Source organism: Aotus nancymaae, unplaced genomic scaffold (genome assembly GCF_030222135.1).
Source record: "Aotus nancymaae isolate 86718 unplaced genomic scaffold, 86718_ANA_hifiasm-v0.15.2.pri h1tg000041l, whole genome shotgun sequence".
Lineage (NCBI taxonomy): Eukaryota > Metazoa > Chordata > Mammalia > Primates > Aotidae > Aotus > Aotus nancymaae.
Window position 1 is genome coordinate 26,066,422 of NW_026988455.1, and position 71,543 is coordinate 26,137,964.

The 71,543-nt window shown below is 47.1% G+C and overlaps 1 protein-coding gene and 1 long non-coding RNA gene across 2 annotated transcripts; one reads left to right on the forward strand and one right to left on the reverse strand.

Moving 5' to 3' along the window:
* Nucleotides 1–8,202: 8,202 nt before the first annotated feature.
* Nucleotides 8,203–32,090, reverse strand: SUSD3 (sushi domain containing 3). The gene is made up of 5 exons (XM_021671906.2): nt 31,961–32,090; nt 16,912–17,100; nt 14,961–15,108; nt 13,683–13,814; nt 8,203–8,783 (listed from the first exon to the last, which is right to left on the reverse strand). The coding sequence occupies exons 1-5, from the start codon at nt 32,046–32,048 to the stop codon at nt 8,573–8,575; spliced, it is 768 nt and encodes a 255-aa protein (XP_021527581.2). The 5' UTR covers nt 32,049–32,090; the 3' UTR covers nt 8,203–8,572.
* A 666-nt stretch (nt 32,091–32,756) lies between these two features.
* Nucleotides 32,757–51,239, forward strand: LOC135268634 (uncharacterized). The gene is made up of 5 exons (XR_010336927.1): nt 32,757–33,038; nt 35,501–35,608; nt 37,349–37,492; nt 42,995–43,152; nt 50,020–51,239. It is a non-coding gene; the product is annotated as an uncharacterized LOC135268634 (long non-coding RNA).
* Nucleotides 51,240–71,543: the final 20,304 nt, after the last annotated feature.

Genomic DNA, 71,543 nt, shown 5'->3' on the forward strand with positions numbered 1-71,543 from the left:
GACAGGGAACCTGAGGCTTGGAGCATGAAGCCCCTTGCCCAAAGTCTAGCAGCCAGACATGGCCTCCCAGGTACAGGTCACTGCTCCTCGTCCACCCTAGGGTTTAAAGAGGATTTACTTCAAGGAACCCAAGTTTACATGGAGGGACTCAAAGCCCTGTGCCCTCTGGGATATACCCTCCAAGCCTATGGGATAGAAGGCCTCGGCCGAAAGCAGGACAGCTGCTAGTGCAGCCAGGGGTCTACAGCCAGGATGTCCACCACAGGGGCTGCAAGCAGACACAGGCACCCCCACAGTCAAAGGGCAGGTCCTGGGTGTTCCCCTGCACATGCATCCTCCCTCCTGGCCAGCCCTGGCTGCGTGGACCCCAAATGGAAAGTGAGGTCCTGGGAAGGTGGGGGCCCCTTAGAAAGTGTAAACTGAGGTGAAGTGTGAACAGGAAGCCCTGCCCTTGGATAATCAAAAACCAGAGCTGGACTGTGGTTATAGCTGTAGAAACACATTTTATTCAGGACTCTTGTAATAGGGGAAGAGATGTCAGAAGAGAACTGGGCTCAACTCCAAATACAGCAAGGACAAGTGGGACAGGAGGGGGCTCTGAGGATGGAAAATAGGAAGAGGAAACATTGGGGTGAGGGGGATTCCAGCTGACAGAATTCTTGCAAAGATAGGCTGGACTGATGATACCTCACCCAGGGATGGTGGGGGTGAGGACCCTGATTGGGTATCAAGGGTGATCAGGTATCCAGGGTGGGCAGTTCTTGCTAAACTCACTAGGAGGGTTCTTTGTTGAAACTGGATTTTTACAAGGAAGTTCATGGATGGGCCAAGGAGAAAGTTAAGGGGCCTGACTAAGGTTTGGTCAAGGAGAGAATCTTTGTCAACGTCACAGATGCCCTGGCCCTGACACCCACTCCTCTGAACGGCCCCCACTTTGCTATTGGCTTCTCTCAGATTTTCTTGCCATCACATGCTTGATCTCGTGAGAAAGCAAGCACAATTTTACATGCAGGCAAAGCTCATTTCCACGGGGGTTCTTTGCACTGGGTGGGGTGGGGGCACTTCCCCCTGGTTTTCACAGGGCCAGCCTTTCCTCACTCAGGCCTCTGCTCACCTGCACCCTGCCCTCGTGAGCTGTCTCTTCCAAGCCCGGCCCTGCTCCCACCTCGGTGGCCACCATCCCTGTTATCTCTTGCCTGGGGTGGCAGCTGCCTTCTCACGTCTTACTGGTTCCCTGCCCCATCCTTGACCCCACAGCCCAGAAACCACATGGTGGCCACAGGGGCCATAACACTGAATCTGACCATCCTCTTCCCCTACTCCGGGCTCATAGCCTTCCTGTTCCTCCAGCAGCCAGCTCTGCCATTTACAAATCTTCATGTGTGCTGTGACCTCCACCCAGAATGCTCTTCCCAGCTAGCATCCTTGCCCACCTTGGACTCTGGCCCTTCCAGACCACATCACTCACCACCACACCCCACTGTGCCCAATGACGGTTTCCCTACTGACCATCTTCTGTGCTGCAGTGTTCATTCCACAAGGACTGGCATGCAGGAGGCATTTAATAAATGCACATAGGTAGCTATGTTGACAATTAGGGTTAAGGATAGAAGGGTGAGAACAGATACTGTAAAAATGACAGGGTGGCCTCCCCGAGAGACTGAGGCTGAAGACGGGGTGTTCCTAGGCCAGGGGTAGGACTGACACAACCCCCGTGGGCTATGGGAGACCTGCATGGCTGAAGCTGACTGTGTTCAGGCCAAGAGGTGATGGTGGGTGATGAGGGGCCTGAACACTGAGTGAGGACATTCTCCTCCCACATTCTCACATGGCCAGGGGCCATAATTTATCCATTCAGTCACTCATTCATTCATCCAAAAAATACCCTCTAAGCATATGCCCAACCCAGAACTAGATCACAGGGAAGTCAGGAAGCTCTACCCACCATGGAGCTTCCCTGTTACCAGAGGACACAAACACACATTGGCATGTTGATCTATTAAGAGCTAGGGAGGTGAGTAAGGCAAAGAAAGAGGTGGAAGATGCCTGTGAGGCTGCCAGCCTCCAAGGTGGCCCCAGCAATCCTCACATCCCAGGTCATGCCCTTGTATAGTCTCCTCCCACAGTCAATCAGGCTGGTCTGTGTGGCCAGTGAAGTGTGGCAAGAGTGGCTGGGTCACAGAGGGCATCATGGTTTCAGCCTTGCATCTTCAGATGTTCTGGGGCAAATCAGCCACCATGTTGTAAGGATGCTCAGCCTGACTTGCAGAGAGCCCTGTGTGGGGAGGAACTAGGCCTCCGGCCAACAACCAGTACTGATTCACTGTGTGAGAGTGAATCATCTTGGAAGTGGAGCCCAAGCCCCAATAGAGCCTTCAAATGAGACTGCAACCCTGGTTGACATCTGACTGCAGTGGCATAAGAAACCCTGAGTCAGAACCACCCTGAAAAACCCCAATTTTTGACACGCCAAGTGAAAGAGAATAAATGATTGTTGTGTTTGAGCTCCATGTTTTGAGGTAATCACTTCCACAGCAATAACTAACTAGTGTACTAGACATCTGAGCAGAGGCCTAGCTGCACTAAGGAAGCTAGATGATAGCTGGGGAAGTGCTCAGATGAAACAGGGCACGCAGATGAAAAGAGCTATCTGTACACTGATTCACGGTAGCCAAAAGGTGGATACAACCCAACTGTCCATTAAGAGAGAAATGGATAGGCTGGGCATGGTGGCTCATATCTGTAATCCCAGTACTTTGGGAGGCAGAGATGAGTGGATCACTTGAGGTCAGGAGTTCAAGACCAGCCTGGCCAACATGGCGAAGCCTCATCTCTACTAAAAATACGAAAAGTAGCCGGGTGTGGTGGTGGGCGCTTGTAGTCCCAGCTACTCAGGAAGCTGAGGCAGGAGAATCGCTTGAACCCAGGAGGCAGAGGTTGCAGTGAGCTGAGATTGTGCCACAGCACTCAAGCTTGGGCGATGGAGTGAGACTCCGTTCCCCCCCCCCAAAAAAAAAAAAACAACAAAACAAAACAGGTAAATGGATAAACAAAATGTGGCCTTATTCAGCCTTGAAAAGGAAGGAAATTCTACAAGGGTGAATGAACCTTGAGGACATCATACAAAGTGAAATAATCCAGTTAGAAAAAGAAATACTGCGGGACTCCACCTATGTGAGGTATCTAAAGTAGTCAAATTCATAGAAACAGAAGACTGGTTGGTGGCTGCCAGGCATTGTGGGGAAGGGGGAATGGAGAATTAGTGTTTCATGGGGACAGAGTTTCAGTCTGGGAAGATGAAAAAGTTCTAGAGATTGACGGTGGTGACAGTTGCACAGCAACGCGATGCACTTAACGCCTTGCATCTGAAGTGCCACTGAACTGTTTACATATAATGATTAAAATGGTAATCACACCTGTAATCTCAGCACTGTGTAAGGCCGAAGCAGGAGGATCACTTGAGGCCAGGAGTTCACGACCAGCCTGGGCAACATAGTGTGACCCTGTCTGTACAAAAAAAAAGTTAAAATGTTAGCTGGGCGTGGTGGTACGTATCTGTACTCCTAGCTACTTGGGAGGCTGAGGTGGGATCCCTTGCGCCACGGAGGTCGAGGTGGCAGTGAGCTATGATCATGCCACTGTACTCCAGCCTGAGTGACAGAGCAAGACTGTCTCAAAAAAAAAAAAGGTAAACCTTATGTGTATTTTGCCGTGATTTCCAAAACCAACCTGCTGGTAGCTGTGTGTAAGTTGACTCTGGTGAGGGGCTGGACTGGAGGCAGGGAGACCATGAGGCGGCTACTGTCATGGTCCAGGTGAGAGGCGGCCTGAACCGGGGTGGTGGTGCTTTTCCCTCCCACGGCACTGAGGTGGGGAGGAGGGGTGGATTCTGGGTGTCGTCTGAGGATGCATCAAAGGATTGGCTGTGGGGCCTGAGAGAAAGGGAAGGGCTCTGGCCTGGGGGCAGAGAAGGAGGGAGGAAAACTGAGTTCTTCTCTGTCCATCCTGAGCTTGGGGCATCTGGAGGCATCCAAATCTGAGCTCTGGGACCGTCTGACCAATAGAGCATCGTGCTAGGCCCAGGCTTTTAGGAGCTGGCAGCTCCCACTTGCTGTCTCTTGGGCTGCTTACTCTTGAAACCCAGTGAGTGAATCTGGGAGATTCTGCCCTGGCCACTGTCTGACTGCAACCACACGTGAGGGGCACATGCCACAACCACCTAGCTGAGCCCAGCAAGCTCACAGAACCGGGAACAAGCAGGATAACATGGTGGCTGCTGCTGTAAGCCACTGAGTTTTGGAGTGATTCACTATACAGCAAGAGAAAAATGAAACACATAGGTAACCACGTTGTTGAGGAATTAGTTCAGGAGACATGATTTATTTTCCCCAATCACTTACATTATGCTGAGTAAAGATGTCTCCTTTTGACACCTTAAGCCAATTCTCTAACTTTTCAGCCACTTCTGGTGATCAGAATGGCACCATTCCTATATTTAAGACTGACTTGTTTCTTTGATAACTTAGCTTTCATCTCAACTGAAAACCATGGGTCTCAGCAACAGTAAATTTGAAAGACAGCTGAACCAGGCCTCAGTGGTCCTGAGGAGTCAAAAAGGATGACATGGCAGCCTGGACGTTGCTCATGGCTGTTTCCCCACTCCTTTGCAGTGACCCCCTGGTGACTTTGTGGTGTGGCTTAGTCTGATCAACACATTATGAACAGAAGTGACGTGTGCTCCCTCCAGGCCAGAGCATTTTATTGCTGGTGCAAGTACCCCCTACCCTTGTATCCTCTTCCCCTGCCACGAGACTGGACTCTCACACTGGAATGGGGGCTCCTCCACCAGTCGGGGTCCCTGGTAACTCTACTGAGTAGAGCCTGCCCATGCCAATCCAGCCTGGACACACAGGGCAAGCAGGAAATCAGCTTGGTGGTTTGATCCCTGAGATTCAGGGGATTGCTCATTTCAGTAGCATAACCTCACTAGTCCTAATGGACACAATAACAACAGAAGTTACTGTTTTGTTTTTTTTTTTGTTTTGTTTTGTTTTTGAGATGGAGTCTCACTCTGTTGCCCAGGCTGGAGTGCAGTGGCACAATCTTGGCTCACTGCAACCTCTGCCTCCCAGGTTCAAGAGATTCTCCTGCCTCAGCCTCTCAAGTAGCTGGGACTACAGGCTCGTGCCACCACGCCCAGCTATTTTTGTATTTTTAGTAGAGATGGGGTTTCACCATGTTGGCCAGGATGGTCTCAATCTCCTGACCTTGTGATCCACCTGCCTTAGCCTCCCAAAGTGCTGGGATTACAGATGTGAGCCACCGCCCCCTGACATTGCTGGTTTTTGAGCTGAGAAGGTGAGTATGGGAATGAGCCATGTGGCCAGCAAGGGCCAAGCGGTCCAGGCAGAGGGAACAGCGTGTGCTAAGGCCTTCAGTGGGAGTGAGCTGAGTGTGTCCAAAAAAATCAGAGCAGTAGGTGGTCCCTTTTCTTTCTTCCCCATACTCATGAGAATTGGGGCTCTAGGGTTTTTTGAGGCGATATGGGGCCAGTTCCTTGCCTCGGGGGCAAGATGAAGGGGAAGCTGGCCCCCAATCTCCCCAGAAAAAATCCTAGAGGTCCCAGGTAGCCGAGTCCTCCTACAGGCATTCTCAGACCATGCCTGTGGGAGGACTTGGCTCTCTGCTCCCCCGCTGCACCATCTGTCGGTCTAGCAGAGACCCCCAGGCCGTGGTGCAGACTTGGGGGGATCCAGCATGCTGCACTATCAGGAGCTCATGCCCCACAGCTCTCCTGGGCAATGGCTTTGACCTGCCACGCCCCATGTCATTTCCTCCCCTCTGGACCCTCTGCCCTCTCTGCCCAGTGCAGCCCCTCCCTGGCCATCTGGACACCCATTTCTGTAACTGTCAGGTACTGGGAGCTGGAGCCCTTCAGCCCAGTTCTCCTGTTCGCTGCTCCAGTAGCCCAGCATCAGCCACCTGGGTGCAAAACACTCATCTCCCTTTGCAGGCCCCTCAGATTTCAAGGCAGGCCCCTCGCCCCCTTAGCTCCAGCCACCTGGCCTGGCCTGTTCCGCATGGTGGTGATCTACAGCCTCCACTTACCTGGGCCCACCTCACAACGGGGTTAGCAGTGGAAAGGGCTGAATGGGGACTAGAACTCAGAACAGGAGAGCCCAGAGCCTTTTGTCAATGGTGCCAAACCTTGGCGCTGCTTAAGTCCCATAGGAACTAGAAGTTTCTGACCCCGATGCGACTCAATATCCCCTGGTATCCAGATCAGCGGTGGCAGGCTGGGCGTGTGGGCTGGCGTCCCACCACCAGGACTGGACCCCCTGACCGACCGCTTAGCCCACAGGTCCCCTGAGGCATGCAGCTGAGGGGCACCACTTCCCACTCCCATAAAAGCCAAGGAGAGCTCTCCTGAGCCTGTCAGGAGCCCCAGCAGGGGAGAGCTGCACCGGCCTGGTGAGGGCTGGATCTGCGCCTCCCCTGCCTCAATGTCCCCGTGTGCCCACAGAGGCCCTGAGATGCTCCAGTGCTCGACAGGAAACCACCAGGCACACTCTGGCCTCACAATCCCACTCCAGGCATCTACCTGAAGGAAACAGCATCCCAGTATCAAGGTGTCTAAAAATGTGATGGCCAGAAACATGAAACCACCCAAGCATCCCTTGGTTGGTGATGTGTGACATAAATCATGGGATACCTGTCAGATGGATGACTCTGTGTAGCGCGAATCAGGAAAGTATCTGGGCCTAAGGGACATGACAAGTGTGGCTTCAGTCCACAAGGAGCCACGTAGAATAAGGGCTTCTTCCTCCTGACCTTCGGCTCCTCCTCCTCATGGCCCCAACATGGCTGCTGGGCTCCAGGCAGGAAGCAGGGGAAGGTCAAAGGGCAAACCCAGTGGCTTTTCTCAATGGCCAGAGACAGGTCACACCCCAAATTATAGGAGGCTGAGGTATAGTTTTAACTGGCCCAGGACAAATGTGGTGTTCAGAGGTAAGAGAGAGGGTAGGACCAAGAGCTACAGAAAGAGCTCTGAGTTCATTTTAAGTAGAAGCAAACAAGAGGCACAGCAGCAGGCAGAAACGTTTAAAATTACGCCTGCAGCAGGTGCGGCTATGTACACACAGGCCTGCGGTACAGACTGTCCCCTCTGGGAGTGAAGCTGGGAGGGTAGGAAATTAGTCACCCTTTGCTTTTTTTTGAAACGGAGTCTCGCTCTGTTGCCCAGGCTGGAGTGGAGTACAGTGGCGTGACCTCGGCTCACTGCAACCTTCGACTCCTGTGTTCAAGCAATTCTCCTGCCTCAGCCTCCCGAGTAGCTGGGATGACAGGTGCCTGCCACCACGCCCGGCTAAGTTTTTGTATTTTTAGTAGAGACGGGGTTTCACCATCTTGACTAGGCTGGTTTTGAACTTCTGACCTTGTGATCCACCCGCTTTGGCCTCCCAAAGTGCTGGGATTACCGGCATGAACCACCACACCCAGCCAAAATTAGTCACCTTTTATAAAATTGCTTTGACAAGTGATTGGGTTAAAGGTGACTATGATGGTTGTAAAGCACGTCTGCCAGTTTTCTTCTCACCAGTCAGCACTCTTCCCTGCCTGGCAATGGAGTCCAACTCTCCTCCCTCTGTTAGAAGGCAGCCTTGACTCCCAATGGACCGACACAGCATGACTTCCAAGGCCAGGACCTGAAAGGCAAAATGGCCTCCACCTGGTGCTCACATTGCAACTCTCACATTGGAAACCAGACGCCATGTTGCAAGGAAGCCCAGGCCACATGAGGCAGCCATGTGGAGGTGTTATGGCTGTGAAATAAAAATAAAATCTTAAGCCCCACTGACTGACTGAATATTTGTCTTGGCCAAGGAGACCTGGCCATGACAAGACAGGTCAGTCACACCTCAGTACACCCCTTCCTCACTAACCAATACCAGATTATTTTTCTTCAGAGTTAAACAGAAACTAGCCCTGAAAACAAACAAACAAAAAAACGGGAAGTCTCCTCTTCTGACTCTAACATCAATCAACCACTGTTACATTTGTATTTTTTGGTATTAGAAATAATTATTTTGTTTTACTTAACACCCCTCATCTGCACTTTTACAGACAACAGATGCAGACCCCTCCATGGGTCCCTGCTTGGAAGCAGCACATCCTGTGGAGGAAGATGCTGAGGTAGCCATCTGTAGTTGCTGAAAAGAAGTTTATTGCTATTTTCTTATTTTATGATACAAAATCAGATTTGCTTAAAACATCTCCCAGTCTCTTTAAAGGAATGCTAGTTAGTGGGAGGCCACAGCCGGTATCTTACCCTCAGTAGTGGTTTCAAGTAAGCCAAAACTATAAAAATCATTATGGCCAGGCTGTGTTGGAACAGAACACTCCCCCCGCTGGGGTCCTCAGCCTTGGATGTCAGCTTGGCCCCGAGGGGTCCCTACACCTGGAAGCTGATTCCATTGACTAGTCTCAAGATGGGCACATGTGGAGTTGCAGCTGACTGGCTGGTGGGGTCAGCCTGGCTTCCCGGTGTGGAGCCTGAGGCCTCACTCCTCGGTCACCCTAGTGCATATGCTGCAGGCTGTCGTTGCATTCCTATAGTCAGACCAGAGGCAGGCAGGGGCTGCCTGGAGTTCGCCATATGTACCATCACCTGGGCTTGGGGTGAGCTGGAGGAGCCACTGAGGCTCAGAGGTCTGGGGATCCCGGGGTCCTTGTCCATGCCGCAGGTCACGTTGGCCGGCTTGCTGGTGCTCTCGCCATAGTCTCTGTGGAGAGAGGAGGCATGAGCTGGCAAAAGAGTGAGGACAGCGTTTAACCCCCAGCTCCACACCTTCCCAGGTACCCAGGCCCTGGGCCTTCAGTGGGCCTGGGGCAACTGCTGCCCTGAGCATTGGGGAGCCTGTTTCCTCTTGCCAGGAGCTGCCCTGCACCCTACGGTGCACAGAGGCCACTCCATCTCCCTGCTGGGCCCTGTTGGCAAGTGGGTCCTTCATCCACACAACCAAGGCATGGCCCAGGAGCCAGACACTTGTCCAGCTAAGGTGTGGGAAGGGACTTCCTAGGGCTCAGACTGTGCAAAAACTACCAGGAGCCCAGCTGCCTGGCCAGGGCCTGGGACATCCCAGGCGGAGAAGGGACGCTGGGGAGCAGGAGTGTCAAGGGGAGGATAACTTCTGTCCTGCTAGGCCTGTCCTCTTTGGTGGCCCGGAGCTAGATGGCCCACCTGCTCCACCCTCAGTACTCTTGTGGCTCCCCCACCCACCCCCGACACAAACCAAGCCATTTCCCAGGCTGACCAGACCCTGGCCCTGCCTTGTCTCCGCCCTCCACACACACTAGCCTCTGCTCCAAGCAGGCTGCCTGGTGGCTCCCATCTCCAGCCCTTTGCATGTTATTTCCTCCCCTCAAAGGCTGTCTCTCTACCCTCCCAAAGCAGGCTCTCTTAGTCCTTTCACTTCTGGCATCACCTGTTCCAGGAAGCCTTCCTGGATCACTGTTCCTACCCACAACTAATTCTCAGAAAAACTTTAGGAAGTAGTAGGAATTAAGAAATGATCTGCTGGTGCAATGAGTAAGTGAATGCATCAGATCATTAGTGGAGAGGAAAGGCAGCTTCATGGAGCTAGGAGCCAGACCAACTTCACCTAGCCTGACTCTTACTGGTAGTGTGGGAGTCTACACAAGTTTCTTAACCTGCCTGGTTCTTCACCTGGAAAATGGGATAAAAGCAGTACCCACCTCTAGGTGAAAAGAGTTAATATTTGGAAGAGTTCAGAACAGTGTCTGGCACACTGCAAGTGCTGAGAAGTATTTATGAAATAAAAACAAGGTCAAAAGGCAAACCCCACCTTGCTAAAGGCAATTTACCACCTGTGGAGGCAGCCTGGGCCCTGCCTCGGGGGTGGGCAGTCCCAGCCCAGGCGTATCCCAAGTACCCTGCTAGAAGCCTGGGGTCCAGGACTCAGGGAACTCTGCCTCTATTGGCTGGGTAGCCCTAAGCAGGACCAGCCTTCTCTGAATCCCCACGAAGCTGGACTGAGTGCTTGATGTCCCCATGTGTGAGAGCTCCAGGAAGGGACTCTGCCCTAAGGGTCCCCCTCCCAATCCCCCCTCAGCCTCACCACCACTTCCTGCCTCTTGAGCTGACTATCACAGTGGCCCCCAAGACGGCCTCCTTCAGCCTCTCATGGCCCTATCAGGGCGCCTCCCTCCTGCCCTGGCTCTCTTACTCCCCAGGGGAGGTAAGCACAGCTCCCTACACAGATCTGTGGCCGTCCTTGGATAGGACACACACTTCTGACCACACACTGCAAGTCCCTGCAGTGTAAGAGCTGGTGTCTGTGGTGCTGGGACCGGGCAGATGTGTGGCCCCAGACAGCACCCCTGGGAGCCCCTCGGCCTCATGCTCTGGCCAGCAAAGCCCCTGCAGCAGCAGCAATGGCTGCCCTCATCCTGGACACCATGTTGCCTTGAGAAGCAATTGTTCCTTCCCCCTGTCCATGGGCACTTTTCCCAGTGATGACACAGGACGATCTGGCCTCGGTGCTGTAATGGGGAGTGGGGATCACAGGCGGGGCAATGGAGGAGCTCTGAACCTGCCTTCGGATATCTCACTACCCAGAAGGAAATGCATTAGCCACCAGAGCCCCAACAAAACTAAAATGAGAGGGAAAGGAGGCCAGGCACAGTGGCTCACACCTGTAATCCCAGCACTTTGGGAGGCTGAGATGGGTGGACTGCTTGAGACCAGGAGTTTGAGACCTGCCTGGCCAACATAGTGAAACCCCATCTCCACTAAAAATACAAAATTAGCTAGGTGCGGTGGCGGGTGTCTGTAATGCCAACTACTCGGGAGGCTGAGGCAGGAAAATTGCTTCAACCCAGGAAGAGGAGTTTCCTATGTTGACTTCACCCTGGTCAACATAGCAAGACTCTGTCTTAAAAATAAAAATAAAAAAAGGAAAGAGCCCTAATAAACTTGTAGCCTATCCGTGGTCCAGGTGCCCTCCCATAACACATAAGTAAGACATTAGGAGGTAATTCAGCAGAGAAAACAGAAAATGACCAATGCTAGCAATGCCACTGGTGAGCCAAAGCTGGAGAAAACATTCTCCCTCGACACTCATCAAAGAAATGCTGACGGAAACTACCTGTGCAACTTACAGCTACTATAAGAAACATGATAAGCAAATGATCCGCACTCAGTGATAATGCAGTTCCCAGAAAACTATGGCCGAAGTCACTTATGCCAGAGCTCCCAGAGAAAGGATCTGGTCATAACATATTCAGACCATCAGGCCTAAACAATGGATTCCCAGGATCGCCCCCAAGAGTGTGGTCTTGAAAAAGAAAAACAGCACTAAGCAAAAAGATGCTGACCATGCCTGACCACTCAGCAGGGAGGGTCTCACAGATGTTGGAAACTTTGGGACAATGGGCTACTATAAGGAATGACAGCCTGAAGGCCTCAGACCACCACGGTGACCTGGAACGTGCTACTAAGTGCAGAAGTCTCGTGGCAGCATTTCTGCTACATCCTTGGTGATGCAATGCATACCTGAAGCGCCAGGAAAGGAGATGGAAAGGTGAATTCCCTCCCTGCAGGGGCTGGCCAGACCCAGCACCGTGTTTGCAACCCAGGGCCACACAGATCACCCCCTCCCGTGCCTCAGTTTCCCCATCTGCATAAGGTCATAAGAGTGGCAATGACAGTATTCACCAAGCTCTCCCCCTGGGCCTGGCAAGAGAGGCACACACCTGGACTCAGGTAGCTCCAACAACTTGAGAGTGTGAGCACCACTGCCATTTCACTTTACAGGGGAGAAAGCCGAAGCACACGCTGTTACAGTCACACAGTGAGGCCACGAGGGATGGGACAAAGCACACTGCAGCCTCGAAAGGCTCCAGCGGGAGGGCCTGAAGATAGGGAAGCCAAGCTCAATGTTGTCATCTCGGTGCCTGCCCGCACCGCAGTGGCCAATCCGAGGGCTGGGCACGGAAAACTCAAGATGGGGCTGGAATATCTTGTGCAAGGCAGGAAGCACTCACAGACCGACGGCGATGGATCAGAAGGGCACAGGTCACGGCTTGGCGGAGCTCCCACTGCCAAGAACAACTGGAGCCCACAAAAAGTGTGCTTGAAAATAATGTGGGGGAACGGGCTCAAATGGTGGCCTGGCTGAGCTGGTGACCATGAGAACGGGAGGCAGGAGCAGGAGATCCAGGACAATATTTTACTTTTGTGTATTTCTGAACTTTTCCCAAAATAAGTTTCAGGAAAGAATATTCATGAGTTCACGTGATGCTAAAAGAACAAAACAAAATTGAAAGAAAGAAAGGAAAATAAAAACCAGCGTATCCTCATTCCTGATAGAAGGAACGTCAGAATTGCAACAGAATGAACAAAGTCACCATTCTGTAATGCCCAAGGCAAGAACGGATCTGGAGGATCACCCCTGCATGCTGAGACCGTGAGTCAGAGGCCGCCGAGGCAGCAGAGGGACCCTTAAGAGCCCTTTCCTCATGCTCTGACAGTGAAGTGACCTGGGGGTCTTTGCCTCAGCCAAGAGACCCCATTCCATGTGGCCTGTGTGGGCAGCCTGGCCTGTGGCTATGATCTGCGCACTCAGTCCTGCAGCAGGAATGCACAGCGGGGCCTGGTGATGCAGAAACGCCGCACAGATCCAGACAGGGGCTCCGTATGCGAACACTGACCTGGAACCCTCAGAAGACTATGCCACGAAAAACTGAAGGCCCATTCCAGTTTAAGGAGCTCAGAGACCTGGCGGCTGAGCCCTGCATGTGATTATGGACCAAAGGGTGGACACGCTTAACGCTGCTCATCAACTGAGATGTTCTCCACTCGACAGGCCACATGCAATCAATATTAGATTTCTGTTCAGTTTGTTGTTGTTGTTGTTGGTTTTCTTTTTGTTTTTTATGAGACGGAGTCTTGCTCTGTCACCCAGGCTCGAGTGCAGTGGTGCCATCTTGGCTCACTGCAACCTCCCCCTCCCAGGCTCAAGTGATTCTCCTGCCTCAGCCTCCCAGGTAGCTGGGATGACAGGTGCCTGCCACCATTCCAGGCTAATTTTTTGTTTGGGTGAAAACCCAATGGGGTTTCACCATGTAGGCCAGGCTGTTCTCAAACGCATGACCTCAGGTGATCCTCCCACCTCAGCCTCCCAAACTGCTGGGATTAAGGCATGAGCTATCACACCCGGCCAATCAATATTAGATTTCTGGACTCAGAAAAACAATGTCCTTGTATTGGTTCAGGGCAAAAAAAAATGTATGTGTATATTAAGAGAGAAAGAGAAAGGAGAGGGAGAGGGGATGGGAGGGAGAGCAAGTGATTGTGGCTCAGTGCAGAGCCCTGCTGGGTGTGGGTGGAGCGAACACGGGTGTATGGAAGCTTCAGGTTCCCTGGAGGATGGATCTTCCAGATGAAAACACTGCTGGGGGCAGCTCTGAGTCCCAGAATGTCACAGTCAGGAAGAGTGCTACAAGGACCACCAGCCTCTTGTTTTAGAGATGAGAATTAAGGTTCTGGGTGGGCCAGGTGTGCCCAGGCTCTCAGCATTTGGGAGCAGCAGGTGCCCCAGGGCCTGACCAAGCTGGACCCCTTGTCCCCCAGCATGCCCCCCACCCAGACCCAGGCTCACGTGGTGAAGCTGTGGTTGTCGTGTGCCTGGCTGGGCCCGCTCATGGGTTTGTTGAAGCGCTTGAGGCCAAGGTATGCAGCCTGCACGGTCTCCAAGTCCTCATCTCTCAGCTGGGACCACAGCTGGGCCGACCTGGAGGAGAATTTGGGAGGAAGGACTCTGAGCATGCACACCCTGACAGCAGTGGAAATGGGCTCCATGTAGGCCCAGGGCACCCTCTGCAGTACCAGGGCAGGCTGGCAAACCTCTCAAAGAGTCGGGCAGCGGATGTTTTAGCTGCAGTGAGGCACACGATTTCTCCCACAGCTAAACTCTGCCACTGCAGCCCAAAAGCAGCCACCCACCAGTAGACAATGAACATGGCTGTGTTCCAATAAAACTTTACTTACAAACACAGGTGGTGGAAAGTCCTAGGGCTGGATGGTGCTAATGGCTGCAGTACATCATGAACATACTTAATGCCACTGAATCATAGACATTAAAAAGGTAAGTTTTATGTATTGGTATTTTACCACAATAAAAAATAAAAACAATTAAAAAATAAAAACAATATATAAATAAATGACCATGGGGAAAATCCTGACAGAAAGCCAGACTTAGCTGGTGGGCTGTAGTTAACTTCTGTCTGCAGTGACAGTGACACCCCCTCAAGGTTTAAGGGGCGTGTTTGGCAGCCCTGCAGCCCATTAACACAGCAGAGTGCTGGGCATGGTGGCTCACATCTGTAATCCCAGCACTTTGGGAGGACGAGGCAGGCAGATCACCTGAGGTCAGGAGTTCAAGACCAGCCTGGCCAATATGGTGAGACCCCATCCCCACTAAAAATACAAAAAATTTGCCAGGTGTGGTGGTACATGCCTGTAATGCCAGCTTCTAGGGAGGCTGAGGCAGGAGAATTGATTGAACCTGGGAGGCGGAGGTTGTAGTGAGCCAAGATGGCGCCTCTGCACTCCAGCCTAGGCAACAGAGTGAGACTGCATATATATATATATATATATATAAAAGAATAAAACAATCCCACGTGAACCCATGGCCTGGCCTGAAAGCAGGGCCTTGGGGCCCCATGTGCCCCCCGAGCTGTGATGCTGCCCATGGCCACTGTGTGGGCCAGGAGCAGCACTTGGTATGATGGTGAGACGCAGGCCCAGAGCAGTGGTGGCAGGAATGTGTGCCCTGAGGGCAGTGCCAGGGTTCCTATGAAACACTCTGCCCTCTCCTCCTCTGATGGTGCCAAGAGGTGCCTCCTGGAAGGACCCCAAGACCATGAAGCCACCATACCTGTTGGAGCGCCGTTGCTCGCCCTTCTTCATGCACTTGAGAAGGCAGCAGGTGAGGAAGGCCATGGACATGAGCAGGATGATGGCGCAGCTCACGATGGAGGCGACCACGGCCACTTTGAAGCCAAAGGTCTCGTGCGGCGGCACCACTGTGTGGAGACAACCGCCAGCTCCTGGGCAAGGTTCACCCAGATCTGCCTGGCCCAAGGTTCGCCCAGATCTGCCTGGCCCAAGGGCTAGGGGCCTCAGAGGTGGTAGGGGTAGGTTCTGGGTGTGGACAGGGCCTGGCTGACCCTCAGTGAGCTGTGATGCATGGTAAGGGGGCAATAAGGTGCTGGGGGCTGAGGCAAAGATCTGTGCAAACTATATCTGGAGGTGGCGCTATCAGAGAAGACTCTCCCCAAGAAGTAGATATTTGAGCAGGGTGTGTAGGAGTATGCAGAGTGACTAATTGAAGGGGATATTTGAGCTGGTTTTTGTAGGGTGTGTAGGAGTTTGCAGAGTGACTTAATTGGAGAAGCTCTGGCAGGGAGTTCAGAGTGATGGCCTCCCTGGCTCCTACCCACTGGAGTCCTCCTTGAGGAATGGAGGAAGGGCAGGGCACAGAGAGGAGGTGACAACAGTGTTGAGGAGGCCTTGCCCAGCCCATGTGAGTTTTCACAATGTTGCCCCAAGCTGGCCACATTCTTCAGGGGCTTACATGCCTTCCCAGGTCACTTTCCAGGAAGGCCCAGAATACTATGTATCTGCTATGTGACCTTAGCTATGCTCCAAAAACTAGTTCCATCAGATTCTACAGATGTTCTGGGGAAAAAAGGCCCTGGAATCCTAATTTGAGCAACACCATGTACTCCCATGTAGGGGACATGGCCCTGTCCCCTGGTCCCCATTTCCCATGCTCCCTAGTAGATGCTGACCACCCAGGATGGAGACTACATTTTCCGGTGGTCACAGGGCCATGTTCTGGCCAATGGAGGATAAGAGGTGATGTGGAGAAACTACCAAGCACCTTTCCTGAGACACTGGGGCCTGCCCTTTGGCCCTGAGGCCTCTTACCCCATAACAGCTGCCTGGAACACAGCTGCTGCCACCTTGGATCATGATGCTGAGGCCATGCCCAGCAGAGCCATGACAGGGAAGGGGCCTGGCTCCTTCCACCTGGAGCCCACACAGGCCTGCCTGCCCACCATGAAGTTTGGGCTCCATCATGGCTAATCCTAGTATTCTGGGTTTTCTGCCTCTCAGAATCTAATCCTAACACTTGCATTCTCAGAGAATCACCTATCATGTGAACATTTTAAAGGCTCTGAGAAGTCCTGCAGCACAAAAGCCCAGAATCTGCCAAACGATTTTGACTCTGAGCCCTTTTTACGCATAAAACACATTAACATAACACGTGGCTTCATTTTGGAAATGTCATGTTGGGCATTGAAAAGGGACTATCTTGTGGACCCTTCAATGCTTGTACAACAAATACAATCAGAAAACCAGCCCCTCCCACAGGCTGGGAGCTCCAGGGCCAGGCAGGTCATGGCCTTCTAGGTGGCCAGTACTTAGGATTCTTGATACATGCAATATCCTATTAAAGTTCGCCATATGCACATGTATGTGAATGAATGAATGAACAGTTTCCTGCTTAACAGATGAAAAAGTGCTGGCTCAGAGAGCATGAGCAGCCTCTTGGCAGTGAGGAGCTAAGTTGGTAGCAGAGCCAGGATTGGATGCCCGCTGCTAGGCTTCGGGTCCACACTGCTGATGTGGCACTCGGAGGGCTGAGGGCTGACAGCCGGCTGCTGACTTGTAAGCAAGCTGTCAGTGTTGGGAATGGGACTCTACTGTCCAGGCTGCTTATGAGTGGACACCCATGCCATCCCTATCCACACCATCCTCCTGACAGGAAATGGGGCCATCCCCCACCCCCAGAGCCACCAAGCTGACAGAAGGGTCCTTACGTTTGCACACTGGGGACCCTGAAGACCACTCAGCGATGCTCCCCTTCCAGGTGCAGGTGAGGAGCCCAGACCCCACCATCTGGTGGTTGGAGGGGCAACGGAACATGAGCACGGTCCCCACGGAAGCACCATCGCCACGAAGGACTTGGAAGGTGGCTTGTGGGGGCAGCTGCAGCTGAGCACAGGTGCCTGGGGAGAGAGGCGGGTGTAAGGCATGGGGGCTGGGCATGCAGGGCAGGGCGGGACCCTGGAGGGTGGAGCTGGCACAGCATTGGGGAGCAAAGGGGCGGGGTGCAGCTCCAAAGGCCACTGGATGCTCTGGAGGTCACATGGGGCCATCCAGACCCTGGGACAACGCAGCTGGATCCCTCCATGAAGTAAACTCTAGATGTTGAGGATTGGAGTGTTAAAAAAAGCAACAAGTATCAGAAGACAATAAAAGCAAATATACCTTCCCTGAGACACTGAGACATGCGCATTATGATCTAAGCACAGCTCCAAAGGCAGAAATCAGGGGAAAAAAAAAGAGAGGGAGAGAGATCAACAGATTTGACTGCATACAAAGCAGAAAGCAAAAGCTTCTGCAGCTCCCTAATAATGGAAAACAACCAACTCGGGTGAAAAATTGGGGAAAAGATATTCGGAAAACATAGGCCAAAGGTTGGTTCAATAGCCTTCATTTATGAAGAGGTCTTACCCATCAGTAAAAACTGAATATTCCATTAAAAAAACCCCGACAAGTTCTAATTGTGAACAAGCAATTCACAAGGACACCAATGGCCCACAGACATGAAAAATACAGACTCACAGCAATTAAGGAAATGCTGATTCAAGGAAGAGCTCATTTTTCCTACGTCGATGAGGTGAAGGCGCAAAGAAAATAGACAATGTACAAATTGGCAGGGCCTGGGAAGCCCTGTTCCTGGGTTGGGGTGGAGATCCAACCTTTCTGCAGAGCATTTGGTAAATGCAGTAAGGGCCCTATGTTGCATATGCACCTTTAGCCACAGGAAATAAGAATGTGCTGCCAAGGTTTGTTCTATGGGAAGCTCACCTCAGAGCCACACAGAATAGTGAAAGGCTGAAACAACCCACGTCTCCAGCAGGAGGGAATGATTCCCTCACCCAAGTCCATCCAGACAGTAAAATACTAGAGAGCAGTTACAGCGATGTTCTTAAGTAAGGACACAGAGATGCTTTGGATACAGCAGCAATCAGGAATTTTTATAAAATTATAACAATGACAACAGCTGGGACTGAGAAGCTCACTGTGGCTGGACGCTGTAGCACCTGTCTTACATGTGCCATCAGCCGAGCCATGGAGAACCGTCATTAACCCCATCGACAGATGAGCAAACTGGGCAGAGGGTCTTACAATACTTTCTGCGGTCACACAGCTCTTATGCTGCAGGGAAGACTCAGAACCAGGCAAGGAGGCTCTGGTCTAACTTCACACACATTCATACACACAGACACACACACACAATGCACATGAATCATCATGCTCTGCGTATGTCAGCAGCTGGTTACTTTTCACAGCAGTGAAATGCTCCATTGTGCAGATGGGCCTCAGTGTGTGTCCCTGTTCCCTGCATCTGAGTTGCCTCTGGGGTTCATGGACGTTCAGTGAAACTGCTAAGGACATCCTTGGGCAGGTCTCCTAGTGTCCAAGTGCAAGAGGCTCTTCCTCCTGTGTATCTAGTATTTCCTGATTTTGGGGCATTGACAGTGGACTGCTGGTGCATCACAGGCGAAGAACAGGGAGAGCAGGCTGGGCTGGTACATGGTGTGTGCGGAGGCAGACTGACTGGAGGCAGCAGCAGTGAAGGGGCACCTGAGCATCTCCGTGCCTCTCTCCCTCTGCACCGGCAGGGACCAACACCCAGAAATGGGGGTGATGGTGGGGACAAAAGCTGAGGCATGTAGAGTCTGATGTACCCCATTATTCCACACTGACCTGCTACGACCTTCCTCTGTCCTCTGTGCACTGTATCAGGGACCGTGCCCTGGGTGCTAGGCATGGAAGTCCTACTGCCCACTGAGCCTGACGATGTGACCTAGCCAAGCTTCTGAGCTCCCCCAACCTGCTCACCATGTGGCTTCTCCTATTATAACTTAATTTAAATCAGCAGTCCCGCCATCCTTCAGTTGCTTGGGCCCCAAACCTTGAAACCTACTTTCTCAATCTATAACCAATTCACCAGCACACTTTGTGGACTCTAATTTTAAGATGTTTACCAAAGACATCTGCGGTAGGCTGCATACCATCCCCCAGATTTATTCATGTCCACCCAGGAGCAGTCACATGGGCTGGCTGTATGCCCAGGCAAGGTCTTCATCTCTGGGATGTTATCACTATTTCTTTTTTTTTTTTTGAGACGGAGCCTCGCTTTGTCACCAGGCTGGAGTGCAGTGGCATGATCTCAGCTCACTGCAACCTCCAACTCCCTGCTTCAAGCCATTCTCCTGCCTCAGCCTCCTGAGTAGCTGGGATTACAGGCATGCACCACCACATCCAGCTAATTTTTGTATTTTTAGTAGATACGGGGTTTCACCATGTTGGGCAGGATGGTCTCGAACTCCTGACCTCATGATCCACCCACCTCAGCCTCCCAAAGTGCTAGGATTACAGGCGTGAGCCACTGCGTCCAGCTATCACTCCATTTCTTACCCCACGTCTGAATTCACAAGCCCATCTAGGATGGAAATTGAAGGTGGTAGGGATGGAACGGGGACCCAGCACACTGTGTCAGGAGCCCCACCTGATGGTCAAGCCCAGCGGGGAGAATCTGCCCCATGTCAGCTCATCCTGGGCAGCCTCAACTCTAATCCCCACCCCTGCTGCTGTTGCCTCTAGTATCCCTTTCTCCCCACCCCAGAGTTGCAGCTGGAAATGTGATCATTAGGCCACTGTTTTTCTGTGGATTTGTTAAGTGGACTGGCTCAAATCTGATACAAAGCTTCAGTCAAACACATCTCAGCCCAGTGCGCTATTTAGTGCTTGGGATTCTTCCCAGGGCCCGAAGGTGACAATAACCAAAGCAGGAATATCAGCAACAATAATAATAGAAGGAAGAATAATGTCCAGGCCCTACTCTGTGCTGAGCGCTGCAGTGGCGGCTGGGCAACAGCACAGAAATGAACGCACGGGTTCCAGCCTGCGGAGCTCCCAGTCCACCTCCGCCATGCACATTTGGAGACCCAGGCAAGGGAGCCTGCCCTGGCCTCAACGTCAGCACAGCTATTGTACCCACCTTGGACTGGTGTGCAGAGGAAACAAGGTGCAATGCCAAGGCATCTGAAAGGTGGCTGTGCCTGGTACACACAAGGACAGGAACCATGGTGTCCTTGGAAGAACTGCCTCCCCCATTCTGCAGCCCCAGAAACCATGGCTCAGGGACACTGAGGTCACACAGCCAGTTTGTGGTTCTGCCAAGGTCAACCATGGCCACCCGGGTCTTCATCCCCAGGCTGCCTCCATCCTTTCTGCCCCTTCAGTGTCTGGGGAAGACTGACCTCTGGCCCGGGCAGGCCATTCTGACTGCTCCCTGTCTGTGGATCCTCAGCATCTGCACAGTTACTAACAATAACAGTGCATGTCTTCATGGAACATTCTGTTCAAGAGCACCCCACATTCCTTATCTGTATGATAACGGATAGGGCTCAGAGGAATAGGCTCACCTGCCCAGATGTCCACTGATAGCAGGGAGGGAGCTGCCCTCCAGCTAAGATTCTTATATTTGTAACATACATGTAATAGGGGATTCATATCTTCTCTACATAAACAGCACTTATATATATATTAATAAGCCAATGACAAAAATCAGAACAAAATGGGTAAATTAGAAAAGAAAAACAAATGGCTCAGCCAGGAGAGGTGGCTCATGTCTGTAATCCCAGCACTTTGGGAGGCCGAGGCAGGCGGATCACTTGAAGTCAGGAGTTCAAGACCAGCCTGGCCAACACGGTGAAACCCTGTCTCTACTAAAATACAAAAATTAACCAGGTGTGGGTGCCACATGTCTGTTACTCCCAGCTACATGGAAGGCTGAGGCAGAATTGCCTGATCCCAGGAAGCAGTGGTTGCAGTGAGCCAAAATCACACCACTGCACTCCAGCCTGGGCGACAAAGCAAGACACCATCTTGAAAAAAAAAAAAAAAAGAAGAAGTAAAACTATCTCCATTAGATGTCATGATTTTGTATATATGTAGAAAAGCCTCTGAAATCCACTAAAAACTATTATAAATAGAAATGAGTTCAGCAAGGTTGTAGAACATGAAGTCAACATACAAAAGTCAATGGGATTTCTGTACAGTAGCAGTCAGCAAATTGAAAATTAAGAAAAAATTTTATACAATAGCATCAAAAAGAATTAGTTATAAATTTAATAGCAGAAGTGCAAAACATATATGTGAAAACTACAAAATGTTGTTGAAAGAAATTAAAGACCTAAATAAATGGGAAAACATCCCATGTTCATGGATCAGAAAACTTAATACTGTTATGATGACCATATATTATAGTAGTCCCTCCTTATCCTTGTTTTCACTTTCCATGGTTTCAGCTACTGGTGGTTCCACAATCAGAAAATAGTACGTCATAACAGTTGTGCTTTGGGGCCATTATTAAGTAAAATGAGAGTTGCTTAAACACAAGCACTGGGGATCTGACAACCCAGAGGGCTACTAAGTGACTTACGGCAATCCCAGGCAGGATGCAGCGGGATGGGTGAGATTTCATCACACTACTCAGAGTGGCTCACAGTGTAAAACTTACGAATTATTTCTGGCATTTCCCTTTACATCACAAGACCTATATTTTTCATCTCAATTCATCTCATCACATAGGCATTTTATCATCTCATGTCATCTCAGGAAGGGTAAGTATAGTTTAATAAGATATTTAGAGAGAGACCACATACGTATAACTCTCATTACAATATATTGTTATAATTGGTATAACTTATTACTAGTTATTGTTAATCTTTCACTGTGTTTAATTTATAAATTAAACTTTATCATAGGTATGTGTGTTTAGGAAAAAAACAACATATATAAATATCTGAAGTTTCAGGCATGCACTTGGGGTAGGGGGTGGTCCTGGAATGCATCCCCTTCAGATACGTTGTATCTACTATATTCATTGAATCTACTGTATTCCCCAAACTGATATACAGATTCAACAAAATCTCTATCACAATCCAGCTGCCTTCTTTCCAGAAATCAACAAGCTAATCCTAAAATTCATATGGATATGCAAAAGACCTAGAATAGCCAAAACACTCTTGAAAAAGAACAAAGTTAGAGGGTTCACACTTGCCAATTTCAAAACTTATTACAAACCTAGAGTAATCAAAACAATGTGGTACTATCATAAGGACAGACATAGAGATCAACAGAATAGAACTGAGAGTCCAGAAGTAAACCATTGCATTTACAGACAAATGCTTTTCAACAAGGCTACCAAGACAATTCAACGGGAAAAGAATAGTTTTTCAACAAATTGATGCTGGGACAACTGAAGCTGGACCCCTAGCTCATACCACATACTAAAATTAACTTAAAGTGAATCAAAGACGTAAGAGTAAAAGCTAAGACTATGAAACTCTTAGAAGAAAACGTAGGGGAAAATCTTTGTGACCTTAAGCAATGGTTTCTTAGATATAACACCAAAGACAAATACCAACAGAAAAAAGAAAAAAACAGGAATTATCAAAATGAAAAATGTTTGTGCTTTAAAGGACACATTCAGTAAAGTGAAAAGACAACTTAGCAATAAGAGAGAAAGTACTTGGAAATCATGTATCTGATAAGAGGCATGTGTCTAGAATATATAAAGCATTATCACAATTCAATTATAAGACAACAAAATTTTTAAATGGTCAAAGGATCTGAACAGACATTTCTTTGAAAAAGATAAATTAGCAGCCAATAAGCACAAGAAGATTCTCAAAATTATTAACTTTCAGGGAAATACAAATCAAAACCACAAAGATGTCTGTCAAAAAGACAAGCAATACCAAGCACTGGCTGGGTGTGGTGGCTCACCCTTGTAATCCCAGCACTTTGGGAGGCTAAGGCGGGTGGATCACCTGAGGTCAAAAGTTCAAGACTAGTCTGGCCAACATGGTAAAACCCCGTCTCTACTAAAAATACAAAAATTAGTGGGGCATGGTGGTGGGTTCCTGTAATTCCACCTACTCGGGAAGCTGAGGCAGGAGAATCACTTGAACTTGGGAGAAGGAGGTTGCAGTGAGCCAAGATCATGCCACTGCACTCCAGCCTGGGTGACAGTGAGACTCTGTCTCAAAAAAAAAAAAAAAAAAGACAGACAATATCAAGCATTAGGAAGAATGTGGAGAAATTGGCACCTTAGACCCTACTGGTTAGGAAACAAAATGGTGCAGCGGCTTTGGAAAACTGTCTGGTGGTTTCTCAAAGAGTTAAGCACAAAATTACCACATGATCCAGTAAATCCACTCCTAGGTAATCAGCCAAAAGAAATGAAAATACCTGTCTATACAAAAATGGGTACATGAATGTTCACAGCAGCATTATTCATAATGGCCAGAAAGTTGAAACACCTAAATGTCTGTCAACCAATAAGTGAATAAACAAAATGTGGTTTATCCACACCACGGAGCACTATTAAATCATCAAAAGGCATGAAGTGCTGATCTATGCTGCAACATGAACAAACCTTGAAAACACTGTCAAGTGAAAGATGTCAGACACAAAAGGTCATATGTCACATGATGACATTCATATGAAATGTCCAGAACAGGCAAATCCAGAGACAGAAAGCAGATTAGTGGCTGTCAGAAGCTCGGGGAAAGGGAAAACTGGGAGATGACCGCTAAGGGGTATAGGATCTTCTTTTGGGGTGATTAAAAACGTTCTAAAATTGACTGGAGTGGCCGGGCACAGTGGCTCACACCTGTAATCCCAGCACTTTGGGAGGCCCAGGAGGTCAGATCACCTGAGATCAAGGGTTCAAGACCAGCCTGGCCAACATGGTGAAACCCCATCTCTATAAAAAATACAAAAATTTGGGCTGGCGCAGTGGCTCACACCTGTAATCCCAGAACTTTGGGAGGCTGAGGCGGGCTGATAACGAGGTCAAGAGATTGAGACCATCCTGGCCAACATAGTGAAACTCCGTCTCTACTAAAATACAAAAACTAGCTGGGCGTGGTGGCGCACACCTGTAATCCAGCTACTCATGAGGCTGAGGCAGGGAAATCGCTTGAGCCTGGGAGGCAGATGTTACAGCAAGCTGAGATCATGCCACTACACTCTAACCTGGGCAACAGAGTGACTCTGTCACAAAACAAAAAAAAAATTGACTGGAGTGACAGTAGCACATATATGTGAATGTATTAAAAGCTACTGACTTCTACGATTTAAATAAGCAAATTGTATGGTATGTAAATTATAGCCCTTTAAAGCTGTTTAAAAAATATGAGGGAAAATACGTCAATTAAAGAAATGCACATTTAAAACTGAAGACACTCAATTAGGTGCAGTGGCTCACGCCTGTAATCCCAGGACTTTTGGAGGCTGAGGTGGGTGGATCATGAGGTCAGGAGTTTGAGATCAGCCTGGCCAATATGATGAAACCCCGTCTCTACTAAAAATACAAAAAGATTAGCCAGGTGTGATGGCGGGCACCTTGTAATCCCAGCTACTTGGGAGGCTGAGGCAGGAGAATCGCTTAAACCTGGGAGGTAGAAGTTGCAGTGAGCCAAGATCGTGCCACTGCACTCCAGCCTGGGCGACAGAATGAAACTGTCTCAAAAAAACCAACCAAACAAACAAAAAAGAAGATACTCTTTTTTTGCTTCTTATCTCTGTCAGGGTTAAAAAGACCAGCCCTTCAGATTGCGGAGGCTGCAGGGGAGAGGTGCATAATTTCTAGGGGCAGCACACAGAGTGGGGAGGGCCTGAGCAGCTGCCCTGCCCTTCAGTGGGATGGAGGGGACAATGGCCAGGGCTGAGAGCAGCAGGAGGCAGAGCCTCCCAGGGATGCTGGGCCGATGACGGTTGACACTGAGCATACCTGTGTCAGGAACAGCTCTCACCCCTGGCCTGGGCTATTTCCTATAACCCTGGGCTGACTCTTGCCGGCCTTGGGTCACCTAGCTCCCAGTGGCACAGCTAGGTCTTGAATTCTGTCTCCAATGTTTTGGCTCTTCATCGACTACCATGCTCCATATGCGCAGACATCAGTGCAGGAATGAGTAAATGAATGAATGCATGAACAAATGAATGGAGGACTGGCAGCCTGACCTCACAGATAAGAGTCATGACCGGCACTCCCAAAGGGCCTGGAAACACTTTGCTTCTTCAAAATCTTGGGATCTGGATATGCACTGTTCTTCTGGCCAAGGAGGTGGCCATGGGATTTTGGAGCCCTGGCAGACACATCAGGGCAGCCACGGGCCGGCCACGTGCCCCCTTCCCCAGGCCTGCCAGGCGGCCAACACTTCCCAGTCCTTAATTTAGAGCTGCGACTTCTGCATTCCTCTGTGGCTTCCCAGCCCACTGCGGCCCTTGCAGAGAGGAGGCCCCACCAGCCAGAGGTTTGGGAGCAGCTGTTGGCGGGCGGGAGGGGAGGCTGGTGAGGGTGAGTGTGTCCAGCACCCATAACAGTGCCTGGCTGAGTGTCTGCCCAGTGAGAGGATGAATGGATGAATGCAAATTTATTCTTTAAAAATAAAACTAGAACTTCATTAGAATAATGCGATGCCTGGAGGGGTGGACCAAGGGATGGAGGCAAATGTGAGAAAGTAGGCACAGCGAAATCTGAAGGGTGGAATCGAGCTGGCTCAGCCTGCGTGTGCAGGCATAAAATGATTTCAACTCTGCTGCACGTTCGAAAGAAAAATGCTGGGGGAAGACCCTGAGCATCCCCACTGCTGACATGTAACTGACCCCCTAGGCACCTCCCCTTCCCACCCAGCAGGGTCCCAGGGAAGGGGTGTCCATCCCACTCCCCATCCAAGACCCAGATACTAACCACTGCTGAGCCGTCTAGACATGGGGCTGATCCCGGGACTTATTCTACCAAGACTGTGTGTCACCATGGGAACATAGCTTCCTCTCAAATAAGACAGATGTGACTGCCAGGGCCTCCCATGCACCCAAGGCAGCCAGGCCCAGCTCTGGAGCCAGAGGGCTGGGGTTTGGGGGTCATCCCAGCCTTACAGGAGACCCTGATCACTTCACCCTGGGTCTGTGTCTCCACCTACAAATACCACAGCAGGCAGAGGGAGAGAGGACTGGATGAAATGATGATCATCCCAGCAAGGTCACCTCCACAGCTGACTTCCTCTATGTGTGTCTTAGAAGGGGCAGCCCCTCCCCCTGCCCGCCCATGTGTTGTGCTGAGCCGGTGGGGAGCTCACACCTAACCATGTCTGAGGCTGACCAGTCGGCTCTCGCCTAGCCATGTCTGAGGTTGACCAAGGTCCTGTCTTTGTTCATCTGTCAAAAGCCACATCCTGTGTTCTCAGCTGCCAGGTTCTGCTATAGTGAGGGCTCTTGTCTTCAGCAGGTGGTGGATTATATGTCACAGTGAAAGGCATCAACAAGGGGGCAAACTCGGCCCCTCCCCACATCCCCAGAGCCTGTCCTGCCTGCATCATTGAACCTCACAAACGTGGGGATAAAGGGTGAAGTCACCACTCGCAACCAAAGACAGGGGACCAGCCAGCGCATAACACTGACCTACAAGAAACCTGGATGTGCCGTCAAATTAAAAACTCAAAGGTACAAAACAATTTGGAGTACAAGCCTGGTAAAATTGATGCCAGCCCCCAACTGTCTATGAGCAGAGAAGGATGGTGCCTGGTGGGGCTGAGGGGCCTTATATGCAGTCCTGGCATCAGACCCTGCATTTCTTTCCTTTTTTTTTTTTTTTTTTGAGATGGAATCTCACTCTTTCGCCAGGCCAGAGCGCAGTGGCACGATCTGGGCTCATTGCAACCTCCGCCTCCTGGGTTCAAGTGATTCTCCTGCCTCAGCCTCCTGAGTAGCTAGGATTACAGGTGTGCACCACCACACCCGGCTAGTTTTTGTATTCTTAGTAAAGATGGGTTTTCACCATGTTGGCCAGGATGGTCTCAATCTCTTGACCTCATGATCCACCCACCTCGGCCTCCCAAGGTGTTGGGATTACAGTTGTGAGCCAGTGCGTCTGGCCCAGAGCCTGCATTTCTAGCCATCTGACCAGGAGGTCCTAACGTAAATGGGCTGCTGGAATGGCTTTCCTTTACAGGTCAAGCAGAGTGTCTGGGGAAAGTAACTGGTAGGAGGGAGAGTAGGATGAGTCCTTGCTCAAGGCTCACAGCCCTGACCTGCCTCTTTGGGGCGGCCAGGAACTCCAACTTCCTCTAAACCCTCAGCCAAGAGGGCACAGAGAGGCAAAGTCATGTTTCTCTGCCCTCTCCTGCTGCAGAGGCCACAGAAAGAGAAGCCACCAATGAGGAATGCCCCCCTTAGCCCCCAGTCAAGTGGGTAGGCTTCCTGGAGGGCTAACCAGTAGGTTCCCGGGGTCTGATCCTGACAAGACCCTTCCCAGAAGCAGGTCCTGGACTTGGATTTCTTACCTGTCTCAGCCTCAACTTCTCCATCTACAAAACTGGTGACTTGCCCTCCTGGGGTAATTAGCCACATCCTGAGCAGCCCAGGACATGAGCCCTACTGGGGGCCTGGGTCTCAATCCTCAAGGCCCCAGGGAAACTTCAGCCCTTAGCCCCTGATCCCCAAAGTCTGCAGCATGCAGGAGACCTTCAACCCTCCAGGCCCCAGTGGGGTCTCCTGAATTCCTGTCCCGAGTCTGGGAGGCCAGGAAACAGTTTCTCTGGGCTGGCTCCATTTTCCAGATGAGGAAACTGAGGCCCACAAACCTGCCCAAGACCCCGTGGTTGCACAATGGCAGTGCAGAGGGTAGGAGCCTAGACTCCTGTCCCCTTGGGGTAGCCCTTTCCATAGGATTCACAGTGAACTGGCAGCTAGGAGAGGGCACAGTGCCAGGAGCTATGGTCTATGAAGTCTATCTGCACCCACCCACCTCCCAGGGACATTCCAAGTAATCGTCAGGGCATGGGGATGGAGTTGGTAGATCACCCTTGCCTCTAACTACTGCAGAGCCAAATCCTGCTCACACAGAGACACCCGGACTCCCAGGGGACCCAGGGCCACCCCTTACTGACCTCCTGGGCTGCTCCCCATGCCTAGTGCCTGAGAGGCAGATCCCACCTGTCCTCTCCCCTGCTTCAAACACTCATAAACTCCCATCTGCCCGCAGATGGCCCTCCTGCGCCTGGCCCCTGCAGGGGACCCCCCACCACAGCTGTCCTTGAGGAGCCCATTCCCTGAAGCCGGAGGCAGAGGCCTTACCTCCCTGGATCCGCCCTGCCCTCCAGCCCCACCCTACCTGCCTACTATACCTCGGCCCTTGGTTTTGGTTGCCCTTGGTCTGCTGGCCCAGCGCTGGGACATTTCTTACCTGGTACCCTTCAGACCCCTTTTTACTACATGCATGTAAATCTTAAAGGAGAGGGAAAAACAGCAGAAAATGGATTTGATGCAAACAAGATACAAAATAAAAACATGAGGTCCTGCCTGGCCCTCCCATGGCTCAGAAGCAGGTGGTAAGGACCAATGGGTACCTCAGGGCCACACCTGTGGGATGCCCCAGCTGCCCTCAGCCCACGTGCCACACCTGCTGCCACAGTTGTGCTTCCTTCCTCCCTCCCTGGCCTTATCAGAGGGTGCAGGCCTAACCAAGGTAGGTCCTCATCCTCCCAGCCCATGAGGCCATCTGGGCGTCTGAGAATAATGGTGCTTGCTAATCTTTTATCTGGAACCTTGGACCCCAGGCTGGCCCTTCTGTCCTCCCTCCTGGCATTTGCCACACAGCCCCTATACCCTGACCTCACTTGCTGTGGGACCAGGTAACTAACTATGTTCCCTTTTATGCTGGCTGAGGTCGTGGGAGAGAGGGTACCCGAGGGACAGAGGCATGCTGATGGACCCAGTCTCACCTGGACTTGATTCCCATCTGCCAGTGAGTCCTTGTGTGACCCCAATCTGGGTCTCAGTTCCTCCAAACGTGAAATGGGAACCCTCAGGAGGAATTTCTCAGTTTAAAGGGGGTGACTTGTGCACACAGAGGTGCTTTGAGAACAGGACCCCCAAGACCCTGGCAGTGGGGACAGGGCCTGACCCCAACACTACATGTGGGTGGCCCATAGCCCTGGCTGTGTGTCTTCAGGTAAGTCACCTGCCCTCTCTGAGCCCATCTCCACAGGGAGGGTGGGCACAGGCTTCAGAGTCACTGTGGCCTTGCATCTCCAGGCCGAGCAGCAGGGGGGCCTCCGGGTGTGGAAAACACACTCTCCTCTAGAACAGAACTGGGCTAATTCTAAATGAGGAACGTGTATCTCCACATCCCTGGCAGAAAACCGAGGGTCCGGAAACCTGTGCCTCTTATCAGCAGCTCTGTAAATGCCAATGGGCAGCAGAAGACCATAGCCAGGCATCATGGGGTCTGTCTGCCTTGCTTTGATTTATACAGGCGCTCATGGGGTCTCAATTTCTCTTCTATAAAATGGACATAGCCCAGTCCTGGGGCAGGAGTTCAGGGGTGAAGTCAAGATGGCACCTGCAGAGCATGCCTCCTGCTGCCCCCTCTCCAGGCATTTCCAGGGATGCCAGGGGGTTACCTCTAGCCACTGGAACCCTGTGTTCCTGGACAATCTCCCAGATCAGGGAGTGCTGAAACTGCCCTGGGAGCAGGGCCAGGGGCCGGCCATGCAACAAACATGATAAACTCCTGCTCTCTCCCCCATGCCCTGCTCTTCTCCCCAGGCGCTCACAGAAGGAGAGGGAAGACCCCTGCCTCTCAGGAAGACAAGTCTGTCCGCACTACTGTGCTCTTCATATCTACTCTAGAATAACCAGTGGTAATGGCGCATTTTAAAGATGTCGGGAAAAACACACACCCCCGTATTACATTTTTGGTTTTTGTTTTGTTTTGAGACAGAATCTTGCTCTGTTGCCCAGGATGGAGTGCAGTAGGATGATCACAGCTCACTGTAGCCTCGAACTCTGGGCTAAATCAATTTTTCCACCTTTCAGACTCCAGAATAGCTGGGATTACAGGCACATGCCACCATGCTTGGCTAACTTATTTGCATTTTTTGTAGATATGGGGTTTCGCTATGTTACCCGGGTTGGTTTCGAGTTCCTGGGCTCAAGGAATCCACCCACCTCAGCCTCCCAAAGTGTTGGGATTAGAGGTGTGAGCCACCGCTCCTGGCCATTGCTATTTTAGTGTCAAATCCTCTCCAAAGGGTACCAGCCCCCCAGCCTCTCACTTCATAGCACATTTCACAGAGCAAGAGACTAAGGTTCCATGGCAGGGGAGTGATGGAGTCCACATGATGGCATTACCCCTGAAGCAGCTCCCCAGGCGCCACTGGGCCTGTCCACAAACTTGGGGGCAGGTATATAGTGGGAAAACTGAGGCACAGAGGTGCAGTGACTCACCCCGGGTCACAGAGGGGATTCTAACCCAAAACTCCAACAAGGGGCCAGTGCCTGGGAAGTGCTCATGTCGGAGAGGAGACTGAGCAGGTGGTCAGAGGAAGAGCCAGGGGCAGGCAGGGTGAACAAGAGCACAGGGTGCTGGACTAAGCTCCATTCCCAGCACAAATTCTGAGGCAAACAGCCTTTTGTCTGCAGACACACCAGAGCCTCCAGATACTCGCTGGCCTTGGGCTGACCTTGGGCAAGTCAAGGCTATCCAAAAGGCACTGGCAACCCACTCCCCCAGGCTGTTGTGCCAATAGAAGTCGCTCCTCAGGCAGCACCAGGCCCTGGGCACGCCTTCCTCAAACACAGCAGCAAAGTGCTCATCACCCCAACACCAAATTAGGGAACTCTGGACATTAGGCTGCCAGAGTGTCAAACTAAATAAACCAAACCCACCAGCACCAGGAACAAGTCTCAGCGCCCACTTTGCTGAGCTGCACACCTCTGCTTGGTGAATTAACTCTCTGGGCTGCAGTTTCCCCATCTGTGAGAGGAAGCCAGCCTCCTGCCACCCTCCTGCCAGTTCCCTGGGGCTGCAGGCTGACAGTTTGACTGGGGCCAGCCCACCCCACTCTGGGCCTCAGCTTCCTCCTGTGCAGAACCTAAGCCCAGCAACGCCTGAGACACTCAGGACCCTCAGGCCTAACCCTCAGAGGCAGTGGCCACGGGAAGTGAGCTTTTGGGATATCTGAGACCCAGAATTCCGGTTTGGTTCCATTTCTAAAAGGGTTAAACTTTATAATCATTCGCGGGGCAAGGCCAGCATTCGAACCCTGGAGCCTTGGCCACAGGAGGTGAAAGCTCTTCAAGCACATTCTTGAAATCAAACACTTAAAAGTAAAATAAAATGCAGCCTCTCTTCCTTCCGGAGGCCTCTGAGCCTCAGAGACAGCCGCCGGATCCCAAGCCTGGCTACAGGGTGACCTCGGACAGCCACTCTCCTCTCGCAGGCTCAGTTTCTCCATCTGAAAAGTGGAGCTCCGGTGGTCACCAAGGAACCGTGAAGATGACACCTACCTCAGGCGCAGAGAGGGCGCCGGGCTCGCCCCTTCCGCCCCGCGCCGCCCGCCAGGTGAGGCCAGTTTCGACTTCCCCCGGAGGGGCGCGGAGGGGCCTGGAACCCGCGGCGTGGAGAGGCGTGGCCGGCTGCAGTATCCGCAGGCGCCCGGGACCAAACACAGGGACCAAGGCGCAGCGGCCACTCGGGAAGGGGCGCGCGGGCTGCTGCGTGCAGTCGCCTGGTTTGGAACCGCTAGCTACCAGGCTTCGGCTCCACTAGGGCGTTCGCTGGGCGGGCAAAGGGTCGGGGAGGTTCATCCTCAGGGCGGATCGTGGCTGTGACCCTCCACCCACGGCTGGGCGGCCCCGCAACACCCTCCCCTCGGCTTTCCCATCTGTGAAATGGGCGCAGAGCCCCGCACGCGGCCACGTGGCCTCAGCCCTCACCTGTGCGGTTCCCTGGGGCAAATGTGGTGACCCCGGCCCGCCCCCGGGGCCTCGCCTTGCCACGGAGGGTGGCGGCCGCCCCGCGCATCCTGGGCGCTCCGCGGCGCTTGGCCGGGCCTCCCGGGGCAGTGAGCCCGGCTTGCGGGGGCGGGGCCTGGGCGGGGCGGAGCACAACAGGCCCCGCCCTCCACGCCCTCTCAGGGGCGGTACCATGAAATCTTACAGGCCACGCCTACACTTTGGACTGGGGCCGAGGTCCTGGCGGAGACGGGGGCGGGGCGGGACGGGGACGGGGGCGGGGGCCCAGCGGGGCTCAAACTCCCAGCGGCGTAGCTGTCCGAGCAGAAAGTGTCACTCCTCCGGGGCGTTGCACGCGCGGCTACCTCTGCCCAACACCCTTCCCTCCTCCTGCCCTGTTCTCACCTTCGCTCCTAATGTGGTTTTTCTATGTGTTTCTGTGTTTTTATTTTTTGAGCAGGATTTTGCCTTCTCAGGTGCCCGATTCGGCAGGTACCAAAGGGCAAAAGGCAAAACCCCTCCCCGGCCCGCCTCTCCCACACCCCACTCACCCCCAGTGTCCTATGTGGACCCATCCTTCTTTCCCTGTCTCTCGCTGGGCCAGGCCTTCCGAGGCACTGTGAGGTGGGCGCCCTTGTCTTCTGTTCTCACTGAGGGGCCCCCCGGTGGGGGAAACAGGATTCAAAGCCCTGGGGTCTGGCTGCAGGGCCCACATACACGTGGTGGCCTCCCTTTTGGCTTCCCCTTCCTGCCCAGTTCCAGCTTTTTCTCTCCCTCTGACCCCACCCAACCCAGGCTTAGCCCCCTGCCTGGGCAGCCACCAAAGGGCAGGGTATAGTCAGGCTTCAGACACCCTGGATCTTGGGCTGCCTGAGGGAGGCCTCCTGAGCCGTGCCCATCCCTGTGGAGCTGGCAAAGGCATTCCTGGCAGAGGGAATAGCAGGTGCAAAGGTCCTGGCTTGGCAATGTCTGACAGCAGAAGCCCAGGGCAGCTGGCTGAAGTGTGCCTCCAGAAGTGCAGAGGGTGACCCAGATTGCTGCGCTGGCTCCAGAGGGCCTGGTGAGTAACCCTGAAGAGTGTGGATGTTCAGGCTCACCATGAAGTGGGGTTCCAGTAGGGCAGCCCCTCCCCACCTCTCCTTTCTGAGCCCTCCAAAGCCAAGGTTCCGTGTGAGACATGAGGGGCCCTACCCCTTTCCTCATCAGGGTTGGCTTCACCCCTGATACCTTGTTCCCACTTGGACTTGTGGGTCACACACGATGGCTTTCTTCAGTCTCCTTTATTCAAAATCAAGCATGTGTGTTCCTTCTGCCATGTCAGGATGGGCAGGACCATCAGCAATGTCCACTCCAGACCACACTCTGGGACCCCAGAATTCCTTGCCAAATGGCCCCTAACCCACCTCTCAGGCCTGTGAGGCCCCCACTCTGGGTTTGCCCACCATGTACCACTGGGCTGAGGGCCACTGCCTGTAGGTGCATGGACAGGGCTGGGAGGGAGGTTTGAGGCAGCCCTCCAATAGCTGGGTGGGGATGGAAAACAACAGGCTGCCTGCAGCTCCCTAAGCCAGCTCGCTGTGACCCAGGCCTTCAGGAGTCCCCAAATGCGAAACACATGGCCATTTAGGAAGTGTGTTTCCTAGAGCTGTGTATCATAGTACCACAGACTGGGTGCCTGGGAACAATAGAAATTTATTGTCTTACGGTTCAGTAGGCCAGAAGTCTGAGATCAGGGTGTCGGCAGGGCTGCAGTCCCTCCAAAAACTCCAGGAGAACAGCCTTCCTTTTGTCTTCAAGCTTCTGGCAGTTCCTTGGCTGGTGGCAGCTTAAGTCCTGTCTATACACGATGCTCTCCCTGTGTCTCTCTGTGTTCAAATCTGTCTTATAAGGACATCAGTCATATTAGATTAGTGCCCACTCTAATGTCCTCATCTTAAGACCCTATAAAGGGTCTGTAAAGACCTATAAAGACCTTGTCTCCAAATAAGGTCACATTTGGAGGTACTGAGGGTTAGGACTTAAACATATAGATTTTGGGGGACACAGTTCAGTCCCTGACATGGGGGGAATCAAGGAGGACAAAGTGTGTTTTTCTGAGCAGTCTGTCACTTGGTTGGGTTGTGGACATTCAGGCTTGTGGCACTGGGCCTCCATTTGTACTGTTAAGGGACCTGGAGGTGGCCCAAGGACCTCGATCGTGTTGTTCCCACAGGGAACTGTACGCCTTGCTGTGGCTCAGAACACCCACTTGCTACCAAAAGGCCATCTTCAGGAGCTATGGGAGGGACCCGAGTCTGATTCTGGAGGTGGGCCTGTCACCTGTTTGAACCCTGATCAGAACCATCTTGTCCACCTTTTCCCAGGCCCTTGGAATGGTTTGCTCCTGAAAAGCCCAGCAATTCTAGCCACGTGCATGGGGGAAACTGAGGCATGTGGAAGGAGTGGCACTGGCCCACCAGGGACAACTGCCTGGGATGTCCCCTTCCATGGTGGGAACCATGGCTCTCTGACAGGCTTCCCTGATCCCTGGGACAGGGGTGGGCACCCTCGCACTGAGTCTTAGTGTTCTCGTCTGAGGGGCGGACGTGGTCCTGCCACCCTCCCAAGGCAAGTGAGAGATCGTGATGTGCTCAGGACAGAGCAGTGGCCTCTGAGCTGGACTACCAAGGGCCGGTCAGCATTTGAGCTTGGCCCGCCCACCCAGCTCTCCCAGTTACCTGGTTTTCCACACTCTCCAAGTCTAGGCCCAAACTGGGAGCAGTGCCTGGGCTTTGCATGCCTGGGTGAGGAAGGCAAACTTCCTCAGCCTCCTCCTCCAAGGAGCCCTCCCTGATGGCACTCCCCGGCAGAGCCATTCTGTGCCACCTATCCTCAAGGCCTGTTTAGCCTGTGTCATGTCTGTGAAATGAAGAGGACATGTGGCTGGATGTGGTGGCTCATGCCTGTAATCCCAGCACTTTGGGAGACTGAAGCAAGAGGATCACTTGAGGTCAGACATGCCTGTAATCCCAGCTACTCGGGAGGCCGAGGCATAAGAATTGCTTGAACCTAGGAGGCAGAAGTTGCAGTGACCTGAGATTGCGCCACTGCACTCTAGCCTGGGTGACAGAAGGAGGCTCTGTCTCAAACAAAACAAAACAAAACAAAACAAAAACATATGGCTGCCCTGACCTGAAGGAGGCAGGGGGCGCTAGGAGGAACAGATGGGCTGCTGGCGAGGCAGGCCAGGAGAAGGAAGCAGAGTCAGGCGCAGCCTGAGGAACTGGCCAAAGCTGCAGCCTCTTCCGTGCTCCATTTGCAACTGGGAGCACACAGTGCACTGTCAGTGGATGCTTGGTAGATGGTTGAACTGGCAGGGAAGGAACCTGGGAGGTGGAGGAGGCCTGCCGGCCTTGGGGCTCAGTGTTAACACTCTGTAACAGGGGGTCTCGTGCGCTGCCAGAGGTTTCCAGGGGAAGGTGAGGGTCTGGCTTGGGGGTTTCCTCTTCCCTCAGAGCTTAGCTGAGGTATTGCCTCCCCCAGGAACTCTTCCTCAACCCCCGATCTGCCTGACCCAGGATCCATGGGCCGTGGTGACCTGGGAGGTGACCCATGCATAAGTCTGGTGATAGTGGCAGAATTCTTGGCTTGGTGAGTTTCTCTAAAACTGGATAATAATTGTGGAAATCTAAAACGTTTTTGTTTTACTTTATTCTTTTTTTTTAGACAAAGTCTCCCTCTGTCACCCAGGCTGGAGTGCAGTGGCATGATCTCAGCTCACTGCAATGTCCACCTCCTGGTTTCATGGAATTCTCCTGCCTCAGCCTCCTGAGTAGCTGGGATTACAGGCATGCACCACCATGCCTAGTTAATTTTTTTATTTTAGTAGAGACAGGGTTTCACCATGTTGGTCAGGCTGGTCTCTGATTTCAGGTGAGCCACCCTCCTCGGCTTCCCAAAGTGCTGGAATTATAGGTGTGAGCCACTGTGCCTGGCCTGTATTGCTTTATTCCTGATTTTAGTTTTTACTCAATAGAAAAATGAGATTTTTGTTCTGAAAACCTCTCACAATGGACCAAGTCCAGAAAGTTCCATTGCAAAATGATAAGCGTCAGGAAAGCGTTGGTGGCCTCATGGGTGTCCTCTCTTTTTAAAACTGTATTACCTTTTAAAAACTAAAAGGAATTTCGAAAAAGTAACCTGAGCTTGCAGCTTTAACAGGCCAGATGTTTGGGGAGAAAATAGTTTTCCCAAAAATGTTTTCTGCTGGGCCATTTGGGGCCCTCAATGCACACCACTCATCCTCCTAAAGCAAGGCAAGAACCCTGTCCCCACTGTGCAGAGCGACAAAGGCCCCTCCCCAGGGGTACTCCCCTGCTGGGGCCTGAGCTCTGACCATCAGACTGTCCTACCTGGCTGCATCCTGCATAAGCAGATGAATCGGCCCGGGTGATAAGACATCGAGCCGCTGCCCTCAGGTTCAGAAATGATAACTCAGAGACACCAAGCAAGGTGCCCAGAGGATAGAAGGAATGACAGGCTCATGGAACCAAGCACCCACTGCATGCCAGGCCAGTTCAGAAGCTGGGACACAGCTCGGCCTAGGAGGGACTGGGTCTGGGCGGGGCTGCCCCCCATCTGCATCCTGCACACCGAGGCCTTTACCTGGCCACCACTCAGCCGGTGGACAGGGGGACATCTTTTTTCCCACCCCTCGACTCTTTTTGTACTTTCTGAATTTTCTACAATAAGCATGTAGCTATTCTCTAATAAGAAACAAGGATTATAAATGCTTTGTAAATGTAAACTATTGCAAAATTTCCCATGACCATTCTGATGTTCACTTGTTGGGAAAGATGTGGACTGACCTGGGTCCTCAGCTGCTAGGATTACACCGCATTACCATGCTCTAAGGAGTTACAACCAAGCATAGGATTTCAGGCGGGCACACGTTTCTGTGAAAATCCTGATCACAGCAAGTCACCCAGACCCAACATGGTTCCCAGGCCTGAGCCCTCACATTCTATTGCAGAGACTGCCAAGGATGCCCAGGCATACAGTAGCAGACACCATGGGGTGACAGGGCCCTGTGGGTGGAGGTCTCAGGAATGGGAACCAGCACATTGGTGGGGAGGGCTGGCTGGGTCTGAGTTTCTGCTGCTCCTGCTTCCCGAGCACAGCCTGGGTGGTCCCAATGGTTCCTATGGAGCGGGAAGCCCAGGCACCATGGTGTCTCCAGTCTCTACTCCCTAGCCAGTTTGGGCCAAAAAGAGATGCTGTGGACTTTGGAGGGTGGGTGTGAGTGCCTTCACTGAACCTGGCCCGTGCCACCCAGTGGCCAGCATGACAAGGTAGGGGTCTAATGCTACCACTCTCTGTGTCCTGTTCTAGGCTTTTCTGGCTTTGCCCACCCAGCTGCTCCATGCCAGGAGAAGGAAGACCCATCTGCTGCATGCTGGAGGCTGGAGCCTGTGACACCACGGCTCGCCTCGCTGCGGTGGGTGGCGGTGATGGAGACTGCAGAGCGCCGGAGAGGTAGGAGCATGGCTGGCTGCCACCAGGGCAGGGACAGGGGTGCAGAGGTGGCCAGGTGGCAGCTGCTGAGGTGGCCTCGGGCCCTCGGTCCCCTGCTGCTTACGGCAGGCAGAGCTGGGGTTGCCATCGCTTCTGCCGCACAGTGTGCAGGTGGCAGCCGCAGTTGAGCCTGTGGCAGAGGGTGGCAGTGCAGGTCCCAGACCTGAGTGAGGCCTGAGGGTTGTAGAATACTCCCCTCCCACCCTAGGATCCGTTCCTCTTTGGCGGCTCCCTGAGTTCTGGGCTGTGGGTCTCTACACTGTGCAGCCACTGGAATGGGGCTGAGCGCCACTTCCTGCCCTCCTGCAGCTGGGGCTTCACTGCCTCCATTAGGGCCACGGTGGCGTCTGGCACCTGGTTCTGTGCTGCTGGCTGCCGCATGCATGTCCAGGATTACCACTGCTGCCAATGTGCACCATCTGCAAGGGGTGGCTGCAGCTAAGCCCATGGCATTTTGGCTGGCAGGGCTAGTCCCAGAAGACCTGAGGGTCGTCCAGCAGACTGCCCTCCCAGCCTACGGCCCCTCTTCCTTGGCCTATGTACAGAGCGATGGGTGGCAGTCACTGGGTGCTGTGCAGCCGCTGGATCCTCAAGGCCGACTGGCCGGTTCCTGCTTTCCTGCAGAAACAGGGCTGACTGCCTGTGTGAGGAGCTGTGGAGGCTTCTGGCTCTGGGATCCTCACTGCGGTGGAGCAGGTGGGCAGCGTCAGTGGTTGTCACTGTGGCTGCTGCATGGCCATGTGCAGGTGGCAGCTGCAGCTGAGCCCAAGGCAGAGGCTGGTCGCTGGGTGCTGTGCAGCCTTCGGGGTGGGGCTGAGCACCAGTTCCTGCCCTCCTTCTCTTCCTTTTTGGCCCTGGTCCAGGGCGCTAGTTGTGGGCGCTGGGTACCCTGCAGCCACTGGGATGGGGCTGGGCGCCAGTTCCAGTCCTCCTCCTGCTTCGAGGCCTGATTTAGGTGCCACAGCAGGGTCTGGCCCTTGGGTCCTCGTTGCTGGTGGAGGCGGGCAGGATCAGGGGTTGCCACCGCTGCTGCCACATGCCATCTGTAAGTGGCAGATGCAGCAGAATGCACGGGAGGCCACAGGACTGGTCTCAGACAGCCTGGGAGTCGCCCAAGGCACCTCCCCCTACCCTAAGATCTGTGCTTCCTTTGCCCAAGCCCAGAGCGTGGGGTCGTGGGCTCTGGGCCCACTGCAGCCCTAGGGATGAGGCTGAGGGCCGGTTTCTGCCCCCTTGCAGCTGTGCCGCTGACCACCTAAATTAGGCGCCATGGTGACATCTGGCTCTGGGTTTCCTGCTGCTGGTGGGGGAGGAACAGGGCCAGGGGTTGCCACTGATACTGACTTGTGCCATTTCCAGGTGGCAGCTGTGGCTGAGCCCACGGCAGATTCTGGCGGGGCTGCTCCCCGAGGGCATGAGGATCGCGGAGTGTACCACCATCCCGCCATCCCACCCTAGGGTCCACTTTTCCTTGGCCCTGGCCCAGAGCACAGGTTTGTGGGCGCTGGGCACTGTGCAGCCGCAGAGTTGTGACTGAGCGCCTCCTGCCCTCCCACACCTGCGGGCTGACTGTGGCAGTATCTGGTCCTGGGTTCCATGCTACTGGGGCCAGTGTCCAGGGTTGCCACCACTGCTGCCCCATGCATGTACTGCAATAGCCAGCTACTGAGTGCCTGACAGCATTGGTAGTGTAGACAGTGTGGATAGGCTACACAAAGGGAAATTCATGGCCCCAGGTGGGGCAGTTGGGATAGTGTAAGATTTCATCACGTTCCTTGGAATGGCATGCAAATGAAAACTGAGTGTTTTATTTCTGGAATTTTCCATCTGATATTTTTGGGATGTACACAGGGAACTGAAACTGCGAAAGCTACACTGTGGATAATGAGAAACGACTGTGCCTCCTAGTTTTTATATTAGTTTTCTGTGGTTGCTGTAGCCGATTATCACTCACTTAGCCACTTAATATAATACAAGTTTATTATCTTTAAGTTTTGGAGGTCTGAGTTTGAAATGCATCTTACTAGGATAAAATCAGGATATTGTCAGGGCTACATTCCTTTGGAGATGCTGGGGGAGAATCTGTTTCCTTGCTTTGTCCAACTTCTATAGAGGCTGCCTGCATTCCTTAGCTCATAGCCCCTCTTCCGTCTTCAAAGGCAACAGTGCAGCATCTTCAAATCTCTCTCCTGACTCTCCTACCTTCCTCTTCCATCTTTTTTTTTTCCCTCAAGACAGGGTCTTACTCTTTTCTCCAGACTGGGGTGCAGTGGCATGATCATGGCTCGCTGCAGCCTTGACCTACCTGGGCTCACATTATCCTCCCACTTTAGCCTCCCACGTAGGTAGAAGTACAGGTGTGTGCTACCACTCCCAGTTAATTGTTATTATTATTATTTTGTGTATATCATAGAGACAGGGTTTTGCCATGTTGCCCAGGCTGATCTTTTTTTAAACATTTTTTAAATTTTACTTTAAGTTCTGGGGTACGTGTGCAGAACATGCAGGTTTTTTACACAGGTATACATGTGCCATGGTGGTTTGCTGCAAGTGTCAACCTGTCATCTAGGTTTTAAGCCCCGCATACTTTAGGTATTTATCCTAATGCTCTCCCTCCCCTTTCCCCCCACCCCTGACAGGCCTTGATGTGAGATGTTCCCCTCCCTGTGGCCTTGTGTTCTCATTGTGCAACTCCCACTTACAAATGAGAACATGCAGTGTTTGATTTTCTGTTCCTGTGTTAGTTTGCTGAGAATAATGGTTTCCAGCTTCATCCATGTCCCTGCAAAAGACATGAACTCATTTGTCTTTACAGCTGCATAGTATTTCATGGTGTATATGTGCTGTATTTTCTGGACCCCCAAGGCTGGGAAGGCAGATTCCCACTCAGTTTCCACCTTTTCCGCTGCCCTCTCTTCCCTCTGCCGTCTTCTCCCTTTCCTTCTGTTCTTTGGAGAAAATAGGTCCGCAGCAGCCACTGAGCTTTGTCTTGCTTTGTGTTCTACTCTTGGTCTCGCTTCCTTTCTTTCTCCTTCCACCTTGCCTGGCTGATTTTTCATATCATCCCCTTGAGAAGGCTTTTTGATGTCCTTAAAAATCTTCTCAAATGTGAATTTCTGCTTATGGTTTAAATGGATGCCATTGTCAGCAGGGGTCAACGATGACCCACCCATCTCCTACACTCCTTCCCTTTGCTCTCTTGTTCCCACATTTGATTCTGTTTTCTCCCATTTCCTCGATCTGTCGGGTAGTCCTGGCCTGCCCTGATCTCTACCACGTGAATGGAGGGAAAGCTAAGCCGTCCTTCCTGGCTTTCCAGTGAGCCAGCAGGTGGATCTTCAGAACTTCCTGCCTGTATGGGCATCCAGAAAACTTTTGGGGTGTGTTGCCGTGGAGACAATGGAGTATTTATTGTACTACCTTCCTTAGACTTTCTTATGCAGCCTGCCCTCTTTCCCGGATTGCTGTGATGCTGCAGGGAGGTTTCTTAAATGAATCTTGTCAAAATAGCCTTCGAATACTTTTGGAGCAGGAATTTTTTTTTTTAATCTCACAAGAAAACAAACTGTTCAAGGGAGGAATGCAGGGGGACTGGAGAGAACTTGGAGAGCATTTAGAGAAAAGCGGGGAAATGACTGTTGGGTTGGAAAACAGGAGCATGGATAAGTGGTGAGAGGAATGGGGATTATTTAACTGGGACAGAGAGGCTGACAGGTGACCTAGTAATAGGCTTCTAGTTTCTGGAGGGTTTGCACAGGGAGACTGGCTTCTCGTTACCAGGGAAGAAAAGACACTGAAAGTGGGAGGTAGGGGAGCCTGAGGCTGAGGAAGAACTTCTAATCACAGGGTCCGTTAATTATAGCAAGGGAGAATGGATCACAACTCTTCACTGAGTGGTCTTCCCAGACAACAGCAGCACTGGGATGGCGGTAGGGCTTTCTGTGAGTCATCCGGTACAGAGCTTCCTGATCACTTGTCCTCAGATAGTAGCAAGATGGCTGCCTCAGCATCTCCAGGGACACGTGGTAAAAATACAATTTTCTGGGCCCTACCCAGAACTTCTAGTTTAAAATTTCTGGGAGGAAAGTCCAGGTGTCTGTATTCTTACACCCCTCCCCCTGGAGAAATGTCGAACTAACTCATGGAGAACCAAGAGACTGGTGATGTGGAGAAAGAGGAAACGCCTCCCCCAGATCCCGCTGGTGTTCCCTGTAGCATCCTGCTAGTGCTTCCACTGCCCATGAGCTGCTCTGGAGCCCAGGCCACACCTGCCCTGGTGACTCTGTCCAGCTTCCCTGCCGGGCCACTTGGAATGGACCCTGGGGCATCAAAGCTGCCCTACAGCTCCGAAGAACCCCTGTGTCTCTCCTTAATCACAAAGGTGCTGCGAAAAATGCTCATTCCATGTTTTTGTTCTAGACTTCACTGGCAGTCACTGAAGTCTTTGGTAGCTGTTCTGTGGAGTTTTCCAATGCCAAAGGGTCCCTCAGACATGACTGCTGCCCCAAAGGGGCTAGAATGGAGTGAGCCTGGGAGTCAAGAGATGGTATCTCTCTTGAGCTTGAGCAGGCTATTTGACCTCTCCCCATCGCAGTTTCTTTCTCTGGAAAAGGAGGCACCCAGCCTGGACAATCTCTGAGGTCCTTCCAGCTTTATTTCTGTCTCTACTGGCTGTTTGAAGAATTGCAATGCTTGAAGAGTTTAACGTCGTAGATTCAGTGTAATATTTTGTAGTGAAATATTTTAAATTCAGTGTTTTTTTTCTTTACATAACTTATCTTGGGAATGTTGGGAAGGATGAGGAAAAATACACGAATACATCCAACTCCAGTGAGCTCAGCTTGTGTGTGGGCTTGCCATTCACTGTGCATGACCGTGCACAAGCTCTCTCATCCCTTGGTGGCAGCCAACCAAACTACACATGCTATTCTTTGGCCTCAGAACAGCTTCTTGTATGTTTTAAATGTGTAGCTTGGAATCAATGAATATTGTTCACGGGAATACTAGGAAGGTTGTGGGGCTGGAATCATTATTTCACACACTTACACTTACTTGCTTGTTTTCTGCTGAATTCAAGATTGCAGTGATACTTAAAAAAAAAAAGAAAAAGCTCCAAAGTCAATTATTAATTTTGTTTGTAAGCTTTTGGGACCAGCCACACCCTGACACTTAAAAGATAATAATGAAATGTTAGTATAAGAAAAATTGCTAGCTGCCTATCCCAACCCTCTATCTTAGTAACTGAACCTAAATCGAGGCACATTGCTACCTACACTGTAATAGTAGATTTTCCAGTCTCCTGTATGGCCAGGTAAGTTGTGGACAATGATAGAGATAAATTACTGTAAGCTATCATTTAAGGAAGTCTTTTCTAAAAAAGTAAGAAAAGGTTTCTTTTTTCCTTTCTCCCTTCTTCCCTTCATTTCTCCTTCCTTCCCTTCTTCCTCCCTCCCTTCTTCCCAGAATACAGTTGTAATGGCTGGAGTTCCAGCAGCCACTTTAGACCATAACATGGAAATCAAGCATTGAGGATGGCAAAGAAAAAAGCTAAAAGCCTGAGACACGATGACCATGGGGCTGCCATCCCACTCCAGGACTGTCTCCCTTCAGACATCTTTTATGTGAGAAAAAAATAGAGCCACTGTTATCTTTTGTTTTACTTATGCAGCTGAAACAAATTCTAATGAATCCATATAGGTTCATTCTGAGCAGATGGTACTCAGAGCAACATGGAGCTCAGAGTGATTAGAGCATTGAGCAAGATGGAGCTCAGAGCAGATGGAGCTCTGAACAAGATGGAGCTCTGAGCAAGATGGAGCTCAGAGCAGGTGGAGCTCTGAGCATGATGGAGCTCTAAGCAAAATAGAGGTCAGAGCAGATGGAGCTCTGAGCAAGATGGAGCTCTAAGCAAAATAGAGCTCAGAGCAGATGCAGCCCTGAGCAAGGTAGAGCTCAGAGTAGATGGAGTTCTGAGCAGAAGGAGCTCTGAGCAGATGGAGCTCTAAGCAGGTTAAGCTCTGAGCAGATTAAGCTCAGAAAAGAAGGAGCTCCAAGGAAGATGCAACTTGGAGCTGATGTTCCTCTGTGTAACATGGAGCTCAGAGCTAGAGTGAAAGGAGATCAGAACAGATGGAGCTCAGAGCAGGTGGGGCTCTGAGCAAGATGGTGCTCTAAGCAAAATAGAGCTCAGAGCAGATGGAGCTCTGAGCAGATGGAGCTCTGAGCAAGATGGAGCTCAGAGCAAGATGAAGCTCTGAGCAGATGGAGCTCAGAGCAGATGGAGCTCTGAGCAAGATAAAGCTCAGAGCAGATGGAGCTCAGAGTAACTGGAGCACTGAGCAGGATGGAGCTCAGAGCAGATGGAGCTCTGAGCAGATGGAGCTCTGAGCAAGATGGAGCTCTGAGCAGATGGAGCTCTGAGCAAGATGGAGCTCAGAGCACATGGAGCTCAGAGCAAGATAAAGCTCAGAGCAGATGGAGCTCAGAGCAGATGGAGCTCTGAGCAAGATGGAGCTCAGAGCAGATGGAGCTCTGAGCAAGATGGAGCTCAGAGCAGATGGAGCTCTGAGCAAGATGGAGCTCTGAGCAAGATAAAGCTCAAAGTAGATGGAGCTCAGAGCAGATGGAGCCCTGAGCAAGATAAAGGTCAGAGCAGATGGAACTCAGAGCAGATGGAGTTCAGAGCAGGTGGAGCTTGGAGTGAAAGGAGCTCAGAGCAGATGGTGCTCAGAGCAGATGGAGCTCTGAGTAAGATGGAGCTCAGAGCAGATGGAGCTCTGAGTAACTGGAGCACTGAGCAGGATGGAGCCCAGAGCAGATGGAGCTCTGAGCAGATGGAGCTCTGAGCAAGATGGAGCTCTGAGCAGATGGAGCTCTGAGCAAGATGGAGCTCTGAGCAAGATGGAGCTCAGAGCAGATGGAGCTCAGAGCAGATGGAGCTCTGAGCAAGATAAAGCTCAGAGCAGATGGAGCTCAGAGCAGATGGAGCCCTGAGCAAGATAGAGCTCAGAGCAGATGGAGCTCAGAGCAGGTGGAGCTTGGAGTGAAAGGAGCTCAGAGCAGATGGTGCTCAGAGCAAGATGGAGCTCGAAGTAACTGGAGCACTGAGCAGGATGGAGCTCAGAGCAGATGGAGCTCAGAGCAGATGGAGCTCTGAGCAAGATGGTGCTCAGAGCAAGATGGAGCTCGGATTCATTGGAGCTCTGAGCAATATATAGCTTGGAGCAGATGAAGCTCTGAGCAAGATAGAACTCAGCAGATGGAGTTCTGAGTAAGATGGAGCTCAGAGCAGGTGGAGCCCTGAGGAAGATAGAGCTCAGAGCAGATGGAGCTCTGAGCAGATGGAGGTCTGAGCAAGATGGAGCTCAGAGCAGATGCAGCTCTGAGGAAGATGGAGCTCAGAGCAGGTGGAGCTCTGAGCATGATGGAGCTCTAAGCAGAATAGAGGTCAGAGCAGATGGAGCTCTGAGCAAGATGGAGCTCTAAGCAAAATAGAGCTCAGAGCAGATGCAGCCGTGAGCAAGGTAGAGCTCAGAGCAGATGGAGTTCTGAGCAGATGGAGCTCTGAGCAGATGGAGCTCTAAGCAGGTTAAGTGCTGAGCAGATTAAGCTCAGAAAAGAAGGAGCTCCAAGGAAGATACAACTTGGAGCTGATGTTCCTCTGGGTAAGATGGAGCTCAGAGCTAGAGTGAAAGGAGCTCAGAACAGATGGAGCTCAGAGCAGGTGGAGCTTGGAGTGAAAGGAGCTCAGAGCAGATGGTGCTCAGAGCAAGATGGAGCTCAGAGTAACTGGAGCACTGAGCAGGATGGAGCTCAGAGCAGATGGAGCTCAGAGCAGATGGAGCTCTGAGCAAGATGGAGCTCTGAGCAAGATGGAGCTCAGAGCAGATGGAGCTCAGAGCAGATGGAGCTCTGAGCAGATGGAGCTCTGAGCAAGATAAAGCTCAGAGCAGATGTAGCTCAGAGCAGATGGAGCTCTGAGCAGATGGAGCTCAGAGCAGATGGAGCTCTGAGCAAGATAAAGCTCAGAGCAGATGGAGCTCAGAGCAGATAGAGCTCTGAGCAGATGGAGCTCAGAGCAGATGGAGCTCTGAGCAGATGGAGTTAAGAGCAGATGGAGCTCTGAGCAAGATGGAGCTCAGAGCAGATGGAGCTCTGAGCAGATGGAGCTCTAAGTAGATGCAGCTCTGAGCAAGATGGATCTCAGAGCAGATGGAGCTCTCAGCAAGATGGAACTCTGAGCAAGATGGAGCTCAGAGCAGATGGAGCCCTGAACAAGATAGAACTCAGAGCAGATGGAGCTCTGAGCAAGATGGAGCTCTGAGCAAGATGAAGCTCAGAGCAGATGGAGCTCTGAGCAGGTTAAGCTCTCAGCAAATTAAGCTCAGACAAGAAGGAGCTCCAAGCAAGATGGAGCTTGGAGTTGATGTTCCTCCGTGTAAGGTGGAGCTAAGAGCTAAGTGGAGCTTGGAGTGAAAGGAGCTCAGAGCAGATGGTGCTCAGAGCAAGATGGAGCTCGGAGTCATTGGAGCTCTGAGAAATATGTAGCTTGGAGCAGATGAAGCTCTGAGCAAGATAGCACTCATCAGATGGAGTTCTGAGTAAGATGAAACTCAGAGTAGGTGGAGCTCTGAGCAGGTTAAGCTCTGAGCAGATTAAGCTCAGGAAAGAAGGAGCTCCAAACAAGATGGAACTTGGAGCTGATGTTTCTCTGTGTAAGATGGAGCTTAGAGCTAGATGGAGCTTGGAGTGAAAGGAGCCCAGAGCAGATGGTGCTCTGAGCATGATGGAGCTCAGAGTGATTGGAGCACTGAACAAGATGGAGCTCAGAGCAGGATGGAGCTTGGAGCAGATGGAGCTCTGAGCAAGATGGAGCTCAGAGCAGATGGAGCTCTGAGCAGGTTAAGCTCTGAGCAGATTAAGTTCAGAAAAGAAGGAGCTCCAACCAAGATGGAACTTGGAGCTGATGTTCCTCTGTGTAAGATGGAGCTCAGATCTAGATGGGGCTCAGATCTAGATGGAGCTTGGAGTGAAAGGAGCTCAGAGTAGATGGAGCTCAGAGCAAGATGGAGCTCAGAGTGATTGGACCTCTGAGCAAGGTGGAGCTCAGAGCAGATGGATCTCAGAGCAAAATGGAGCTTGGAGTGATAGAGGCTTAGAGCAAGATAGAGCTCAGAGCAGATGGATCTCAGAGCAAAATAGAGCTTGGAGTGATAGAGGCTTAGAGCAAGATAGAGCTCAGAGCAGATGCAACTCTGAGCAAGATAGAACTGAGAGCAGATGCAGCTCTTAGCAAGATGGAGCTCAGAGCAGATGGAGCTCTGAGCAAGATGAGCTCAGAGCAGATGGAGCTCAGGGCAGATGGAACTCTGAGCAAGATAGAGCTCAGAGCTGATGAAACTCTGAGCAAGATGGACCTCAGAGCAGATGGAGCTCTGAGCAGGTTAAGCTCTGAGCAGTTTAAGCTCAGACAAGAAGGAGGTCCAAGCAAGATGGAGCTTGGAGCTGATGTTCCTCTGTGTAAGATGGAGCTTAGAGCTAGATGGAGCTTGGTGTGATAGGAGCTCAGAGCAGATGGTGCTCAGAGCAAGATGGAGCTCAGAGTGATTGGAGCTCTCAGCAAGATGGAGCTTAGAGCAGATGGAGCTCTCAGCAAGTTGGAGCTCGGAGCAGATGGAGCTCTGAGCAAGATAGAGCTCACAGCAGATGGAGCTCTGAGCAGATTAAGCTCAGAAAAGAAGCAGCTCCATGCAAGATTAAACTTGGAGCTGATGTTCCTCTGTGTAAGTTGGAGTGCAGAGCAAGATGGAGATCTCAACAAGATGATGCTAACAGCAGATGGAGCTCTGATCAGTAATGAACTGTAAGCAAGATGGAGCTTGGTGCAGATGTTGCTTGGTTTTAGGTGGAGCTCAGAGCAGATGCTCTTTACAGCAGAATGGAGCTCAGAGTGATTAGAGCTCCAAGCAAGATGAACCTTGGAGCTGAGGGAACTTTGAGCAATATGGAACTTGGAGCAGATGTTGTTCAGAGTAAGAAGGAGTTCCAAGCAAATGGCACTCAGAGCAAGATGGATCTCGGATAAGATGTTGTTCACAGTGAGATGGAGCTCTGAGCAGATGGTGCTTAGAGCAAGATGGAACTCTTGAGTAGATGATGCTCAGAGCAAAATGGAGGTCAAAGTGGTTGGAGTTCTTAGCAAGATGGAGCTCCAAGCAGATGGTGCTCAGAGCAAGATGGAGCTCAGAGAAGATGTTGTTCACAGTGAGATGGAGCTCCAAGTGGATGGTGCTCAGTGCAAGATGGAACTCCAGAGTAATTGGAGCTCTGAGCAAGATGGAGCATGGAGCAAATGGAACTCTGAGCAGATGGGGTTTAGAGCAGATGGTGCTCAGAGCAAGATGGAGCTCCGAGCAAATTGTGCCCAGAACAAGATGGAACTCAGAATAGATGGTGCTCAGAGCAAGATGGAGCTCTGAGCATGTAGTACTCACAGCAAGATGGAGCTTAGAGTGATTAGAGCTCAGAACAGATGGAGCTCACAGAAATTGCTTCCAAGCAGATGGTAATCAGAGCAATCTGGAGCTCCAAGTAGATGGTGCTCAGAGCAAGATGAACCTCAGAATGATCAGAACTCTGAAAAAACTAAGCTCTGTGCAAATGGTGCTTAAAGCAAGATAGAGCTCAGAGTGATTGGAGCTCTGAGCAAGATGGCGCTAGGAGGAGATAGAGCTTTGAGCAAGAAGTACCTCCAAGTAAGATGGAGCTTGCAGAAGTTGTTTCCTAGTGTAAGATGGAGCTCAGAGCAAGATGGAGCTTGGAGTGATTGGAACTGTGAACATTGCTTGAGCAGTTGGAACTCTGAGCAAGATGGATCTCTGAGCAAGAAGGAGCTCTAAGCAAGATGGAGCTTGGAATAGACATTGCTTGGTTTTAGACGGAACTCAGCTCCAAGGAAGATGGAGCTCAGAGCAGACAGAGCTCTGAACAAAAAGGAACTCCAAGCAAAATGGAACTTGGAGCAGATGTTGCTTGGTGTAAGGTGGAGCTCAGGGCAGATGGTGCTCAGAGCAAGATGGATCTCAGAGAACATGCTGCTCACAGTAGTAAGGTGGAGCTTTGAGCAGATGGTGCTTAGAGCAAAATGGAACTGGAAGTGACTGGAAATCTCAGCAAGGTGGACCTAGGAGAAGATGGAGCTCTGAGCAGAGGGTGCTCAGAGCAAGATGGAGTTTGGAGTGATTGGAGCTCTGAGAAAGATGGAGCTTGAAGCAAATGCAACTCCAAGTAGATGAAACTCTGAACAGATGGTGCTCAGAGCAAAATGGAGCTCAGAGTGATGGGAGCTCTAAGCAAGATGAGGTCAGAGCAGATGGAGCTTCAAGCAGATTGTGATCAGAGCAAGATGGAGCTTGGAGTAATTGGAGTTTCAAATCAGATAGAGTTCAGATCAGATAGACCTCTAAGCAACAAGGAGCTCCAAGCAAGATGGAGTTTGGAGCAGATGTTGCTGGTGTAAGATGGACCTCAGAGCAGATAGTGCTTAGAGTAAGAGGCAGCTCAGAGTGATTGGCACTCTGAACATTGCTCTGAACAATTGGAGCTCTGAGCAAGATGCAGCTTGGAGTAGATAGAGCTCTGAGCAAAAATGAGCTCTAAGCAAGATGGAGTTTGGAGGAGCTGTTGCTAGGTTTTGGAGCTCAGAGCAAAATGGAGCCCATAGTGATTAACAGCTCCAAGCAAGGTGGAGCTCAGAGCACATGTTGCTCAGAGTAAGATGAGCTCCAACCAGATGGTGCTCAGAGCAAAATGGAGCTGGGGGTGATTGGATCTCCCAGCAGATGGAGCATAGAGTGATTAGAACTCCCAGCAAGATGGAGCTCAGAGTAAATGGATCTCTGACTAGATGAAGCTCTGAGTAAGATAAATGTCTATGCAGATGGTCTTCAGAGAAAGATAGTGCTTGGAGTGATTGGAGCTCTGAGCAAGATGGAACTTGGAGCATGTGGAGCTTGGAATAAATAGAGCCTGAAGCAAGAAGGACCTCCAAGCAAGATGGAGCTTGCAGCAGATGTTGCTCAGTGTAAGATGGAGCTCAGGAAAGATGATGCTCACAGCAAGATTGAGTTCAGAGTGATTGATACTCCAAACATTGCTCTGAGCCATTGGAATTTGGAGTAGATCATGCTCAGAGCAAGACAGTGCTCAGAGTGATTGGAGCCCCGAGCAAGCTGGAGCTTGGAGAAGATGGAGCTCAGAAAAGATGATGCTTAGAGTAAGATGGAGATCCAAGCAGATGATGCTCAGAGCAAAATGGAGCTCAGAGTGATTAGAACTCCAAGCCAGCTGGAGCTCAGAGCAGATGGACTTGGAAAAAAGACACATCATTTGTGGTATATTTCATTCATTCATGGTGACTTTTTAAACAGCACACACATTATTTAGACATTTGGGAAAAAAAATAAACACTCAGCATTTATCTTTTGCAGTCTTACAGAAGGAAATTCTAGCAGATTTTACTACCAAACTTCTAGTGAAGGAACAGAACAGATGTTTATCGGCCACATATTCCATGATGCCAGTCCTGGAACCACCTTTCAATGGAAAGTTTAATGACAGTTTAGGTCTCAACAGAATACATAATCCAAGAGAAGACTTAAGGATTCCTACGTCAAGCTCATTGTCTTCAAATATCAGAATGGAGAACTACTTGTTGAAGGTTAGTTACAGTATCTTTTCTTTAGTTTTCAGATTTCTAATGGAATTCTTGTATTTTTCTGTTAACAGATCAGAGCAGGTCCAGGAGCACATTAGAGATCTTATAGACCAGGCCTCTCATCTTTGGTAAAGGGATATTAAGAGTTGGCTCTGCTGGGGTGTCACCTGGTCTTCATTCTCAGAGCGCTTCCCTTTGTTGGTACCCCTGGCCTCTATCTTCCTTCTCCTTTTTGAGCCTTGCTCTCTGAATCTTCTCAGTTTATTTCCTCCCTAGAAACCATCAGACTTCAAATGGTCTTGTGATGGGGATATCAACCTCTTTCTCTCCCTCCAGGACAACCAAGTCCCTATATGTCTCCTCTGGACAGCACAGGTGAAATCTAAGAGACAACAATCATCAAAACCTCCTCACCATGACAGCAAGCAAGAAGGAAGGACCCTGAAGACCCTCAAGGCCCCTTTTCATCAGGAAGTAGCTACAGAGAATGACGTCTGCCCCATCTCCCAAAAGATTTCTGGTTCCCAACCACTTGAGGGAGAAATGTAAGAGCAGACAGTCAGATATGAGCAGGCACAAGGGGGAGGTATCCGTGTTGGAAAGAACCCCCCAGAACACCTCTTTGGATGCTCAGTACTCCATCTTCAAACTGTCAGAATGCTGTTAACTAGATCATGATAAGGAAAAAAGGCAAAGGGGAATTCCTGAGAGCTGAGCAGACACAATGAATACAAAATTGACTGCTATACCTTCCCGCGGTGGTGGTAATATGCAGTGCCACCATTAGGTAGGATTCATATTGATTAATGTTTCCCATGCATGTGCATTAAGTACAGTAAGGGAGGATCCCCTGAACTTTGGTGAGAACTGAGCAAAGAAATAACTGAGGCAATAGAAGATAACTATGCAGAATGTCATGGGGATGTTTCCAGCAGGGTCAGCCCTCTCCTCTCTTGGAGTGTATTTGTACTTTCCGAATAAAACTTTTCTTTATTTACAAATTGGTCTTTTGTGTAAATTCTTTCTTCCATGAAGACAACCAAGGATTGCCGGGTAACATCTTCATGTGATTTCACTAATAGTAAGAGTCTATTTCTGGGGATCTCAAAGTGAATCCAATAATGACAAGGAGTATCAATTACAGAGTTGGTAAGGAAAAAAATAATTCAACTATTCTTGACTTAAGAAACTTATCTAGGTTTTGACTATTTTTCACTGGGGGAAAATCACAAAAGCCAGGTGCAGTAATGCACAGCTGTAGTCCCAGCTACTCCAGAGGCTGAGACAGAAAGATTACTTAAGCCCAGGAACCAAGCTGGGAAGCCGGGCCAGGAGCAGGGTGAGTCCAGTGAGCTGGCATTGTGCGACTGCAAGCCTTTATTTAAAGTTTTGATATTTTGTCTATTATGAATTTTTTTGGTGTTACATTCAATTTTTAAAATATTTCATTCATTCAACATTAGCATTACTTAACAGTTGAGCCAGAGACTAGCATGTTAGTCCCTTCACCCTAGTCCTGGCCTTGGTGGAAGTCTAAAATTTACATTTTATTCCAGTTTCTGTCCAAAGGAGCAATCCCTGCAAGTGTAGGATGAGGCGCTCAGTCCAGCAGCAGCTAACGCTACACGTCTTGGGTGCCTGCTGTGTGCTAGCGAGGGAGGGGAGGGGTCTTTCTCTTCCTCTCCTCCTCTGCCTCTCAAATTCATAGTACAGGCAAAGACCGACAAAGTCACTCACATTAGCACCACCATGAGGTTAACAAAAAAAGTTACTAAGTTTTTTGGATGGTATCTCGAATAAATAGCTTATTAATCTTCTCTTTGTAAAGATGGATTTGAAAGGCTTTTTCTTCGTTAAAATGAATTCAAATGTAATACTAATAGAATAATCTTACAAAGTCATTCTTGAATTGCCAATTGGGTTCACTTAAACTATTTTTGCACAAGAACTCTGTAAATAGCTTCTATTTCATTACAGAAAAAAAAGATAAATCTAAAGTTTTGATTGACAGATCAGTTGCCTTGAGTGAGACAGAAAGAGAGAAAATGGAAATCATTTGCTAAATTGGACCTAGAGTAAAACAACAAATGTCAGTCTATTGTTTTGTACCAATTTGTCAAGCATCAGAAGGAGTCTTTAAAAATGGAAACTTGGCGGGGCATGGTGGCTCACGCCTGTAATCCCAGCACTTTGGGAGGCTGAGGCAGGTGGATCACGAGGTCAGGCTGTAATCCCAGCTTCTTAGGAGGCTGAGGCAGGGGAATCCCTTGAACCCGGGAGGCGGAGGTTGCAGTGAGCCGAGATCGCACCACTACACAGCAGCCTGGTGATAGAGCAAGACTCCATCTCAAAAAATAAAATAAAATAATGTGTACTTGGATATTCAAAGTGATAGATTAATGGAGGAAAGCTAAAAACTTCTATGGAAGTAGACATTAGCAACTTTTAAAAGAAATTGGCTTCATTAAACTGTAAAATCACAAGTGTAGTGAGCATGAATGCATTGTTTTACAACATTGGAGGAATATATTTATATTTAAGAATATGATTCCCAATACAAAAAAAATACATTTTGCACACTTACAGGTACAATCAAAATTTGTTCCAAATTGGCCATATCTACTAACTGAACACACTATTTTATACGGTTAAACCAATAAGCATCAGCATCTTATTTTAATACAGGAAGCTTGTAATTGTTGTTTAGATTCCCCTGCTTTTGACTTAAAACTTATTTAGGTTTATTTTACTTAAGTTTTTTGATTAGGGGACTTGAAGTCCTTAGACAGAAATGTGAGTCTTGAAATGCATTTTATGTGGCTATAATTGCTGCTACATGGTTAAATTTTTATTTAAATCAGCATAGACACTTGCTGTGGTGATAATACTGGCAATGAACTTTGCAGACTAAGAGTAGTGAGGTTCTAGAAATTACTTTGCCTTCTAGAGAAGCATTCATTACAATCATCACACACTACACATTTACTCAGCAAATGAAGGCATAAATTTGAGGTGGTTGATGTAACTAGAACACTGGGTGTCCCAGAAAAAATATTAAATATCACAGATATAAATTTTTTATATGTTGCAGCTTTATTTCCTTTCTTTCCTACTTTCCTTGATAATGCAATTGAAACTTTGAAACTTACTTACTTCTATTTAACCTTAACATGGATAATAGATACAATTATTATATTTTTATTTCCATTTGGATAATGGTTGCATAATTCAACCAGAATAAGAAGGGAATAAGATCTACTTTGTAATAAGCACATATTTAGGAAGTGAGGATATTTACATTGGAACAAATGATACTGAGGTGTGTTTGATGACTAGCTTCTGAAGTATAAGAATGTAAATGTTTGTTAAAACAGGCTCTTTTGAAATTTGTTCTTGAATATTTTGAATTACAAAATAAATGTTTTTACAAGAATTCTATAAGGAAAATGTTAATAATTGCCACCACCATCACCCCAACCCTGCTGAGGTAACCAATGATACATAATAGGCTAACAGACTGGTATGTGTCCTTATGTATCCTTGTTTTGGCTCTTCTTTATCTTTCTTTCTTTCTTTTTTTTTTTTTTTGAGAAAGAGTCTTGCTCTGTCACCTAGATTGGAATGTAATGCCGTGATCTTGGCTCACTGCAACCTCTGCCTCCCAGGTTCAAGCAATTCTTGTGCCTTAGCCTCCTGAGTAGCTTGGACAACAGGTGAGTGCCACCACATCCAGCTAAGTTTTTGTATTTTTGGTAGAGACAGGGATTTTCCACATTGCCCAGGCTGGTCTCGAACTTCCTGAGCTCAAGTGATCCACCCGCCTTGGCCTCCCAAAGTGCTGGGACTGCAGGTGTGAGCCACCACACCTGGTCTTGGTTCTTCTTATATATAAACATATACAACCTTGTACACAGAGTTGTGCTATTTTGTTTCAATATGGTTTTACGTCATACTTTACACTCTCATCCTGCAATTTTATCTTCTCTCTTTGTAGTATACCATGTGTATTCCAGTCTAACCTAGAACCTAGTTTTCAGTTCTAGAAAATAGAGTGAGAATACAAAAATGTAACCACATTTGCCTGCCAATCTAATAGCACTTTAATTCCTAAATCGATCTACTTTCACAAATATACTACTTCTCAAAGAATTATTTTTCTTATGATATTTTTCTAAGCAATGAAATGTGATAATCAGATTTTTAAAATACACTAGTGTATTAGTCAACACCCAGAAAGAAAATGTGACTTACTCAGATAGTTTAAGGGAACAGACTGTAAAGAAAAGTGAAGGGACCCACCAAGTGACATTGTGGTACCCAAAGACAAGCAATAGCAGAAAGCCTTTACCATCTACAGCAGAGGGGCAGAGGGAGAAAATGTTGTTAGCAGATTCCCAGAAAGCAGCAGCCAGGGAACAGAAAGTTCTGGCAGGAGCTGTAGTCATAAAAGTAAAAAAAGCTGGCCAGGTGCCGTGGCTCATGCCTGTAATCCCAGCACTTTGGGAGGCTGAGGTGGGCAGATCATGAGGTCAAGAGATTGAGACCATCCTTGTCAACATAGTGAAACCCTGTCTCTACTACAAATACAAAATTTAGCTGGGCATGGTGGTGCGTGCCTGTAGTCCCAGCTACTCCAGAGGCTGAGGCAGGAGAATCACTTGAAACAGGGAGGCAAATGTTGCAGTGAGCTGAGATAGCACCATTGCATGCCAGCCGGGCAACAGAGCGAGACTCTATGTCAAAAAAAAAAAAAAAAAAAAGAAGTTAAAAAATCCGTTTTCAGAGCCTGGAAAACAGGAGTGAATAGGGAAGAATGTTTCTGATCCCAGACTTCTGAAGCCCTCCTGTTTCTGTGGGTGTCTTTCATTAGCCAAAACCAATTGGAAGTCAGCCAGGAGGGAAGCAGGGTGACACTCAGGCAGGAAGGGTGACACTGGGGCTGGAAGGGTAGAGGGTGGTTCTGAGGACTTCCACAAAGAATGGCCAGCACATCCCAGAACACTGACACTTATCAAAAGTGATCACATCATTTGTGAAAGTTTATTTTTGTTTTGTGTATTCACATTCTTGAATGAATGATTTATAAAGTAAGTGCTTAGAATAGAAATCTAAAGCTTTTATTTTTTAAATTATGAACTGAAGTAATTGTACTTGCTAGAAATCAAACCAGAGCTTTGAAGTCAGATAGTTTACTTTTTCTTCTATTTATATTAACAGGGAAGATTAATTGTGCTGAATATCATAGTTTTCAATAGTTTTTTATTAACTTAACACAGGAAATCACCAGAGTCCACTTACCTTTCCTTATTTTTCACAGAAATAGAAAGATTGATTTATATTTTTATAGAGCAAAAAGATGAGGTCTCACTTCTTGTGGCCTTCTGACATCCATCAATATTTAAGAAAAACAATTCTCACATTTCAGGGCCAGTTGGGAATTAAGTTGAGCTCAAATACAAAGGCAAGTATTCTTTGTTAAAACATTATATTTTTTTGTGAAATCAATAAGCTAGCCTAAAATCTAATCCTTCAAAACTACAATAGGTTAAGAAAACAAGTGAATAAATAGTAAACAAGATGAAATTTTCTTTCCAGTTTCTTATCATTGGCTAATTGGGAAGAATTGAAAAGTTAGAAGAGGAGAAAATTATAATCAAGCTATTCCATTAAAAAGTTGCTTAACTGTTTTATTGAAATTAATTCTATAGGGAGCCCTGATTGCATATTTGATAAGGAACATTAACACTAATACATAAAATACCATATGTGCTCATGTATTAAAGAAAGCATTCTTCCAAATGTTTTCTTTTATATAAAAAGATAAGTCTTACCCTAAATGTATGTTAAACTTATAGAAAGAACAGTCACAGTTAGAATGTAATTTTGGGGACTAGGAAATCAACCCCAGACTTCAGCAAATCAATATTCTACCATTGAAGTGTGCTAATATTTAGTATGAAATCCCTTATGGATTTCAGATCTTTTCCTGAAAGCAAACTTTAATAAAGCAGAGGTCATCTGGTCTTGGGCTGGAGATGGGGAGAATGAGGAGGAAAGCACCGTAAGGGGGAGAGTGTAGGGATGGGAGAGAGTAAAGAAAGGCATTAGTTAAATGTCAGAGGTGAATTTATTCACTTTGTAGTTTTGTCTAAACTGAAAACCAATCATTGCTTGAATGGATTGCTAGAGAATGCTTCTCTCATAAGGCAAGAATAGAGTTATAATTGTAAAACTTCAAGCTTAAAATAATGGGACTGTATGTTTGGGGCATCTTTTTAACTCAGGTAATCTAAGGATATAAGAAGACACTGTTCCTATTTAAGGAGCAAAAATTGGTAGATACGTGTTTGGGAGAATTTTTAGATTTGCCAGCATTTGTGTTTCAGAACACTCAACAGCCTCACGGCAAGCCTGAATTTCTGGATATAATGAAGCAGAGACTGTTTTGCCTTGAGCAGATCCAGTTTGTGAAGTCTCAGGGGAATAGCATGCTTCATGCCTGCCAGCAGATGAGCCTCAAAGTGCCTTAAGGAAGCACTTTGACCAGAAGGTAGATAACTCTTATTACAGAAGGAGAAGGAGTGTGTAATTCATCTCCTACTGGTAAGAATAGTTACTGCTTTTGCAAACACTGTAAATGTGCAATCTAGAAGCTAGAAATAAGTATGCAGTTAGAAGACAGTCTTTTTTATATGTAGTAAAACTACTACACTTTCTGCAGTGGTAAAGCGAAACAGAGATTGTAAATCTAAGCAGAGAGGTATCCAGGATTGTGGTAGTCTACACCGAGTATGCCTACATGATGGTAGAGAAAAAAGAATGAAGATTACATGCAGGGTAGCTTCCTAAGAATATTAGATAAGAACATCTGCAGAACAACTTATTATACATCTTCTGGTCCAAATTTCAAAGAAATGGCTGCTGGATATAAGGATATAAAAAGAGAGAGAGAGAAAGGGAGAAAACAAAATAGCACTCAAGTGATAACATATTTGGTCGCACTTAATATTTAGGAAAGCCTGTGACTCAGGGAAATGAGATGATTTGGAGGTAGACTTTAGAAACAAAAGCAAGACACTGAAGTTCTCTCAAACCCTTGAATCCTATTTTTTATAATAAACCGAAGTGTATCTTTTTTGATTAGCTTGTGAAAATTATTTGAGAATAATTTATGAAAAGTTCCCACTGCTATAATATACTAAGAGCTCAATAAATTATTTGTATTTTATTTTCATTAATTAAAATAAACCCAAATCCCATGAAGAACTTTCTCAAGGACTCATAACCATTACTACAAAATGCTTCGTTGTCACATTTCTTTTCATTCCATAAATTAAATAGACCCTTCTTTCTCGCTAAAGGCTATTTAAACATATTATGTTTCCCGGGAAGGGCTATGGTTAAATGTTGGCCTTTTGTCCTTACGCTCCTATAGTTTCCTGTTGCAGCAGTGTAGAATGAAGTTATGCCAGAACAATTTCCACAGAAATATTGAATAAAGTGGACTCTTCATGGTTCCAAGAATTTTGTGCCAATATGTTTATTCTCTTAAGTGTTCGGTGTAAATTTATGAAATTTTAATTTTCTCTCATAAACACCTAAGTGTAGTTACCATTAAATACAGACTCACAATCATGTTAGGACTGCTATTCGTTTTGTTTCATATGATTTGTTCTTTTTAACTTCTTGTTTCTATCAGCAAATCTAACAGATGGCAATTTGTCAAGTGACGATTATGCATGTGATGCCTACTTATATAAGAAGATTCCTGACACTAGGCTTACCTTCTACACAATGTCTCAGAAAAAAGGCAAATAAATTTTAAAGCTCTAAATTCTTGGGCAAATTTCACCCTTAAACAAAAACTCAGCCAATTGTACTAATCTTGTAAATAGCCATTTTAAGGATCCTAAAGTTTTCTTATCATTAAAGCTCTAGTTGAATCAAATATCAAAGTATTGGTCTCACTATTTTCTTTTTTTCAGATATAAATAAGTTAATTTTGATGTATTTTATTTCCTCTTTAAAAAATCATCCTTTTGAGGCATGGTGGCTCGTGCCTGTAATGCCAGCATTTTGGGAGGACAAGGCAAGCAGATCACTTGAGGTCATGAGTTCGAGACCAGCGTGGCCAACGTGGTGAAACCCTGTTGCCACAAAAAATACAAAAATTAGCCAAGCATGGTGACACACACCTGTAATCCCTGCTACTTTGGAGGCTGAGGCACAAGAATTGCCTGAACCCCAGGAGGAAGGGGTTGCAGTGAGCTGACATTGTACCACTACACTGTAGCCTAGGTGGCAGAGTGAGACTCCGTCTCAAAAAAAAAAGCCACCCTTTTGAATGCTTAGACACTGCTGGTGGAAATGTAAGTTAGTTCAGCCACTGTGGAAAGCAGTGTGGTGATTTCTTGAAGAACTCAAAACAAAATTACTATTTGACCCAGCAATCTCGTTACTGGGTATATACCCAAAGGAATATAAAACATTCTACCATAAAGATATATGCATGTGTATGTTCATCACAGCACTATTCACAATAGCAAAGATGTGGAATCAACCTAAATGCCCATCAGTGGAAGACTGGATAAAGAAAATGTGGTACATACATACCACAGAATACTACACAACCATAAAAAGAATGGCACCATGATGTTCTTTGCAGTAACATGGATGGAGCTGGAGGCTATTATACAAAGCAGACAAACACAGGAACAGGAAATCAAATGCCGCATGTTCTCACGTGTGAGTGGGAGCTAAACACTGAATACATATGGACACAAAGAAGAGAATAACAGGCACTGGGGTCTGCTTAAGGGTGGAGGGAGAGAAGACGGTGAAAACTGTGAAACTGCCTATCTAGTACTTTGCTTATTACCTGGGTGGCAAAACAATCTGTACACCAGACCCCATGACATGCAATTTACCTAATAAACCCGCATATGTGCCTCCGAACCTAAAATAAAAGTTGAAAAATAGTAACAATAATCACACTTTTAACCTGTCTTTTGACATTTAAAGTTTGCAAAGGCAAAGTTCTATTCACCTATGGAACATGGTTTACTAACTGAGCAACTCTGGGCAAGTTACTCTCTTGGCCTCTTAAGTAGAGATGATAACAGGACATGCCTCCAAATATTCCTGTGAACATTAAGTGAATGGATATGTACTGGACGCTTAGAAAAGTGCTTGGGTTGTGGTGCTATTTAAGTGCCATTATAATGGCAGCATTGTATGAACGGAAATGAAAACTTTAAAGTACATGTGAAGAAACATTAAAAGCTCTAATCATCAGTATGATATAATACAACTAGAATTTAGGTACTAAAAGTAAGAATATTTCTACTTAAAATTCTAGACACAATGAAAATAACATTAAAAAATGAAAGTAAAATAAAGACCTTTTCAGACATAGAAAACCTGAAATACTTCATCTCTAATATACCCGCTTTACAATAAATGTTAAAGTTTTAGGCAGAAGAAAATTGAAAAACTGATACTAGTTGGAAATATAAATACATACAAAGGAATGTGGAACACTGGACATGGTAACTGCATGGATAAAATTCTGAAATGTTTTTCTTACTGTTTAAGTATTTTTATTTTTATTTTATTTATTTATTTTTTTTAATTGCATTTTAGGTTTTGGGGTACATGTGAAAAACATGCAAGGTTGTTGCATAGGTGCATACGTGGCAGTATGATTTGCTGCCTCCCTCCCCTTCACCTATATCTGGCATTTCTCCCCATGCTATCCCTCCCCAACTCCCCACCCCCCCCGCTGTCCCCCCTCCCCCGCAACAGACCCCCGTGTATAGTGCTCCCCTCCCTGTGTCCATGTGTTCTCCTTGTTCAACACCCACCTATGAGTGAGAACATGTGGTGTTTGATTTTGTGTTCTTGTGTCAGTTTGCTGAGAATGATGTTTTCCAGGTTCATCCATGTCCCTACGAAGGATGTGAACTCCTCATTTTTAATGGCTGCATAATATTCCATGGTGTATATGTGCCACATTTTTCCTATCCAGTCTATCATCGATGGGCATTTGGGCTGGTTCCAGGTCTTTGCTATTGTAAACTGTGCTGCAATGAACATTTGTGTGCATGTGTCCTTATAGTAGAACGATTTATAATCCTTTGGATATATGCCCAGTAATGGGATTGCTGGGTCAAATGGAATTTCTATTTCTAGGTCCTTGAGGAATCGCCACACTGTTTTCCACAGTGGTTGAACTAATTTACACTCCCACCAACAGTGTAAAAGTGTTCCTATTTCTCCTCTCCAGCATCTGTTGTCTCCAGATTTTTTAATGATTGCCATTCTAACTGGCGTGAGATGGTATCTCAATGTAGTTTTGATTTGCATTTCTCTAATGACCAGTGATGATGAGCATTTTTTCATATGTTTGTTGGCCTCATGTATGTCTTCTTTTGTAAAGTATCTGTTCATATCCTTCGCCCATTTTTGAATGGGCTTGTTTGTTTTTTTCTTGTAAATCTTTTTTAGCTCATTGTAAATTCTGGATATCAGCCCTTTGTCAGATGGGTAGGCTGCAAAAATTTTTTCCCATTCTGTTGGTTGCCGATTCACTCTATTGACTGTTTCTTTTGCCGTGCAGAAGCTGTGGAGTTTGATTAGGTCCCATTTGTCTATTTTGGCTTTTGTTGCCAATGCTTTTGGTGTTTTGGTCATAAAGTCCTTGCCTACGCCTATGTCCTAAATGGTTTTGCCTAGGTTTCCTTCTAGTGTTTTTATGGTGTTACGTCTTATGTTTAAGTCTTTAATCCATCTGGAGTCAATTTTAGTGTAAGGTGTCAGGAAGGGGTCGAGTTTCTGCTTTCTGCATATGGCTAGCCAGTTTTCCCAACACCACTTATTGAACAGGGAATCCTTTCCCCATTGCTTGTTTTTTTCAGGTTTGTCAAAGATCGGGTGGTTGTAGATATGTTGTGTCGCCTCCGACGCCTCTGTTCTGTTCCATTGGTCTATATCTCTGTTTTGGTACCAGTACCATGCTGTTTTGATTACTGTAGCCTTGTAGTAGAGTTTGATGTCCGGTAGTGTGATGCCTCCCGCTTTGTTCTTTTTGCTTAGAATTGACTTGGCTATGCGGGCTCTCTTTTGGTTCCATATGAAGTTTAAGGTGGTTTTTTCCAGTTCTGTGAGGAAGGTCATTGGTAGCTTGATGGGGATAGCGTTGAATCTGTAAATTACTTCGGGCAGTATGGCCATTTTCACGATATTAATTCTTCCTAACCATGAACATGGAATGTTTCTCCATCTGTTTGTGTCCTCTCTTATTTCGTTGAGCAGTGATTTGTAGTTCTCCTTGAAGAGGTCCTTTACGTTCCTTGTTATCGTATTCCTAGGTATTTTTTTCTCTTTGTAGCAATTATGAATGGCAGTTCGTTCTTGATTTGGCTCTCTTTAAGTCTGTTATTGGTGTAAAAGATAAGTAACAGTAATAACAATGTAGCATGAGGTTTATAACACGGGTAGAAGTCAAATTTACGACGGTAATGGCATAATGCCTATGAGGAGAAAAACGGAGGATGCTATTGAAACATTTTACATGTGAAGTAACATAACTTGAATATATACTGTGAAAAGTTAAAAATAAATGCTATAAACCCCAAGCCAACCACTAAAATATGCTAACAAAGAGTAAAGGCTGATAAGCCAATCAAAGATATAAGATGAAATTCTTAAAGAAATTCTCAATTATCCTTAAAGAAGGGCTAAAAAGGAGAATAAGTAACAAAGTACAGAGGAAACAAATAAAAACCAATTTAAGAAAATAAACTTAAATCTAACCATATCAGTAATCACATTAAATATCAATTGCCCAAAAATACTAATATTGACAGATCAGGTTTTAAAAAAGCAAAAGCTAACAGTATTCTGCCTACAAAAAAATACAGTTTATATAAGTAAGATGAGTAAATACTGAAAATGAGTAAATTTAAAAAGTAAGCTAAGTAAAAAGATGAAAAAATATATACTAAACACTACTGCAAAGAAATCTGAAGTGACTATAGTAGTATCACACAAAGTAAATTTCAGTTGAATGGGTATTACTGGAGATAAAGTCATTTCAAAATAATTAAAGAGTCAGTTTATCAAGAGGAATAAAAACCCCTAAATGTTTATATAACAAATCATGTACCTTCAAAATACATGAAGCAAAATATAAAGATTATAAGAAAAATAAACATTTTTCTTTCCACAAGTATAGTCAGTTTTTGATTTTTTGTTTGTTTGTTTGTTTGTTTTTTTGATGGAGTTTCGCTCTTGTTGGCCAGGCTGGAGTGCAATCACGTGATCTCGGCTCACTGCACTCTCTGCCTCCCAGGATCAAGCTATTCTCTTGCCTCAGCCTCCCCAGTAGCTGGGATTACAGGCACCTGCCATCACACCTGGCTATTTTTTGTATTTTTGGTAGAGATGGGGTTTCACCCTGCTGGCCAGGCTGGTCTCAAACTCCTGACCTCAGGTGATCCACCTACCTCGGCCTCCCAAAGTGCTGGGATTACATGTGTAAGCCACCGCACCTGACCAAGTCAGATATTTTCATACCCCTACATCAATAATTGATACAGCAAGTAGACAAAAATTCAGTAAGAATGTAAAAGGTTTGAGCAACACTTGACTTAATCAACATGTATAGAAAATTCCAAATACCAACTGTCAGATACACATTCTTTTTAAATGTACACAGAATATTTACCAAAAAACAATATATGATGGATCATAAAATTAATCTCAGTGATGTCAGAAAAATGGCAGACTAGAAAACTTCAGAACTTTGTCCCTCATGGAAACATTAAAGAAACAACTAAAAATTGGTTAAACTGATTTTTAGGAACTATGGAAAACAGCTCAAGGTTTACAGAAAACAAATAAACATCCAAACAAAACGGAGCCACATTCAAAGTGGTAGAAAATTGTGTGGCATTTTTACTTGGCTTTGCCACACTTCATCCCTGGAATTGCACAGAATGGTCTCAGCAAAGTGATGGCCAAGCTCCCCACTCCTTCCCTGGAACTGGAGAGAGTAAACCAGACCTTATTTGCAATGTTCTAACTTGTCTTGGAGCTCCATATTGAATTAGTCTCTGTTTTTACTAACTCAGAGGTCAGACAGCAAAGATCAGAACAGTTCCGATCTCAGGCTATGAAAACCAGTAGAAGACAACAAACATAGCTTATGAATACTGCTGTGAAATGCATGACAGATGTGCACACACCTGGAGCAACAGATTACACATAGAGGAATACAATAGAATATGTGTGACTCTGAGAAGAAGCAGGGCTAGGGCCTCTAGGGAAATTAAGACATTTTTCTAAAAGCTATGTACACAAGGGAAAAATGAAGAAAATCATACACAGGCCCAGGAAAATGATGTCTGATAAAAGATCACAGAAGATGAAAGAGCCTTCACACCAGGCTGATCTCAAGTCTCAGAGCATGCCCTTCTAATTATTGAATGGCTTAGTCTGCAAACATTGGGAGAAGGAATGTCTTTTTTATTCTAAATGCCCCATTTTCCACAACAACAACAACAACAAAATCACAAGGTGTTCAAAGTGTGGCCCAATTAAAGGAAAAAAATACAGTTACATAAACTGTCCCTGAACAAACATTGACATTTGAAATACTAGACAAAGACTTTAAAAACAACTATCTTAAATATGCTCAAGGAACTAAATAAAAACATAGACAACGATGAGCCAAGATTGCGCCATTGCACTCCAGCCTGAGTAACAAAGAGTGAAACTCGGTCTCAAAAAAAAAAAAAAAAAAAAAGACAAATAACTAAAAAGTGAAGAAAATAATATATGAACAAAAGGAGAATATCAACAAAGAGATAGAAATTATTTTAAAAGGACCAACAAGACATTCTGGAGATGAGAAATACAAATGTGAATTAAAAAAATTCATGAGACAGCTTTAACAGAGGACTTTAGCAGGCAGAAGAAAGAAGCAACAAACAAGAAGAAAGATTATTTAAAATTTTTGAGTCTAAGGACCAAAAAGAAAAAAAAAATTGAACAGAGCTCAAGGTATTTAAGGGTCACCATTGAGTAGACCAGTTATTCATTATAGAAGTTCTCGAAAAGAAGAGAGAAAGGAGTCAGTAATTTATTTCACAACATAAGTGTTAGAGATGTTTGAACCACAGTGATTCCATTTTGAGTGAGGGCTAGGAAAATGAGGCTGAGACTTGCTGGCATGCATTCTCAGAAAATTAGGCATTCCTAGCTTCCCATAGTGATAAAAATTAAGGTGATGGAAAAGATACGGAGGTAAGTTATAAAGGGTGGCCATAGCCATCCTTAAAGGAGAACAAAGTTGCTAAATGGATGGAGAGAACAAACTACCCGACAATGCACAAACCACATCATGGGGTCGTGGTTAGGACATCCTGCAGCAAGGAGGTAGAAGAATAGAATGTAGAATTCCCAAATTCACACAAGCACAGAAACCCATGATTAGTGTCCCTGCGCTGATCTGTATTCACTGTAATAATAAAATAAAAACACCTCTGGGTGGAGAGATTTAAGATGCTAATGAGACATGCAATGTAATACTAGCAGGTACAACCACAGCACATGTGCAGCCAGGGAATCACCCATAACATGCCCATCAGCAGCACCCCTTCCCACCCCTCCATGAATAATCATGTAAATCTCCCATAAAGGGCGGTCCCCCAGCATCAGACAGGGCTGCCTCACCTTTGAGTAGCCAGCTCTGATCAGCTGTCAGAGTGTACTTTTGCTTTGCAATAAACTCTTTTGCTTACTTTTATTCTGGACTCGCTCTCAAATGCTTTTGTGTAGCAAAGTCAAGAGCCTGAAACAGCCCACTGGTGACAATAATACTCTAACAATAATCCAAAGAAAGCAGGAGTAGCTCTATTAATGACACGTGCCACTTCAGAACAAGAAGAATTATCAAAAATAGACTAATTACATAATAAAAATGGAGTCAACTCTCCAAGAAGACGTAAGAATCCTTAGTGTTTATGCACCTAAAAATGGAGCATCACTATATGTTAGGCAAAAACTAATAGAACTTCAAGGAAAAATAGATGAATTTACTACTGTACTTTGAGACTTTAACATCTCTCTACTAGTAATTAGCAGATTAAGCAGGCAAAAAATTAGGAAAGACATATTATAATTCAAGTCAACAGTGACATTAATCAACTGCATCCAATTTACATGTATAGAATAATTCACCCAATGACAGCGAATACACATGCTTCTCAAGCTCCCATGGAATGTTCACAAAGACACATCATTATCTAGGCCATTAAAAAGCATGTATTTAAAAGCATGTAAGTCATGCAAATTATGCTCTATGGCCACAGTGAAATTAAGCTAGAAATCAACTTCGGAAAGATAGCTGGAAAACGTTGATGCATGAATTCTTAACATTACACGTCTTAATACAAAATGGATCAAAGAAGTCTTGAGAGAAGTTTAACAATATTTTGAAATAAATGAAAATGAAAATACAACTTTAAATTTGATTGTATCAAAAGATGTATACACTGTTGGTTTTACCCACTTAAAATGAACTGTTCTCCAATTTACACTCCCATGCGAAGTTAAAGGTTCTGGTAGATTTAAATTCTCAACAATACTTAATAGTATCACACTTTTTAATGTTAATCAACTTGGTTTCTCACTGGAATTTTAATTTGCGTTTTTCAGAAGTACTGAATCAAGAAAAGAATCAAATAATGAAAAAATATTATTTTAGTAAATAAAAAATGCTATAAAAACACTAAATCAAGTAAATGTGGTCAAAGTAGAGAGGGGCTACTTCATTCTGATGGTCAAAGATGGCCTTGCTGGTCATCTGGGTCAAGAGGTGGCTGGCAAGATGAGACGAGGCGACAAGTAGCTGGGGAAGGGGCCTGCTGGCACAGGGCATGCTCTAAGGCTCTGAAAAGAGGCAAACAGTCTTTCCCTCTAAATACCTGAACTAAGTAAAAACAATCCTGGCTTTGCACATTTTAATATGCACAAATTTAGTTAACATAATTTAGTCAAATAGCACTGGTCTCCCAACAACATGGTTACAATTTCAGTTACCACAATACGCTGTAACTGCATAAAATACACACTTTTTTCCTAGCTCTCAATTTCACAAATTCCTGTGTAAGTAAATAACAGACAAGCATCATGATCTGTGACTGCATTAATCTTCTGGGGATGCTACAACAAAGTACAAAAAACCGGGTTGCTTAAAACAACAGAGATGTTTTGGCTCATAGTCATGGAGACTAGAAGTGAAAAATCAACGTGTCAGCAGGTTCACGGTCTCTTTGATGGCTCTAGGGGAGAATCCTTCCTCCCCTCTCCTTCCTGTTTGGGTTTGCCAGCCATCCTTGCTGTTCTTTGATCTACAGATATGTCACTCCATCTTCTTTGTGTGTCTTCACATCATCTTCTTTCTGTATGTGTCTGGAGCTGTATCCAAATTTTCCTTTTAAGATACCAGTTAGTCTATTGGATTAGGACGCACCCTAATGACCTCATTTTAACTTGAGAACCTCTGCAAAGATGCTATTTCCAAATAAGCCCATATTATTTTGAGATACTGGGGATCTGAATTTCAAATATACCTTTTTGGAGAGACACAATTCACTTCTTTCAAAGCCTGTCAGTGACTGATCATTGTGCATCTGCTAGGTTGCATGCAGTTAGGAAAGTCTGCAATTGTGTTGATTGATTCCTTGTCTCCCAGTGAGAAACCCATGAGACATTTATTAAAGTAAATCATCAGAAAAAAAACTGGTCAACAACCATTGATGCACAGCAAAGAAATAAAAAAAGTGGTAACACTGGAAGTGGAATTCAAATACAATGTAAATGGAATAATAGAATTTGCTCACCACAGGAAATGCAGCAAGAGGAACTCAGTGCAACTCAGTGTTTTGACATAAATGAGGAGCATTGCTGTGACGAAAAGGATGAAGAAGCCCCAGAGGAAGTGATGCCAGCTAAGACAGCAACAAACTTCATATTAAAGGAACTCTTGTAGATATTGCTTGACATTGAAGGTGCAGAGGATAAAATGTTAGATGCTGTTCCAACAGTACAGCAATTCACCAAGGCACAGAAACCCTGCTGGCTCCTTATCATAAGCTATATGGCAAGAAGGAGGCAAGCACTGTTCAAACTGGGCTTGATACACTTTTATGAATAAATAAAACACTTTAATTGGCTGTTGTTTAATGTTTTAAATTACAGTGTAAAAAATAAGTACTAATTTCACTATGTTTTATTTCCTTATACATTTATTACCAATGGTAAGAGATTTTTAACGTTTTGGCCAAAGTTTTTAAATGACACAGAACAGTCCATTTCTCATGTGGATAATTTAGGTCCTCACCAGGAGCAGATACTGATATCATGCATCTTGTACAGCCTGTAGAACTGTGAGCCAAAATAAACCTCTTTTTCAAATTAATTACCTAGCCTCAGATATTCCTTTATAGCAACACAAAATGGACAAACCCAGCAAGAAATTCCTGTTGCTAACAGTAAAACTCTGTTGGCCCAAGCCATCTCATCTTTTAGTCTACCAGTTATGCTGGGAGGTCTCAGGTTGAGTCACCTTGTTCCCGCTCTTTGTAGTCATCTCCATTCTGAGCTTTTAGGTACCTGTTTTTCTATTATGCTTACTATTTTCTAGTTATTTTCAGTGGCAGAAACCCACCATTACTGGGAACAGAATTAAAAATACATTGTTTAATTGCCAAATATTTTGGGATTTTTCCAGATTATCTATCTGTTATCAATTTCTAGATTGATTTGTTTGTGATTTATAACAGAATTTATAGGACTTCAGTTCTTTTAAATTTGTGGAGGTTAATGTTATGGTCTATCGGCATGTTCCATGTATAATTGCAAAGATTGTTTATTCTGCTATTGTTGGGTAGAACAGTCTTAACATATAAATGAAATTAAATTGGGTTACAGTGCTGTTCAGATTTTTCTGTCTCTTTATTGATATTCTGTCTATTGGTTTTGCCAATTATTGACAGAGAAATATTGAAATTTTGTTATGATTGTGATAATGTATTTTATTTATTATCTTATTTTTTTGAGACAGGGTCTTGCTCTGTTGTCCAAGCTGAAGTGCAGTGGCCTGATCTGGCTCACTGCAACCTCCTCCACCCAGGCTTAAGTATCCTTCCACCTTAGCCTTTCAAGCAGGTGGGACCACGGGCACATGCCACCATGCCTGGCTAATTTTTGTATATTTTGCAGAGATAGGGTTTTGCCATGTTGCCCAGGCTGGTCTTGAATTTCTGAGCTCAAGTGATCCACCCACCTTCACTTTCCGAAGTGCTGGGATTACAGATGTGAGCCATCTTGCCCAGCCATGATAATACAATTAGATCGCAATTAAAATGTCTTATTTTGATTATAAATTATTTTATACAATTAATTATTTAATTTTTTACTTTTATGAGTTTTCCTTCATGTATTTTAAAGTTCTGTTAGATGCCTACACAGATAATATTTTTGTGTCTTCTTGGTAAATTAATTCCTTTATGATTTTATAATCATCCTACTCTCTGGTAATTAATATTTCTTGTTCCAAAGTCTATTATGTCTTACATTAATTTAGCTGGTTCTCTTTTGATTGATGTTTTCATTTTATGTCTGTTTTCATGTTTTTTACCATTAACATATCTATTTTTTATAGTGAAAGTTGGTATTTTATAGATTAAAAATAGTTATGATTTTTACCCTGCTTGACAATCTGTCTTTTACTTGCAGTATTTAAACAAGTCACATTTAATGTTACTATTAGTATGATTGTATTTAAATCTACCATCTTGCTAGCTGTTTTATACTTGTCCTATGTCTTCTTGGACCCTTTTTCTGACTGTTGTGAATCAATTTTTTTAAAGTGCTATTGTTCTGATAAGCTCACTGTGTATCCAGATGAGCAAACTATTGTCCTTATAAAACAGTTGTTTTTCCAAATTTCTCAACTATTTGCCTGGATAAAGTGAAAGAATTTTCAGAAGATAACAGTGAAGTTACTTATTAGCTTGCAATCATATCTTTCTGCTTGAAGTTTTCCTAGAGCAAACAAATAATTGCATTATGTTGACATAGGTCATCTTAGTTTTCAGCCCCAATAACTAAGTATGCCTTATCAACAGAGTAGGAAAAGAGATAAAGTATAGCATTATTATATACTTGAATATTATACAGTAGCAAACATTAATATAGTAATATGAATTAACATGAAAATGATGAATCTGGAAAACAGCGAATGGGTGAGTTGTAAATGAATGCATCCAGTACGAAATCATTCATTTAAGAAAGCCTAAGTGGTAATAGTAGAAATGAAAACAGGGAAATGTGGAAAGCAAAATCCAGAAGAGTTCCTTGTCCCTTCTTTCACCGGGAAAAGAGAAAGGTATGAACAGGGAGTGTTACCTTGAGAGCTTCAATAGTGCTGTCCATTTATTAAGATCAGTAAACTATTCTTGGTTCTTCAATTTATATGTGTTTAAATTCAATACATATTATATACTTCTGATTTTTCAAAACACATTAAGAAGGCAAAAATGCTCAACTTGTATAGCTCCCAAAACATAATCTGTCACCTTCTTTCCTTTTCTAATGAAGCATCAGCTGACATTCAGTCATCAGGAAATCTGGGCATTTTCAAATTGCCTCTGTACTCCAGCCCTCAGTTTTATCTCTGGAAGATAAGAAGATAATGTTGTTATGATCACTAAGGTCGCCCAGGCGACCTACTAAATGCTGCCCTATGCCAGCCACCCACCCAGCATTCCCCGTTACTTTTGCCCTTCCTTATTTTACTGCACTCCTATAGTACCAGTCACTTTCTCACATACCACATGTTTACTATGAATCATTTGATTGTTCACGTCTTATCCCTGTCCTAGAATGCAAACAACACAAGGACAGGGATCTTTGTGTTTTTCAGTAGCATATCACATGAGCCTAGAAGTGTATCTAATTCTAAAACACAAAATAAAATAACCTGAAATAAAGAACAGTTAAGTAGTTTGAGAAGATCACAAAAGTAGTGGTGGTGGCATTTAAACTTAGCCTCCAGAGCCTACACTCATAGCCTGTGTGCAATATCGCCTCCTAGTGTCTGGAGGGGAAAGGCAGCCAAGGGAGTGGGGAACGGATATGGCCCTAGAGGCTGAATTGCCAGCTTCCCTGCATGCTCACTCTAGATTGCTAACCTCTGAGTTAAAGCCCAATCAAACAAATAAATGTTTTGATATTAATATTTTTTTAAAAGCCACTTTACATATATGGAGTATGGTTATACTTTATAATCATTTTCCCAAGGAAATAGAGATCTTCTCCCCTTTTGTGGGGTCATTTTGTGTACAGTAGTCACCCCTTATCCATGGTTTTGCTTTCTGGGGTTTCAGTTACTAGCAGTCAACTGCTGCCAACTGTCCACAGATATTAAATGGAAAATTCCAGAAATAACAGTTCATACGTTTTAAAGTATGTGTTATTCTGAGTAGCTTGATAAAATCTCTCACTGTCCTGCTCTGTACTGCCAGGGACATGAATCATCCCTTTGTCTAGTGTGTCCATGTTATATATACTACCCACCCATTACTGTATAGGAAAAAACATATAGCATACATAGGATTCGGTAGTATCTCTAGTTTCAAGCCTCCACTGGGGGTCTTGGAACATACCCCTGAGGATAAGGGGGAGACTATTATATTCTATTGGCCCCTTTCCATGGCTCAATTACCTTCATCACAATATATATGATACACTGAGTTATCATTCTGTCCTATGAGAGACACGAAAATCACAACCATATTCCCAAACACATTATTAGAATAACATATCGTTTTGGAGGTCAAGGTGGTTTGTATAATGTAAGAATCACCTGAACTCGGGTGGGGAATGCTACTGCTGAGGGAGATATTTATATCTTTTGGGCATTGGAAGCTATTAAATATTTGCATAATGTGGCTCTTATGTGTTTATTTCTGAAGTAAATTAAAATGTATAAAGATTATGATAATTCTTTGCCATGCCTTCATCATTTTTGAGCTTAGAGGCAGGCAACTACATATTAATGGGGGAGAATTTTACAGATGCACAAATGCTCATTTCTTGAGCCTATAGCTTGGACAACCTACCTATCACTACACATGTGCACACACACACACACGTGCAAGAGTGTATTTCTGACTCTTTCTAAAACCTCATATCTAATCTTCCTGCCTTCAGCTTTCCTTTACCTTG

Bases quoted from the DNA above. Each gene is read 5' to 3' on its own strand.
- SUSD3 (XM_021671906.2), bottom strand. From the start codon at position 32,048: ATGCGCGGGGCGGCCGCCACCCTCCGTGGCAAGGCGAGGCCCCGGGGG. The intron at 13,815-14,960 runs GTATGGTGGCTT...ATTCTCCTCCAG, and splicing joins GAGCAACGGCGCTCCAACAG to GTCGGCCCAGCTGTGGTCCC. The intron at 8,784-13,682 runs GTGAGCCTGGGT...CTCTCTCCACAG, and splicing joins GACAACCACAGCTTCACCAC to AGACTATGGCGAGAGCACCA.